This window comes from Rhinoderma darwinii, chromosome 8 (assembly GCF_050947455.1).
Source record: "Rhinoderma darwinii isolate aRhiDar2 chromosome 8, aRhiDar2.hap1, whole genome shotgun sequence".
In the NCBI taxonomy this organism is placed as follows: domain Eukaryota; kingdom Metazoa; phylum Chordata; class Amphibia; order Anura; family Rhinodermatidae; genus Rhinoderma; species Rhinoderma darwinii.
In genome coordinates, this window is record NC_134694.1 from 67,616,055 (window position 1) to 67,688,143 (window position 72,089).

The following is a 72,089-nucleotide window of genomic DNA, read 5'->3' on the forward strand; positions in this document are numbered from 1 at the left end:
TGTGTCTCCATATTTGAAGAGCCGTAACGTTTTTATTTTTTCGCCGATGCGGTCGTATGAGGGCTTTTTTTTTGCGGGAAGACTTGTAGTTTTTATTGGTACCATTTTGGAGTAGATGCGACTTTTTGATCACTTTTTATCACATTTTTTTTAAAGTCAGTATTCACAGAAAACAGCAATTTTTCCATAGTTTTTTATTATTTTTTTTACGGCGTTCACCGTGCGGGTTAAATAATGTAATAGATTTATAGTCGGGGTCGTTACGGACGCGGCGATACCAAATATGTGTAACTTTTTAACTTTATTTTGTTTTTTTAATAGTAAAGCATTTTGTAAGGGGAAAAGCTGGGTTTTTCATTTTTTTTCAAATTTTTTTTAAAATTAACTTTATTAAACTTTTTTTTCACTTTTTTACTAGTCCCACTAGGGGACTATAATATGCGATTCTGCGATCGCATTTATAATACACTGCAATACTTTTGTATTGCAGTGTATTACTGCCTGTCCGTTCAACACGGACAGGCATCTGCTAGGTCATGCCTGCGGCATGATCTAGCAGGCATTCACTCCAGGCAGACCTGGGGGCCTTTATTAGACCCCCGGCTGCCATTACAGACACAGACACTCGGCGATCGTATCGCCGGGTGTCGGTGGGAGAGAGAGGGAGCTCCCTCCCTCTCTCCAAAACCACTCAGATGCGGTGCTCGCTATTGAGCACCGCATCTGAGGGGTTAAACGGGTGAGATCGATACTGATATCGATCTCACACAGCAGAGCAGGGACGCTCCCAGCCCTCAGCTGCCTCTAGCAGCTGAGAGCAGGGAGATCTGACAGTTCCCTGCTCTGTAAACTTATTCCGATGCCGCGACGTAAAAAGTCTATGGCATCGGAATAAGGCCCGTTAGTGACCGACGTAGAAACACGATGGGCCGGTCACTAACGGGTTAAAGTCACTGAGCTCTTTAGTATGATCCATACTACTAGCCAGGATCGTCGCTGGCAGCGGGCCTCCGGGGCCCAAGCCCCGGATCTTTGGCCTGGTGCCCCGGATCTCTGGGCGACTGTCGCTACAGAGGTCACTATTGCGACCAGGCCGTGGCCCCCGCACTGCGTCTATAGAAATTTCCTATAGTTACTGGGGCCTATGTCATAAAATATACGGGCCCCTGTTACTATAGTAATACCACTATACTTACCTTCCTTCCAGAGCGCAGCGGAAGTACTGATGTCTTCTCGCGTCATGACGTCACGACGCTGTCCACTGCGCATGACGTCACGACGCTGTCCACTGCGCATGACGTCACGACGCTGGATGGTGTCGGGACATCCACTGCACCGAAGAGCTGGGTAAGTGTAACATCATTACTCCCTACTGGGGTCCTGTATCCAAGCCGGCCTTGTAATAGGCTTAGATGCATAGTCCAACAGACAGCATCACACATGGGCTTAGATACAGGGCCCATGTGTGATATTGTCTGTTGGACTATGTATCTAAGCTTACCACAGGGTAGGCTTAGATACAGGGCCACAGCAGACAGTAATCTTATACAGTATAGAATTACTGTCTGCTGGGGTTCTGTATCTAAGCCCGCCTTGTGGTAAGCTTAGATACATGGTTCAACAGACAGTATCACACATGGGCCCTGTATCTAAGCCTACTACCTGTGTTACTAATGGATTTTTTTTGTGTTTGTGTTTTTTTTAAAGTTCAGTTGTTGTACTACGTCGGATTTGACGACTACTTCGATGACGGCTTTTTTTTTGTTTTCAAATAAAATGGTTAATAAGGATTGTCTGTTTTTTTTTAAATTTCATTAAAATATTTTTTCTATGTCTTTGTATTTTCTTTTAAACTTCATTACTACCGCCTTAGTAATGGCCACTGGCTGATTGACAACATCCATTACTAAGGCGGGGCTTAGTGTTAGCCGATGCAGAGGCTAACACTAAACCCTATTATTACCCCGGTACCTACCACCATGAGGGGAACCGGGAAGAGCTGGGTACGATCCAGTACCCGACCATCTGTAGTGACGGTCAGGCACTGGAGGTGTTTGCAGGCTGGTATTATTAGCCTGGGAAAGCCCAAAAATAGTGGCCCTTCACACCCTGGTAATGCTAGACTGCTGCTGCTGTGTTGTGTCTGGCTGCTTATCAAAAATGGGGTGGACCACACGTCATTTTTTTTTTTAAAACAGAATAAATACAGTGGGGTCCCCCCATTTTCATAACTAGCCAGATACAACACTGCAGTCGCAGGCTATCATTACCAGAAGGGCCACTGTTTCTGGCCTTTCCCAGCCTAATAATACCAGCCTGCGGCCGCCCTAGTGCCCAGCCGTCACTACAGATGGTTGGGCACTGGATCTTACCCGGCTCTTCCCGGCACCCCTGGTGGCGGTGGGTACCGGGGTAATAATGGGGGTTAGTGTTAGCCTTTTCACTGGCTCACACTAAGCCTCGCCTTAGTAATGGAGGTAGTCAATCAGCTAGCGGCCATTGCTAAGGCGGTAGTAATAAAGTTTAAAAAAAGGACATAGAAAAAATAATATATTGAAATAAAAAAAAACACACATCCCTCATTAACCATTTTACTGAGAATAAAAAAAGCCGTAATTTAAGTAGTCCTCGAATCCGACATAGACCAACAACCGAACCTGTAAAAAAAAAAAAGAAACACCCAAAAAATTAATAACACATAAAAAAGCAAAGCAATTCTTCTACTTACCTTTCTTGGGTCCAGCGCTGGAGCCACAATGTCAGCGAGCTGGGCCCTATATCTAATCCTATCATGTGTGATACTGTCTGCTGAGCCAATGTATCTAATCCTATCCAAAGTTATAGGGTCGGGGGCGTGGCCAGCAGTCGATGGCGCCGGTCACATAAACGAGGAGCTCCGTGCCCTGCCACACATCAACCGCAGCCTACCGCAGTAACAGGTGCCCACATATGGGGAAAAAAAGACCCCAAGTGTCTGGACTTACCCCTGCAGCGTCTCATCAGGTCGCCCCTGCTCCACCAACGTTGGACGGCTATTTTCTCCAGCGGCAGGCCACACCGCTCCCTCAGCTCCAGCAGCGGCCAACTTTACCAGCCTCGTGCCAGCAGACGGAGGAGGTGTCCTTGCGGGAGGACGGCGCAGCTCTGCACTCACAGTGTAAGCTGCACAGCCCGTCGGCTAGAATAAACCCTCCCAGCTCCCCTATACTGCCCTCGGCCCCGTCCTGTGATCAACAGAGAGCTGGATCCCTTCTGAATGGGATGACAGCAGCCATGCCACGTGGGGCACACTCACCTCAAGGGGACCCTGTACTCTGGCCGCTTGATCCACCAATCTCACAGTCCTCCTCACAAACGGCCATTCAATTTTGGCCTGCACCTAAACCCCAAAGGTCCACAATCCAGCAGCCGGGGATGGGAGATGACCTGGGGGATACACCATCCTTGACCCCTTATGCTCAGGCCCCTGTGTATGCCTCAGATTCAGACCTGGATGATCCTGTTTCACCACCTTCAGAAATGCCTCCTATGTGGAGGGAATGCTTTTCAAAATTGCCCACTAAAGAGGACTTTAAGAGTATGCTACAGAAGGTGAAGGAAGCTTTCCGCTCAGAATTGGCGGTGGTTTCTCAACATATACACCAAATCGCTATTAGGGTGGAGGCCCTGGAAGATGACCACGATGCCAATAGACGCCATGTTTCTGTGATACAATTCTCGGTGTCCTCTCAGCTGGCATCCATTAGAGATATGCAACTGCATCTGGAGGATTTGGATAACAGAGGACGCCATCACAATATAAGAATAAGGGGTATACCGGAGCCCTTGGGGTCAGAAGACCTTCCCATCGTGTTAGAGACTATCTTTAACGACCTTCTGCGTGCGCCCCCGTCTAATCGGATACCGCTTGATAGAGCACATCGGGCACTGAAACCGAAATCTATCACATCTCAACCTAGAGATATCATCTGCTGCGTCCAAGATTTCCGTACTAAGGAGGACATTATGCTCAATGCCAGACAGCGTAAAAATTGAGAATATGGAGGTGCTCCGAACCAGCTATTTCCGGATCTCTCCTGGATTACGTTGCAGAAACGACGCCTGCTACGCCGCTACTCGCTACCTTGCGGGACCATGATATTATCTACCGATGGGGGTTCCCGTTCTCCCTTACAGCTCGTAGAGATAGCGTCTCTGCAACCCTGAGATACCCGTGAGATTTACCTCAATTTTGTGACACCCTTGGTATACCAACACCCAAGATGCAGAATTGGGAGACTCCTTTGCCGCCTTCTTCTCCACCTCCAGTATGGCAGTCCGTCAGAAACAAGCGGAGGCTCCCCCCACGACGACCGCCAAGCCGCAGTTCCCCGAGACCTGATCAGAACTGATGGACGCTGCGCTGTTACATGGCACTCTTGTGATTTCTGTGAAGGAGTCTGGTCACCTATACCAGATGCTCTCTTCACCAGTTGCACTGTTTTAGGCTAAATTGCGTTTAGGATTATATTTCTTGTTTTACATTCCTTCTCTTTATTCAGTTAAAGTAAATTGTGGCAGGGCGCGATTAACTTAAGTTCACTTAAGCTCATTTACCTTCTTTTTGGCCTTTACGTATTTATATGTACTCTTGTATCTGGTTCTTTGATTGCTGAGACCCGACCTCCTCTTTTGATAGGGGTAATATTTTTGCAGTTCTCCCTCTGTTTTTAGAGAGAGTTGCAAAGGGTAATATTGTATTGCCAGCTTTTACTTGCTTTAATACCACCCGCCCCTGGGTATAGTATTCTCCCTGGTAGTACTTTCCGTTTTTGTTTGAAGTACACTGATTTCATGCATTTTTCTTTGTTCTTAATGCTGATATGTGTTTTGTTTCCCTGGTATGTCTCTACCCCAGTGTCTCTCCCCTCCCTTCTACTTTCGTCCGAGATAACAACTGAGGCGACTTTGTGTCCTCCACGAGCCTCTACGGTGGAAGGGCATCATAGAACACTGCTTGCTCTGAGACTGGACTGGGACCGGTCCCGACGTAACTGTGAGCTGTACACATCCGCACTTTCCACATCCTTTTCTGCTCTCTCACACACCTTAGATCATGGTTAAATTTGTCACACTTAATGTCAAGGGCCTCAACTCCAATGTGAAGAGACGCTTGCTTCTTAGGGAGCTGAAATCGCTTGGAGCGGAGGTCGCTTTTCTGCAGGAAACACACTTAGATTCCTCTGGATTTTCCAATTTGCTCGGGGGCGTATCCTGCGGTGTATTCTGCCTCGTCAGGTCGTAAGAGGGAGGGGGTTGCCATTCTGATAGCTACAGCCTGTCCCATACAGGTTCACACCTCACATTTAGATCCGAGGGGCAGGTATGTTATCTTGGAGGGGACTCTGTTGGGCCAGCCCATTGTTTTATGTAACATTTACTCCCCTAATACTGCGCAGATTCCATTCCTACGCAGACTCCTCTCCAAGCTCCAAAATCTCCCTAGGGGGGCATGGTTGGTGGGTGGAGATTTCAATATCCCGTTCTCCACAACCATGGACAGGGCTTCTCCTACGCACGCTACTCCGTCCCCCACCCTTGCAGGACTTTCTACTCGCTTCAGGCAACTGATTAGGGAACATCATCTCTATGACCTGTGGCGAGTGGATCATCCGGGCGATAGGTCCTATACTTTCTTTTCCCATACGCATAACACTCACACGCGCTTAGATTACTTCTTTGGTAATGTCCCCGCCCTCCGTTTGCTTCAAATGGCGGTTATAGACCCCCATCTCCTGGTCAGATCATGCGCCAGTTTCCGTGACTTTGCAAATAGGTAAACCTACCACGAGAATATTTCATTGGCGTCTAAACGAAACTCTAATTAAGTCTCCTGCTCTTAGTGATAGCCTGGCCGTGCACATGCGTGAATTTTATGCACTTAATGAGGGTTCGGTTCCTTCTAGTTCCACTCTCTGGGAGGCGCATAAGGCGGTGATGTGGGGGCAATGCATCGCTATGGGTTCTAGGCTTAAAAGAGACTCTAGGGCCAATGGGGACTAAACCGGCGGTGCCGACATTACGGAAATTGATAGAGGCTAGAGCACAACTCAAGGATTTAGCTATGAAGGGGGTAGAAAAGTCACTCCTATACACGAAACGGAAATATTATGACAAAGGCAATAAGGCGCATTCACTTCTAGCCCGTCTATTGCGGGATCAGGCGACTGCTCATACTTCACAGGCGATTCGGGATAATGCGGGTGTCCTCCAGCACCATCCAAACACGATAGCCGCACTCTTCCACGACTATTATAAGTCCCTATATAATTTACCGACTACCTTACCACCTGATCCAGCCTGCCGGCGGGAAACGCTTCAAGCTTATCTCTCTTCCTGTACTCTCCCTAGATTGAAAGACGCGGAGCTTTCTTCTTTGAATGCCCCGATCTCTGCAGATGAATTGTCTGATATACTGAAGGACCTCCCTGGTGGTAAAGCCCCTGGGCCAGACGGCTTCACATATGAGTATTATAAAACATTTGCAGAGATCCTGGTTCCAAAGATGGTTGTCGTTATTTAACGACTTCCTGCAGGGTTCTCCCATCCCTCAAACGTTTCTGCATTCCCATATTACACTGATCCCTAAACCGGGTAAAGACCATGCAGATTGCTCCAATTACAGACCCATAGCTCTTTTGAACTCTGATCTCAAAATTTTCACTCGTCTTCTTGCAAATAGACTTAATGTTTGGCTCCCATCTTTGATCCAACTATGTCGACTTATGGCCAGGTGGGATCCTCTCCCCATGTAATTTTTTGGACGCATAGCCGCGGTCAAAATGACCCTGCTCCCTAAATTACTGTATTTCTTTGAGACCCTGCCAGTGGCAGTACCTATGAGGGAATTGCGGGCTATGCAGTCTTCCATCCTCAGGTTCATATGGCACTCCGGCAGACATCGAATCCCGAAATCGGTTTTATTGTCCGGTCGATCTGCAGGACGGCTGTCTGTCCCTGATGTGGTGAAATACTACTGGGCGGCCCATCTCCGCCGCTTACCTTGTTGGGTGTCCTTACGGGCATACAATAAGTGGACTGAGATAGAGAAGCTATGGATGGCTCCGGTTCACCCAAACTCTTTGTTATCGGGTGACCCGCTGGTATTGCCATCTTCATCTCTGTTAGGTCCCATGCGCTTTCAGCGGGAGGTATGGGACACCTGTAAAAAACGCTTTCATTTGGCGTCGGGTTGCCCGCCCTTGACCTCGGTACTCTACACTCCCACTATTCCGGGCGGTACTGCCTCCCGAGTAGTCCGATTGTGGACGGGAATAGAGGTATTTAATCTGGCCGACATGGTTGATCCCCACACGCTAGAGCTTCACCCGTTTTCATATTTCCAACGACATCATAACATCCCTTCTTCTACATTTTTCCACTATCTTCAGATCAGACATTACATGCAACAAACTTTCGGATCCACGCGGGTCACTACACCTACAAGCTTCGAAAGGTTGTGTCGGCATACTACCACCACTAAAGGGCATATATCCGCTATTTATGCGATACTGCTATCCCCGGATGACTCCTCTCCGCCCGGGCTTAGATATATGTTAATATGGGAGATTCTGTTGAATAAACCTATCCCTCTCTCATTGTGGCAGATTATCTGGTCACAAGCAGCTAAAACTTCCATCTGCACTGCATATAAAGAAAATCAATACAAAATTCTGATGTTTTGGTACCATACCCCCGCTTTTCTGCATAGCTTCAATCCGGGTATTCCTTCGGATTGTTGGCGATGCAGAGATCAGAGAGGAGACTTTAACCATATTTTTTGGAGCTGCTCACTGGTGCAACAGTTTTGGCTGGAGGTTAGGAATTTGGCGATGGCGTTGTTACAGCAGGATATTCCTCTAGACCCTCTTCATTATCTCCTGAATGTCCCTCCTAGGTCCTTGGTGAAGCCACTAGCCCGACTTTTTCGACACTTTCTCACCGCCGCTAAGACGTTGATAGCTTGGAAATGGAGACAGACCGCCCCTCCTTCTCACATCAACCTACTGACTAGAATTAGGGAAATTCGCACTATGGAGCATATGACGGCCTCTATTGACAATGCGCTGGACCGGTTTAAAGTGGTGTGGGATCCGTGGGATTGGTATTGGTTACAGAAATCTCGGGATTAGACCGTAGATTGATCTCTGACTATCCCCCCCCCCCCTCTCCCTTTTGTTTTTCCCCCGGTGTCTTGTTTTGTCTGTTTCAATTTACTGCTATGTCAAATGAATTGTATGGCCTGCCCATGCATCCTAATGTCATGTGTATATTTTGAAAAATTTTCAATAAAAATACAGTTGAAACCAAAGTTATAGGGTCGTGCTATAGATATGCTGTCTCATATATATATATATATATATATATATATATATATATATATATATATATACATACACACACACACACATACACATACATACACGCACGCATATTTTTTTGGGGGGGTGAACATATGTTAGTACAAGGATATTTACTGCTGGGGCCCTGTATCTAAGGCTACATTCACATGAGTGTGACAGATTTCCGTGCATAAAAAACGTGCGTAAATCTGTCCGTGTGCGTAAAACGTGTTTTTTTTCCGTGTAATTGATGCATGAAACACGGAGAGCATACAGATGTCGTCCGTGTGCTGTCTGCGGCTTTCACATACCCATTGACTTCAATGGGTGACTAGGTGCGTGAAATACATCAATATAGGACATGCAATGAGTTTCACGCAACGGTGCCTCTCTCCAAAACAACTCAGATGCGGTGCACGCTATTGAGCACCGCATCTGAGGGGTTAAACGGGTGAGATCGATACTTATATCGATCTCACACGTTCGAGCAGGGACGCCCCCAGCTCTCAGCTACCTCTGCCAGCTGAGAGCAGGGAGATTTGACAGCTCCCTGCTCTGTTTATTTATCCTGATGCAGTGCCGTAAAAAGGCTTATGCATCAGAATAAAGCCCGTTAGTGGCCGACGTGAAAAGGTGTATTGGCGGTCACTAACGGGTTAACAGCTAGTACAATCCATTAACCTAAGTTCTGTAGGCAATATAACTGTGACTGCTGGGAACAGTTTGATAACCTGTCTTCTAGTCACAAGGGACAAAAGGTAAAATGCAGTCTACAGTAAGGGTATGTGCACACACACTAATTGACGGACGTATTTCGGCCGCAAGTAGTGGACCGAACACAGTGCAGGGAGCCGGGCTCCTAGCATCATACTTATGTACGATGCTAGGAGTCCCTGCCTCTCCGTGGAACTACAGTCCCGTACTGAAAACATGATTACAGTACGGGACAGTTGTCCGGCAGAGAGGCAGGGACTCCTAGCATCGTATATAACTATGATGCTAGGAGCCCGGCTCCCTGCACTGTGTTCGGTCCGGTACTTGCAGCCGAAATACGTCCGTCAATTACGGACGTAATTAGTGTGTGTGCACATACCCTAATAATGAAAGACATTTCTGTAGCCTCCATGGCCGCGGACAGTCGGGGTTACACATCCCCGGCGGCCGCAGCCATGGATCTGTGAACGCTGGCTCGCATCTCCTTCCCAGGAGATGCCAGCACTCACTTCCGCTCCGATCCGCTGTGTCCCGCAGGGGGATTATCATCATCAACTGCCCATGATTTCCTGGACTATAAGAAGGGCTCTGCCCCTTTGCTCATTGTCTGAACATTGTTAGTTTATCCCATGTCAGTCTTGCAAATGGTCCCTTAGTATTACCCTGTTCCTGTTGTTACCCGTGCTCTGCTACCTGTATCCCGTATCTGCGCTGTGTCCTTGTTCCTGAGCCTGTTAGTGTTGGAGTCGTGTCCTACTGCACCAGTGTCATCCATCACGTCCAGTGTCATCTGCCACATCCAGTGTCATCTGTCACATCCAGTGTTATCCTCCACGTCTGGCACAACCTGCTGCACCCACCTCCATCTGTGCTGAAGCCTTGGCCACTGCCTGGACTATTTCAGGTACCCTTGTGCTACGAACTGTTATAGACTCTTGCATAGACTGTAACTAGGCCAGCTGCCTCTACGCTACGGCGGAGCGGCCTAGTGGGTCCACATACCCTGTGTTCGTGACAATTTTATACTTGTATGTGAAGCATTTGATATATTTGCATGGAGCAGATGTCAGTGCATGTTTGGGTTTTAAGCATCATAGCAGAGAGTGACAGAGTCTAGTGAGAGTGTTTTTAGACTTAGAGCTAAGTATAAAAGATGAAAATAAAAATGATATAAGGACAGACTAGAATCTTCTATATTTCTTCTCATGAATGTTGATCATTACTAATGATGATGTCACCACTATTTTTTCAATCCTTATGACATCATTAAATGCAGCACATTATAGTTTACAGTTAAGAACGGAACTCATATGTTTTTATCAATGGAGTTTCAATAAGGAAATCAACAATTTGTAGATTCATTGGGGAATTCCTACTGATAGTGAGGTACAATATTAACCTAGAAGTTTAAATATTAATCATAGACCTGACAAATATTAATGATAGAGCACAGAGAAAAGATTTGGAAAAAGTGCAGAATGTGTTATGTCATTGGCAGAAATTACTGACTGTGCCGAGATATATTATAATTATACTTAATTGCTACTGAAATTTTTAAGGAAGTCTTAAATATATGTTAGGAAAGTCCAAGACAGTTCTAACTATTATTAAAGGGAATCTGTCACATTGAAAATGCAGACCAATCTGCATGCAGCATCTTATACAGCAGGGGGAGCAAAGCAGATGAATAAATAGATTTGTAACAAAAGATTCAGAATAACTTGTAATTTATTCATTTAAACCCTTCAGGACCAAGCTCATTTTGGCCTTCAGGACCAGCCCCATTTTTTCAAATCTGACACGTGTCACTTTATGTGGTAATAACTTTGGAATGCTTTTACCTATCCAAGCAATTCTGAGATTGTTTTTTTCATGTCAACTTTATTTTTGCATCGTTTTTTGAACTTCCTATTATTTTTCTAGGACGTTACAAGGCTTATAACTTTAACAGCAATTTCTCACATTTTCAAGAAAATGTCAAAAGGCTATATTTTCAGGAACCAGTTCAGTTATGAAATGGCTTTGAGGGGGCCCATATATTTGAAAACCCAATAAACACCCCATTTTAAAAACTACACCCCTCAAAGTATTCAAAACAGCATTCAGAAAGTGTTTTAACCCTTCAAGCGTTTCACAGGAATTGAAAGCAAGGTCGAGGTGAAATTTACAAATCATTTTTTTACAAAATTCATTTGTAGTACATTTTTTTCTTTAACACAGAAGGTTTTACGCAAGAAATGCAACTCAATATTTATTGCCCAGATTCTGCAGTTATTAGAAATAACCCACATGTGGCCCTAGTGTGGTAATTGACTGAAGCACAGGCCTCAGAACAAAGGAGCACCTAGTGGATTCTGGGGCCTCTTTTTTTTTTTTAGAATATATATTAGGCACCATGTGAGGTTTGAAGAAGTCTTGTAGTGCCAAAACCATGGAAACCCCCAAAAGTTACCCCATTTAGGTAACTACGACCATCAAGGAATGTATCTAGGGGTATAGTTAGCATTTTAACCACACAGTTTTTTTACTAAATGTATTTGAATTAGTCTGTAAAAATGAAATAAAAATTCCAGAAAAATATCCCACATGTGGTAATAAACTGCTGTTTAGACCCACGGCAGGGCTCAGAAGGGAAGGAGCGCCATTTTGGATTTTGGAGAGCAGATTTTGCTGGAATTGTTTTTATGTGCTATATCGCGTTTGCAACGCACTAGAGGGACCAAAACAGTGGAAACCCCCCAAAAGTAACTCCGTTTGGGAAACTACACCCCTCAAGGAATTTATCTAGTGGTATAGTAAGCATTTAGACCTCACTGTTTTTTAGCTGAATTTATTGGAATTAGGCAGTGAAAATTAAAATTTAATTTTTTTCATTTACACAAGGAATAAAGGAGAAAAAGCCCCCCAACACTTGTAAAGCAAATTCTCCCGAGTATGGTAATACCCCATATGTGGTCATAAACTTCTGTTTGAACACACGGCAGGGCTCAGAAGAGAAGGAGCGCCATTTGGATTTTGGATTTCTGATTTTGCTGGAATAGTTTTCAGTGCCGTGTCACATTAGAATGGCAGGAACGCTAATTGGCATGCAGACTTTGCTTGATTGGTTTTTAGGCGCAATGCGGCATTTGCAGAGCCCCTGAGGTACCAGTACAGTAGAAACCCCTGAGAAGTTACTCCATTTTGGAAACTACACCCTCAAGGCATTTATCATTTGCATTTATCATTTGCATGGACATATGACAGGGCTTAGGAGTGAAAGAGCAAATGCGCATTTGAGGCCTATTTTGGTGATTCGTGATTTTTGGGCAGCATTGGGCCAAAATTGCAGGGCTCGGAGGTCAAATAGTAAAACAAACCACCAAGTAGAGACCTCTATTTTGGAAACTGCACCACTCAAGGAATTTTTAAGGGGTGTAGTGAACATTTTAACCCCACAGGATTTTTTTAAATTAGAAATGAACGCTCAGCGGATGGTGCAAAGTGAAAATTGCAATTTTCCACTGATATGCCATTGTAGTGCCCAATATGTGGTGCCCAGTTTGTGCCACTGCAGATAAATATCTCTTAAACTGTTAAGGGGGTTCTCCCGGGTATGGTGATGCTATATATGTGGATGTAAACTGCTGTCTAGGCACGCTGTAGGGGTTAAGAAGGTAGGGAGCGTCATTTGGCTTTTGGAGCGTGGATTTTGCTTGGTAGTTGTTCTGTTCGGGGTTTCACTGGTATTTCAGTTTATAATGTGGGGGCATATGTAAGCTGGGAAGAGTACATCAGGGCATAATAAGAGTCTATAATAATGCGGTAAATAAATAATAATCCGCAGATGTGTGGCCGGTGTCGCACTGATAAATGGTGCCCAATCTTTTCCCCCTTTTGGAACGCTCTGCACATTTTGTGTCGCCAGAACTTTTTTATTTTTTCACCACTGGAGCTGTGTGAGGGCTTATTTGTTGCGGGATAATCTGTAGTTTTCATTGGTACCATTTTGGGGTACATGCTATTTTTTTATCACTTTTTATTCCATTTTTTGGCAAGCAAGGTGACCAAAACCCAGCAATTCTGGCAATGTTTTTTTATCCTTTTTTTGACGGCGTTCACTGTGCGCTATAAATGACATATTTACTTTATTCTGCGGGACGATACGATTATGGCAATACTATATGTATATAGTTTTTTTTTATATATTTCACAGTGTTTGCACAATAAAATCACTTTTTTTTTTAAATCATTTATTTTATTGTATCACCATATTCTGAGAGTCATAAGTTTTTTATTTTTCCGTCAAAAAAGCTGTGGGTGGGAGGGCTTGTTTTTTGCAGAACGGGCTGTAGTTTTTATTCGTACAATTTTTGGGTACATGCAACATTTTGATCACTTTTTATTCTGTTTTGGGAGGGGTGGTGACCAAAAAACAGCGATTCTAGAATTGTTTTTTACTTTATTTTTTTACGGTGTTCACCGTGCGGGAAAAATAACATGATATTTTTATAGTTTGGGTCGTTACAGATGTGGCGATACCAAATATGTGTACTTTTTTTTAATGTTTTTAGTTTTTTCCTATAATAAAAGTCTTCTTATGGGAAAAAAAGTAGTTATTGTTTTTTTAACTTGAAACTTTAATTTTTTTACTTTTTTACAACATTTTTATTAACTTTCTTTTAACTTTTTTTGTCCCACTAGGGGACTTGAAGGCATGAAGCCTGATAGCTATTCTAATACACTATAAATATATATGATGATTTTTTTTTTTAGAAAATAGGTATGGAAATGTATAGATTATTTTCTTGGAGTATGAGAAATTAGGGGAGGGTTTGTTAGTTTATATAATTTTTAGGTAGTCCACCTTTGATTTCTAAATAATTGGGTGAAGGTCTCAGAGTATGAAAGTTATAAATGATGGTGTGTAGTAGTTACGAAGGAGTAAGCATATGTGTGGTTATAGATGGTGCTCTCTAATATTGCAGTAAAGATAGAGCAGTTTCAGGTTACGTGTCACTTCCTGCGGGAGGTGTGGTTGTGGAGAGGGCTTTTTTAGATTAGGCATCACTTCCGATGTGAGAAGGGAGATGTAGAAGTGGCGATAGTGTTGTTTGAGGTCATGTGTCACTTCCTGTAGGAGGTGTGGCTGTGGATAGGGTTCAAATTATGAGTCACTTCCCTTGTGAGAAAGCAGACATGGGAGCATAGATAGAGCGGCTTCAGGTTTTGTGTCATTTGCTGTGGGAGGAGTTAGATGTCAGAGGCTGAATCGCAACATAGAGGGGTTGCAGATTTACATCACTTCCGAGTAGGGGTGGCGGGAATAAGGGGAAAGTGGATATTTAAACGTGCTAGTATGTGATAGCTAATGATTCATGATGAAGGGGATGCCCCGATACGCGTGGAATGTTTTGACATTTTTTATTTGTTTTTATATTCAAATGTTATTAAAATCCCCCTTTTACTTTGGCTGATGATTCTGCCTGCTGCATTACTGAAAGAGTGACCAGGGGAGCGATATTTAAAGTAAACGAGGATCGGAGGGGAGCTAGGTGCCTGGCTCTCCTCACACATGTGTGTACGGTTCCATTTGCATGCTAATTTGACTGCATTTCAATACAGCCGCTCTCCAAAGTCTTTTTCTATATCTTTGCTTTTGGCTAAATGGGATCAAATTCCCACAGACACACAAAATCTAGTGGAAAGCCTTGCCAGAAGAGTGAAGACTGTTATAGCTGCAAAAAGGGACCCAACTCCATATTACCGCCCATTCTTTTGGAATGGGATAGCCAACGAGCGCATATAGGTGGATCCTAAGGTGTTCATAGTGTTGATTTAAACTGTAGAACGTTTTCCATTTGTGGTGATATCTCTTATCCTTTTAAAGGGGTTAAAATTGATTGCCTATCCTCACAATAGGCCATCAATATTTATGAGTGGGTGTCCGAGCACCACAAATCAGCTGTTTTGAAGGGTCAGCAGTGCTTGTGTGAGTGCTACTTCCTCTTCATTGTTTTCAATGTTCCATACTGTCAAACGCGGACACACTTGTAGTGGCGGTTCTCAGTATTAGATCTTTCTCCCATTTCCCTTGAATAGGAGAAGGCTGTGATATAGCGTGAGCCATGAAGGGAAACAAGTGTTTCCACGAGCACCGCGGATCCTTCAAAATAGCTGATCAGCGGGGTTGCTGAGATTCTAACCCACCCTGATCCGATATTAATGGCCTATCCTGAGGATAAGCCATCAATTTTATCTCTCCAGACAACCCCCTTAGTGCGGAATGTAATATATACTGCAGTAAATTGTGGAGGCAGAAAATAGCCATATGTTTTAAGGTGGCCATACGTAACACTATGTTTTGAGACATTCAATGGGAATAGCGTGTTTTCGGTTTGCAAATTTCCTTGTGATTACTCCTCTGTTATAGAAACACAGTTTGAGATACGCAGGGGGTAGTTTAGTCTGTTGGTAAGATATTTCATTGTCTGGGGACACAACTTTAAAGAATAGTATTTTTTCCTATGTTATAAATATAGAAACAAAAACCACTTAAAACCAAATTAATGGTCAATGTTGGATTTTGTCAACTTTCTTGTTTTTACACGTGGACAAAGTGGATTATAAAACAGATAAAAGATTTAATTGCCATGTGCATGGACCCTGTATGGTGACACATGGAGTCGCTATGGTATGTGCTCATATTTTGACCCTGTAGGCACTCCATATGCCACCATGCTGCAATGCTTCTAGAGGAGAACATCCCAATAAAATGTCATGCAATGGAGATATGCCGTGATTTGTTCACCCTGATTCTCATGAATTAAAGAAAAAAAAATATCTGTGCGCATCCATATAAAATCAGAGGCACATGCAGTTAGGGTAGGGCAGCCTATAGGCACTGTATTACGGATCCAAAAAACATGGGTGCGTATGTCTGAGCTTTAAAGGGATTGTCTTGCATGGACTGAGCGGTGGCAGCCTCTGTATAAGTGTGTATAGAGAGGCTACCGTCACACAAGACTCGATAGTGTGTCTCCCAGCGACAGCAACGACAGCAGCACCAAGCTCATGAATACAACAGACTGCTATTGAGTCTTCTGTATTGCTTTTAATATTATTTTACAAAACCGGCTCAAATGTTTTTCTATAATGTTTGGTCTAAAGGCACAGTGCACCTGCACTGTTATACAAACGAAGGTGACAGTGCCGCATTAACTTATATAAAAATATAATAAAATCAACAGAAATAGCTTTTTTTTTAGTTCCCATACTACTTCGCATTGTAACTAAAGTAAGAACTAGAGTACTGATCCAGGCGTCATTGCATTTAAAGTGCTGGAGTGTAGAAATAAGTGTAAAGTGCTAATAATATTCTGTCAGAATAACTAAACCAGTGTGGTGACGCCTTCACTTTACTGAACCGTCTGGTTCCTTAGTCAACCCAGTCATCTTGGGAAATTCCCCGCCTTGAAATAAGTGTATGATTACAGTGGAAGTGCTATTGCTATTTCCTCTTCAGTAAGACACAAAGGGAGGGCAGACCTTTTCTGTGGGTATAAAAGTCCAGGCGTCTGCCCCGTGCTCAACAGTTCTCTCTCACCTGCAAACACTGCTCTTCCTGGTCTACCTGAGCGCTCCATTAACCTGCATGCAACATGACTAAGAAGGTGGCAGTGATCCTTTCTGGATGTGGGGTGTATGACGGTAGCGAAATCCACGAGTCCTCTGCAGTGTTTGTACACCTGAGCAGAGGTGGGGCACAGGTAAGAAGGAGTTATATACTTTAGCAGGGTTGAGATTTGGGGCAACAACTAACATACAATACGTTAATGTCTCTTATGCAACAGTCAGAGGAAAGTCATTGTGGTTGCATTTCCTGTCTTAGGAGAAGCCATGTGCTAATGTTCAATGAATACAAAAAAAGGCATTCAATATAATAATAATGATTACTGTGGGTTATTCTATACACATGATATAGAGATAGAATGGAATGATAATAGGTATTCTCAGGACACTGCTTTGGCATACGTCAGCATTTCACTCAGGGTATGTTCACACGACCTATTTTCAGACGTAGACCAGGCGTATTATCTGAAAATACGGCTCCAATACGTCGGCAAACATCTGACCATTCATTTGAATGGGTTTGCCGACGTACTGTGCAGACGACCTGTTATTTACGCGTCGTCGTTTGACAGCTGTCAAACGACGACGCGTAAAAATACAGCCTCGTCAAAAGAAGTGCAGGACACTTCTTTGGACGTTTTTGGAGCTGTTTTCTCATAGACTCCAATGAAAACAGCTCCAAAAACGGACGTAAAAAACGGTGCGAAAAACGCCGCGAAAAATGCGAGTTGGTAAAAAAACGTCTGAAAAACAGGGTCTGTTTTCCCATGAAAACAGCTCTGGATTTTCAGACGTTTTTGTTGACTACGTGTGAACATACCCTCAACATACCCTGACGAGGCTGTATTTTTACGCGTCGTCGTTTGACAGCTGTCAAACGACGACGCGTAAATAACAGGTCGTCTGCACAGTACGTCGGCAAACCCATTCAAATGAATGGGCAGATGTTTGCCGACGTATTGGAGCCGTATTTTCAGACGTAAAACGAGGCATAATACGCCTCGTATACGTCTGAAATTTGGCCGTGTGAACATACCCTTAGGGCTTATTCAGACGAACATATAATACGTCCGTGCAACGCGGGTGATTTTCACGCGCCTCGCACGGACCTATGTTAGTCTATGGGGCAGTGCAGACTGTCCGTGAGTTTCACACAGCGTGTGTCCGCTGCGTAAATCTCACGACATGTCCTATATTTGTGCGTTGTTCGCGCATCACGCACCCATTGAAGTCAATATGTGAGTGAAAATCACGCGCAGCACACGGAAGCACTTCCGTGTGACGCGCGTGATTCGTGCAACAGCAGTAAAAAATATGAATGAAAACGGAAAAGCACCACGTGCTTTTCTGCTTACAAACATACAAACAGAGTGTCATAATAATGGCGGCTGCGCGATAATCACGCATCATACGCGGCTGACACACGGAGCTGTTAAGTACCTTTTGCGCGCGCAAAACTCACACGCTTGTGTAAATCCGGCCTTAAACTGCATTTATACATGAAGGCATTGACATCTCCATATAAACATAATGGATCCCCATATACATATACTGTGAGGGGTTAGTAAACCGGTTTTCTAGTTTAGGTTTGCTTTGAATTGGTAGCAGTTCTAACTGGACAGCCCCTTTAATGGACGTCTAATTCTCCCATTAGCATAAATGTTTACTTAATGAGAGCCTGTCATCTCCCCTGACGCGTCTGTCTTCGTAAATACTTGTATTCCGTATGAAATAACAATTCTGGAGCGTCTTTTCTTAGGGCATGACCACACATGGCGGAATTCCTCCGCAACTGTCCGCATCCATGCCGCACAGAATCTGCGTTGCAGATTCTGCTGCGGATCTGCACAAAATGTGCAGTACATTGATGCGGACTAGCTGCTGCGGACTGCGGGAAAAGTGCTTCCCTTCTCCCTATCAGTGCAGGATAGAGAGAAGGGACAGCACTTTCCCTAGTGAAAGTAAACGACTTTCATACTTACCGGCCGTTGTCTTGGTGACGCGTCCCTCTTTCGGCATCCAGCCCGACCTCCCTGGATGACGCGCCAGTCCATGTGACCGCTGCAGCCTGTGCTTGGCCTGTGATTGGCTGCAGCCGTCACTTACACTGAATCGTCATCCTGGGAGGCCGGACTGGAGACAGACCCAGGGAGTTCTCGGTAAGTATGAACTTATATATTTTTTTACAGATACATGTATATTGAGATCGGTAGTCACTGTCCCGGGTGCAGAAACAGTTACTGCCGATCGCTTAACTCTTTCAGCACCCTGGACAGTGACTATTTACTGACGTCTCCTAGCAACGCTCCCGTCATTACGGGAGCCCCATTGACTTCCTCAGTCTGGCTGTAGACCTAGAAATACATAGGTCCAGCCAGAATGAAGAAATGTCAAGTTAAAAAAGCAAGACGCATCCGCAGCACACATGACATGTGCATGACAGCTGCGGACTTCATTGCGGAACTTTGAATCTCCATTGAAGTCAATGGAGAAATTCCGCCATGAGTCCGCCACTGCTCCGCAACAGACAGAGCATGCTGCGGACACCAAATTCCGCTCCGCAGCCTATGCTCCGCAGCGGAATTGTACGCATCGTGTAAACGAACACTGCTAAATTAAAGTGAAAGTCAATGGAGAAACGGCTCCGCTGCGGATTAACGCTGCGGAGTGTCCGCAGCGGAATTTAAGTGAAATTCCGCCATGTGTGAACCCGCCCTTACAACTCTGCGTTGTGCTGTTCCTCTGTAAAGTGACAATTGCACGTTACCGTTCCCCCTCGTCAATATAGCGTGTCCCTACGTCCCCCTAACAATCTCATCACTGATTGGACAATGTCAGACTTAGTAGGGACACGCCTTATTGACAACACCATGGTAACAACCAGCTGTCAATGTATTCAGACATTTCCAGGAAGAAAAATAGAGGAACAGCACAAAGCAGATTTCTAAGAAAAGATGCTCCAGAATTGTTATTCATGGGGAATACAAGTGTGTACTAGAACAGACATGTCAGGAGATCTGACAGTTCCTCTTCAAGTTCCTTAAGGCCGAGTTCCCACGTAGCGTAAACACTGTGGAATTTCCACAACGGAATTCTGTGCGGAAATTCTGCAGCGTTGACAGGAGCAGCAAAGTGAATGAGATTTATAAAATCTCATGCCCACGCTGCAGAAAAAAAGGCAGCGTAATAAATTTCAATCCGCAGCATGTCTATTTATGCTGCGTTTTCATTGATTTTCTGTGTGTTTTTCTTCTCCATTGAATTTAATGAGGATGCAAACCCCGCAACAGAAAGCCAAGTGTTGCGACTTTTGTTTCGGAATCGCAACGATTCTGCCGCAAAGATCGCAACTCAGAAAAAAAATCCATCATATTTACCCAGAACTCTCTCCTTATTCCTGTAGTCCGGCCTCCTGGGATGAAGTTTCATCCCGTGTGGCTGCTGCAGCCAATCACAGGCTGCAGTATCACATGGCCTGCAATATCATCTTAGGAGGCCGGACTATAAAATAGGGAGGGGGTAAGTATGAAAGTTGTTTTTTTTTTTTTTTATTCCCCAGCGCTGCAGGAAATTCAGTTCGAAAAACCGCTATGTGTTGTTGTTTTTCGGAAAGAAGTTCTGCAGGTTCAAAGTCGGATACGCTGCGCAGTTTTGACACAGTCTATCGGACCCATGGGAAACCCGGCCTATGGTGCAGTCACAGGCTGAAGATTGTGTTGCAGAAATTTCTGCGACTGAAAATTGTTTTATTTATCTGAATAGAGGTTGCAGAAATCTGTGTGCTCACTGAGTAACTACTCCATTCAGATGATTAGAACTCATTTTCAGGCATCATTTACATGACCGTGATATACGTCCGTGCGACGCGCGTGCTTTTCACGCGGGTCGCACGGACCTATACAAGTCTATGGGCCAGTGCAGACAGTCCGTGAGTTTTGCGAAGCGTGAGTCCGCTGCGTAAAACTCCCGACATGTTCTATATTTCCCCGTTTTTCATGCATCACGCACCCATTGAAGTCAATGGGTGCGTGAAAACGACGCAGGTCGCACGGAAGCAATTCCGTGCGAACTGCGTGGTTCGCGCAACAGCTGTCATTCTCTGAATGTAAACAGAATAGCACCACGTGCTTTTCTGTTTACAAACATCCAAACGGAGTGTCAAAATGATGGCGGCTGCGAGAAAATCTCGCAGCCGCGCATCATACACTGATGACACACGCAGCTGTTAAGTGCCTTTTGCGCACGCAAAACGCCGCGTTTTTTGCGTGCGCAAAACGCACACGCTCGTGTAATTCAGGCCTCAGTCGTAGAAATTTCTGCAACAAAATCTGCAGCGACTGCATCCTAAGGCCGGATTCACACGAGCGTGTGCGTTTTGCGCGCGCAAAAGGTCCACAAAAGCTCTGTGTGTCATGAGCATATGATGCATGGCTGCGTGATTTTCGCGCAGCCGCCATCATTATGACACTGTTTTTATGTTTGTAAACAGAAAAGCACGTGGTGCTTTTCTTCTTTCATTCATAGTTTTGACTACTGTAGCGCGGTTTTGACACAGAAAGTGTAAAATCTGCGCATTGAAAGTGTAAAATCTGCGCTGAAATCTGCGACGTGTGAACTCAGCCTAAGGGTATGTTCACACGGCCACGCAAAAGACGTCTGAAATTACGGAGCTGTTTTCAGGCGAAGTGCACGCGTTTTTCGCGGCGTCCATTAAGGACGTAATTGGAGCTGTTTTTCAATGGAGTCAATGAAAAACGGCTCCAATTACGTCCCAAGAAGTGTCCTGCACTTCTTTGACTCAGGCGTAATTTTACACGCCGTCTTTTGACAGCGACACGTAAAATGACAGCTCGTCTGCGCAGAACATCGTAAGACCCAATGCAAGCAATGGGCAGATGTTTGCCGACGTATTGGAGCCGTCTTTTCAGGCGTAATTTGAGGCGTAAAACGCCTCCATTACGTCTGAAAATAGGTCGTGTGCACATACCCTAACATTTTGCAGATATCTTCACTTACATTTTTTCGACATTCACAAGTGCTCCACCTTGAAATATATTTAAAAATATATATTTTATGTTGTCGTTATTGGCTACAAGCACACGTTGTGCAATTAGGTGCAGAAAATCTGCATCAAAACAAATCATTTTTTTAAAGCGTTTTTAGGTGCAGTTTTTAAATTTTGATGCAGAAATAGGTGCGGTTGTAGGGTAGGAATACACACAGTGTGTTCAAGGCAGATAAACTGCATCTAACTGCACAGTGTACCCGCCCCGAACCCCGCAGGGAATGCCGTCGGAAAAATCGTGGTTCGGTTTATTGGGCGTAACTTTCGCTACGGAAATCATACTAACCCTAGCCATTGTCATGGTGACGTGTCCGTCCTTTGTTGTCTGATCCCACATCCCTGGGTGATGCTGCAGCCCATGTGAACACTGCAGCCTTTCATTGGCTGCAGCAGTCACATGGGCTGAAACGTCATCCCAGGAGGTCAGACTGGATGAAGACGCGGTGAGTCCTGGGTAAATATATACTTTTTTTTTTCTCCTGAGTTGCGATTTGCAACACTTGACTTTCTGTTGCGGGTTTTGCATCCCCATTGAATTCAGTGTGGAAAACCTGCAACCGTAAAGCAACTAAAACACAGCATAAATTTACATTTTGCGGATTTAAATTCCACACTGTAGGTCAATTTATTAACATTTTCACTGCATTTTTGGGCTGCGTGGACATGAGATTTTCAAAATCTCATCCACTTTGCTGCTACTGTAAATGCTGCAGAATTTCTGCACAGAATTCGATTGTAGAAATTCCGCAGTGTTTACACTATGTGTGAAACCGGCCATCATTATGACACACTGTATACAGAAAAGCATGTGGTGCTTTTCTGTTCTCAATCATACATTTTACTGCTGTTGCGCGAATCACGTGGGTCCCACGAAAGTGCTTCCGTGTAGTGCGCGTGATTTTCACACACCCATTGACTTCAATGGGTGCGTCATGCGCGAAAAACGCACAAATATAGGACATTCGTGAGTTTTACGCAGCTGACTCACGCTGCGCAAAAATCACTGACTGTCTGCACGGCCCCATAGACTAACATAGGTCCGTGCGAGGCGCGTGAAAATCACGCGCGTTGCACGGACGTATATCACGTTCGTCTGAATAAGCCCTTAGGCTGGGTTCACACTGAGTTTTTTGCAGGAGGAAAATCTGCCTCAAAATTCAGTTTGGAATTTTGAGGCAGATTTTCCTCTGCCTGCATGCCGATTTTCGTGGTGTTTTTCGCCCGTGGCCATTGAAAGCCGCAGGTATAAAACGCCACGAAATACGCTTTCTCTGCCTCCGATTGATGTCAACGGGAGGTCAGAGGTGTAAACGCCCGAAGATAGGGCATGTTCCTTCTTTTTCCCGCTAGCCCGTTTTTCCGCTCGCGGGAAAAAAACGCCTCCGCCTCCCATTGAAATCAATGGGAGGCCTTTACGGTTGTTTTTGGCGCGGTTTCCGCGTCAAAAAACTTGTAAAAAAAACTCTGTGTGAACTCCCCCTAAATGAGCAAGCATTTTTGTTTGTTTTGCCAACTTTCTTATTTTTCCCTTATGTTTTTCAACGGCGTGATTTTGGGGTATATATATTTTTGAGGAACTTTTATACCACAAATGTAGAGGTTTTTTATGTTTTACTACTTTTGCACAATGAAAAAACTTTTGAACTAAAATTATTTGTTCTTGCATCGCCCCTTTCCAAGAGCTGTAACTTTTGTATTTTTCCATCGTTGTGTCCATATGTGGGCTTTCTTTTTTTTAATTTCCGGGACGAGATGTCGTTTTCATTGGTACCGTTTCAGGGTACATGGGACTTATTGATTAACTTTTATTATTTTTTGGCGGGGCAATGGAAAAAAAAAAGTTTTTCTGGCGTTTACTTTGTGGTTGAAATTACATATTTTTCATTTTTCAGGTCATTACAATTGCGTCGATACCATATATGTGTATTTTTATTTATTTTTAAGGCATACCTCCCAACTTTTGAATTCGGAAAAGAGGGAAATTTTAAGCCACGCCCCCTAATCACGCCCAATATCCCGCATCAACACATCAAATCACAGCCAGATCCTTCTGAAAATAACACGCGCACATTGTCACTGCGGATCTCTAGACTGTCTGGATATTACAGATATTATGGATCCGGTTATGTCGTCTTTGTGTTACTTTTCCTATCTTGGGTATAACATTTGCTCATCACGGCGGCAGCAGCAGGACAAACCAAAAGGCTGAGAACAATGAAAGTCAATTGACAGGTAGCAGAGTTACATGATGGGGATTTTTTTTTGTAGATTGCTCCACACACAGCCCCCCTGTAGATAGCTCCAGACACAGCCCCCCTGTAGATAGCTCCACACACAGCCCCCCTGTAGATAGCTCCACACACAGCCCCCCTGTAGATCGCTCCACACACAGCCCCCCTGTAGATCGCTCCACACACAGCCCCCCTGTAGATCGCTCCACACACAGCCCCCCTGTAGATCGCTCCACACACAGCCCCCCTGTAGATCGCTCCACACACAGCCCCCCTGTAGATCGCTCCACACACAGCCCCCCTGTAGATCGCTCCACACACAGCCCCCTGTAGATCGCTACACACACAGCCCCCTGTAGATCGCTACACACACAGCCCCCCTGTACATAGCGCTAGACACAGCCCCCCTGTACATAGCGCCAGACACAGCCCCCTGTACATAGCGCCAGACACAGCCCCCTGTACATAGCGCCAGACACAGCCCCCTGTACATAGCGCCAGACACAGCCCCCCTGTACATAGCTTCACACGCAGCCCCCTGTAGATAGCTTCACACGCAGCCCCCCTGTAGATAGCTCCACACGCAGCCCCCCTGTAGATAGCTCCACACGCAGCCCCCCTGTAGATAGCTCCGGACGCAGCCCCCCTGTAGATAGCTCCACACGCAGCCCCCCTGTAGATAGCTCCACACGCAGCCCCCCTGTAGATAGCTCCGGACACAGCCCCCCTGTAGATAGCTCCGGACACAGCCCCCCTGTAGATAGCTCCGGACGCAGCCCCCCTGTAGATAGCTCCGGACGCAGCCCCCCCTGTAGATAGCTCCACACGCAGCCCCCCTGTAGATAGCTCCGGACACAGCCCCCCTGTAGATAGCTCCGGACACAGCCCCCCTGTAGATAGCTCCGGACACAGCCCCCCTGTAGATAGCTCCGGATACAGCCCCGCTGTAGATGGCTCCACACTGCCCCCCTGTACATAGCGCCAGATACAGCCCCCTGTAGATAGCTCCACACACAGCCCCCCTGTAGATAGCGCCACACACAGCCCCCATGTACATAGCACCAGGCACAGTCCCCCTGTAGATTGCTCCACACAGCTCCCCTGTACATATTGCCAGACACGGCCCCCCTGTAGATAGCTCCACACATAGTCCCCCTGTAGATAGCTCCACACAGGCCCCCTGTAGATAGCTCCACACAGCACCCCTGTACATAGCGCCACACACAGCACCCCTGTACAAAGCGCCACACACAGCACCCCTGTAGAAAGCGCCAAACACAGCACCCCTGTAGATAGCGCCACACACAGCACCCCTGTAGGTAGCGCCACACACAGCCCCCCCTGTAGGTAGCGCCACACACAGCCCCCCTGTAGGTAGCTCCACACACAGCCCCCCTGTAGGTAGCTCCACACACAGCCCCCCTGTAGATTGCTCCACACTGCCCCCTGTACATAGCTCCACACATAGCCCCCCTGTAGATTGCTCCACACAGCCCTCCTTACATAGCGCCAAACACAGCCCACATGTATATAGCGCCAGACACAGCCCCCTGTAGATAGCTCCACACACAGCCCCCCTGTAGGTAGCGCAACACAACCCCCTTATAAGAGGTAGCCGGCCCTACTGCTGCCACTCTCCGCTCTGCTTTCACTCACCGTCAGAAGAAGGAAGGCAGGAGTCTTGCGGCGGCATTCTCACTGGTGTCGATGCCAGCCCGGGAGTGGACCATTCCAGTCACCTGACCGGTGAGGTCAGATGACAGGTCAGGTGACTGGACTGGTCCACTCCCGTGCCAGCATCGACACCAGTGAGAACACCGCCACAAGACTCCTGCCTTCTTTTGATCGCTGCTGCAGTCGTCTGGCATGCAGGGCGCCTGTCAGCAGCGATCAGCTGTTTTGATATAGCTGCAGCGCCCAGCGGGACATTTTGCAGACCGCCCGGAACGGCGGGACAACGGTTAGAAACCGGGACTGTCCCGCCGGATCCGGGACGGTTGGGAGGTATGCCTAAGGCCTGTTAGTGACCTGCTGTGAAAAGGCTTATTTGTGGTCGCTAACGGGTTAAATATGCAAATGGTCCCCACTATGCGAATCTTGTACACTTACGTAAACAATATGATCATGGGTAAAAACATTTCTTTTGATGTCATATCTACAAATAATGTCAATTATCTGCATCATCCATGTGCTCTCACCAGGGGCAGAGCAAGCTCTCTTGGTGCCCACGGCAGGTGATTTAGACAGACTGTCGAAAATAAATTATTTCTTTTACACCTGTCAAATTAATTTAATATTTTTTTGCCTGTCCACTTAAGCAGTAAATATTGTAACATGATACTTTCTGTACCACACAATGCCTGAGGAAGAGAACTTAGTTGTCTCTGTTAGCATACAACTAAAAGGCAGCATACACCTACAATTCTTGTCAAGGGATTTCTCATAGCCTCCTATATTATGACGTAGTGCTTACTAGATTTTATTGGTATATAATTATAAAAATTCCGTATTCGTGCTATATTGAGAGATCTTTCTCCATTTTCCTTCCACAGTATGTGGTGTTCGCACCCAACATAGACCAAATGCATGTGGTGGACCATGTAAAAGGACAGCCCTCTGAGGAGAAGCGCAATGTGCTTACAGAGAGTGCTCGCATTGCAAGAGGAAACATTAAAGACCTTAAAGATCTAAAAGTCAGTGAATTTGATGCGATCATCATACCAGGTACGATAGGCTTATAGTTCTAAGAACAGTAAGGCCTCATGCACACGACCGTAGCCATGTACACGGCCGTGATTTTCGGATTGGCCGGCCGCGGACTGTCAACCGCGAGCCGCCCGCAAATCGCGGGCCGTGCACATGGCACTATTATTTTCTATGAGCGTGGACCGCAGAACATGGCCGTAATAAGACATGTCCCTTCTTTCTGCGGTCCAGGCTCCTGGGCCATGCACGGACCGTGGAAACCACGGTCGTGTGCATGGGCCATTAGAAATTAATGGGGCCGCAATTCTCCTGTGGATTTTCGGGGGGAATTGCGGCCGCAAAAGCACGTTCGTGTGCATGGGGCCTAAGCAGAATACATGTTATACTCAGGGGAATTCTTACATTCTCACTTTTCTTTCTTACCTCTACCAGGAGGATTTGGAGTTGCTAAAAATCTTTCTACTTGGGCAGTTGAAGGAAAAGACTGCTCAGTAATAAAACCCATTGAAGACACTATTAAAGGATTTCATGCTGCAAAGAAACCCATTGGCTTGTGTTGCATCTCACCTGTGTTGGCTGCAAAGATTCTACCTGGATGTGAAGTCACTGTTGGCTCGGATACAGAATGTGAAATGTTAGTGAATATAACAAAAAATATCCATTATATTTTCATATTACCATATATTCTATGACGATACACTGTTGAAACAGTTAACCCCTTCATAGAAAAAATTATGTAAAACTTCCATAGTGGCTTCTGTCGTACAATGAATACCACCGCTGCCCGATAGACCCCCATTGGCTTACAATGGGGTTTGCTGGGTTTTGGTAAGGTGTCAGTTGTTTTTAAGGGAAAAATAGATCTGCATGAAGCACTATTTATCCCTTTAAATTTGATGAAATCTGTGACGGACGCTCTGAATGGGGAGTCAGACGCAAATGTGAACAGAGCTTCATAAAGTCATACCAGGGCCTAACAAAGCCCTCGGGGCTTTCCAGTAACGATGCCCATTAGGGCCTACTTTACATTATTGCAATTATTACAATTTACAAAGCCAAACAGTTAAACATAAGCTCCCTAATGAGACAAGAAAATTAGTAAAAATATATAAATGAATAAAAAAATAAAATACAATAAAAAAAATTTTTTTTTAATGATTACTTTTAATTAGCAGTTGATAAGCAGTAAAAACATAGAAATTTGTTGTATTCCCATACTTGTAACAACTGGTACAATTTGTATACTATATATGTATATATATATATATATATATATATATATATATATATATATATATATATATATATATATATATATACACATTTCGCTTTTAGCTTCTGCAGCGCTTTACTTACCACAGTATTGCAGTATAACATTGTAAGAATTACAATAGACAGTGGGGTACAGACAAGTAAAGCAGTGCTTTGTTCTGGTGCATAGCCCGAAATTTATATGAATTCCTTTTGTCATTGCCTATCAACATTGTAATTTGATGTTATTTGTCTATTCGGCAGGTGGCCACATGCCGGGACAGCAGGAGCCATTAAAGATCTTGGTTGTAAACATGTCAACAAACTGGTCAATGAAGTTCACATAGATGCAAAAAATAAACTGGTCACAACCTGCGCCTTTATGTGTAACAGCCCAATACATGAGATATTTGATGGCATCGGCGAAATGGTTAAAGCCGTGCTGAAGCTGAGTTAATTGGAAGATATTTTATGGAATAACTGCTGGATTTGGTCATCAACATGTTCATTAATAAACCTTGTATTTATTTGTACACAAAAATAAAGTATCACTTTGAAGTAGAACAGATTGCTGATTCCATGATGTTTTTATCTTATGTTAACACTTTCTGTCCTTTGTGGCTCATAGCTCAGCAATTTCACTAGCCCAGAAGCACACACTCACACACATATATGACCAATCATGCTGTAATGGCAGAAACATTCCTCCTAAAGGGTAATAATACTAGATAAAAATATGATTAAAAAATGTACTACATTTATAAAAAAAAAAAAAATGTATTCTATGTTTATTTCAGATATTGCAGATAAAATATTACCTCCAAGCATTTAGCACAAAACACAATGGCCCACAATTACTAATGCTGGCAAACAGTCAGACAGTGTAAACTTAGACCAGGCATCCACAAAATGTGCCAAATGTATCACAATGGTACATGCTGCATGATCATTATGGTGCATTTTGCATGACCTGTTAGGCACTTTTCTCTTCCTTATCACTTTTGATTTGTCTTATTTTGTGTCCGTTTTTTTGGCACAATTTTACATTGGCATTTTTAAGATAAATCACAACCTCTTTCTGCAACACTTTTAAAAAGTGTCTAGTATGGTGCAACCATCAAAACTGCACCAATTTGCAACAAAATTTTGTGCATTTTTGACACTTTCTAGACCCTGACACAGTAGTTCATCTGGCCCAGTGAGTTCAGTTCTTTTAATTGTCTTACTTCAAAGTTAAGAGATCACTTAAAGTTACAGGCCTAAAACATTAAGGCTGTGTTACCTATGACAACATGTCCCTTTCTGATTTATGTTAGGTGCAGCCTTCTCATGGATTCCTTGAGTTGGATTCAAATGTACCAAGATACAATTTTACAAGAATTGCTGACTCAAAGTTCTCTTAAAGCCTTTGTGGCTAGTGAGCAGGGAAGTTGGGTACCTGGCCACTGTTCTTTCTGAATTGTATGATCCAAAACTATGGCAAATAAATATTGCTCTATAGCGCAAAATATTTTGCCAAAATTAGCTAGGGTAGTTAATGGGTTTATGGTAACATCCTGTAGAGATTCCGGTTGGCCAGAAAGACTTCACCTATAGCTATCCTTTTCCAGATTTTCCCAGTATTTAGTTATTCCCAAGAATTACAGTATGAGCCAACCAGACAGTGAACGGGGAGATGACTATGGATAATTGATAGTTACATATAGAAAACCTAATCTTGTTTCTTGTGAAACATTTGCTATTTAAAATGCCAAATAGAATAGTAAAATAAATGCAGATATGAGAATCCGGTGAATTGTTTCCACCACTGAATAAATTGCTCTGCTGTATACATTGTATGCAATGTATTTCCAAAGGTATGAAATATTTGGCATATATTTCAGGTGTTGACAGAACATAAATATGGACACATGTTTTGCAATTATTTCTTCAGTTAGTCCATTGAGCCTTCTTATTTCACTGACTAAGCTAGAACAGTAGGGCTGGGTTTATAGGGGGTAAATGCAAGGCCGTAAAATTTGGTGATGATAAAGAAGTGCCCATTGCGATTTAAACATTGCTATATGTTTGTACATTTCTGTTCTATTTATGTGCTTAGAAATGAAGACCTTTTATTCCTGCATCTTGCAGTACACCTCTAAACCGTGCCAGTCGAAGTGCCCCATAACAGAGTCCGCACAGTGCCTCATGTAGGTGTGCTTCAACAAAACAGTCATATTAATATTTGTAGTAAATATAGGAGTTGGAACATCCCAATTTGCACAGTTTTTGGATATTTTAAGGTGGTTGTATTGAATGACTTGGAACATGTTTTAGCATGGAAGCTGGGGACATGATGCTCAAATCAAAACATCAGATGCCTTCTGAGATGATGTGAACTCTGCTCAATGAATACGGAGCAATAAACAAGGATTCTGCAACCAGAACGAACAATTACAAAATTGAACAAGCCAGCTGCTGAAATTTATGGAAAGAAATCTAAAAATAAATTCATAGTTCTGAATCTTATTTACATTATGAATAGCCGACCACCTTGCCATTTTGATAAAAGCGAATAAACCAAGTTTTTTTTCAAAAATCATAACAAAGCCTTAACTAGGAGGGGTGCAGGACCTCTATTGGCATCATGGTCATATGCACCCAAATATCACAAGTAGGAGAGTTACAACTGGTGTGAGTGTGTGTGTGTGTGTGTGTGTGTGCACGTGTGTGTGTGTGTGTGTGTGTGTGTGTGTGTGTATATATGCGTGTGTGTCTAGTGTGTGGGTGTGTATAGTATGTGTGTAGTGTGTGTGTGTGAATAGCAAACCTCCCAACTTTCAAGTATCGCAAAGAGGAACAACCTTTTTTTCCTTTTAAGCCACGTATCGCAAAGAGGGATAATCTTTTTTTCTTTTAAGCCATGCCTCTAATCTTGCCAATTTCTGCCCATACAGACCTGGTTCAGCCCACACAGTATCATGCTCCCATAGTGCCTCTCACACAGTATAATGCCCTCTAGCTGTCCCCACGCGGTATAATGCCCTCTAGCAGGCACCATAAAGTATAATGCCCCCATAGCTGCCACCATTCAGTATAATACCCCCATAGATACACCCATACAGTGTAAAGCCAAAATAGATGCCCCCATACAGTATAATGCCCACACAGATTCCCCCATGCAGTATAATGCCAAACAAATTCCCCCATACGGCATAATGCCCATAGCTGCCCCATACAGTATAATGCCCCCATAGCTGCCCCCATACAGTATAATGCCCCCGTGGCTGCCACCATACAGTATAATGCCCCATAGCTTCCCCGTACAGCATAATGCCCCCATAGCTGACCCATACAGCATAATGCCCCCATAGCTTCCCCATACAATATAGATGCCCTTATACAGTATAATACCCCATACAGTATAATTCCCCCACAGATGCCCTATACAGTATAATGCCCCTATAGCTTCCCCAATACAATATAATGCCCCCATAGCTGCCCCATACAGTATAATGCCCCATATCTGCCCCCATGGCAATGCTGTGGCCATGGATTCCGCTCTAGGAGGAGCCCCTGACATCACTGTCCATATAAGTAGCACTGTGTCCAGGGAGTTCTCTCTACTAATGCTAAAGCAGGGAGATGACGGTTCCCTGCTTCAGCATTGGGTTCTACGGTATCTGCAACCTGAGGGCGCAGATACAGTTGACGTCAAACGTACCAACGGCTGCCGGGGACACCGCCAGGAATCCGGGACTGTCCCTCTGAATCTGGGATGGTTGGGAGGTATGGTGTATAGGATGTGTGTAGTGTATGTAGTGTGTGTACGCCAGTATACGCCATTATTGGTGTGAGGTTGTTGTTTAGGTTGCTGCCGGGGACACCGCCAGGAATCCGGGACTGTCCCTCTGAATCTGGGATGGTTGGGAGGTATGGTGTATAGGATGTGTGTAGTGTATGTAGTGTGTGTGTATAGTACGTGTGTAGTGTGGGTGTGTGTGTATAGTATGTGTGTAGTGTGTGCAGTGTGTGTTTAAAGAGTATGCAGTGTGTGTGTATAGCAGGACTGGACTGGCCATCTGTCAGTTCTGGCAAATGCCAGATGGGCCGGTGCTCAGTGGGCCAAGGGATGGCTACCCACACAATTATACCTGCTCACTACCACTGTAGCAACCATAGCAGTTGCTACAACGCCCAGAGAAACATGCGGGCCGAGTGCTGGCCGTTATCTATTGAATTTGATGCAAATCAAACCAAATTAGGTTTGATTTAATTTCGGGGTCCAGTCCGAGGTCTGAATTAATTTTGGGGTAAAGTTTGAGGTTTGAATTAAGTTTGGTGTCCGTTCTGAGGTGTGAATTAATTCTGCCCTGGAGTCCAAAGTTTTGCCCCATCAGATTTTTTGCCTAGATTGACCATCTTAATCTGCCCCTCGCTGTGTAAAGGTTCTGTGCTTTATTTGACCATGTACTAGGCTTTATTTTACCTTTTAATTAATATTATCATTATTAGAATAAAAAAAGAAAATCAAATTGCGGATACAGGTTATGCTAAGATGGCCACAGGTGAAATATTAGAGGTTCACATTTCAATCCCAGGCTGACTAAGTGGATGACAATAAAAGAGATCAGACCATTTATTAAAAGATGTGGATTCTGGTTTCCACCAAAGTTTCAGTGTATGTCCAATTTACCTGTTTATTTTTTTGTTTTAACCGCTTCCCGACCGCCCACTGTATATTCACGTCGGCACTTGCTGGGCTCTGTGCAGTGCCGACGTGAATTCACGGTGGGTGTTAAAAGCACGATCCGGGTGTCTCAGAGTAGCGCTGACACCCGGATCGCGCTGTTATCACCTACCTCTGTTCCCGGAGATATGATCGGGACCTGATTAGTTCAGGTCCCGGTCATGTGATCGCAGGGAAAGTGTGTTGTAGCAACGAACTGGAAAGTTTGTTGCTATAACAAACTGGAAAGTTTGTTGCTACAACAAACTTTCCCGGGGACCGATTGCTGGTGCTGCAGTCGGTTAAAAGGCAGAACCGGGGGCCATATAACGGCCCCCGGGTCTGCCATGCACAGCAGCCTATGAGAACCAGCCAGATGCTGGTTCTCATAAGCTTCCTGTCAGTGTGACTCTCAGCGTCACACTGACAGTTTATAATACGTTACACTACCTAGGTAGTGTAATGTATTATAGCAGCGATCAGTGCTGCCAGGCTTCAAGTAAAACAAGTAAAAAATAAAGTAATAAAAAAGTTTTATAAAAATGTAAAAACAAGTTATAAAAGTTACAAAAAGAAATAATGCTTTTTTTCCTATAATAAGTCTTTTATTCTAGGAAAAAAATGAAAATGTTAAAAAAAGTACACATATTTGGTATCACCGCGTTCGTAACGACCCAACCTATAAAACTATAATATTATTTTTCCCGCACGGTGAACACCGCAAAAAAAAATAATTAAAAAACTATGTCAGAATCACTTTTTTTTGGTCATCAACCCTCACAAAATATAGAATAAAAAGTGATCAAAAAGTCGCATGTACCCCAAAATAATACCAATAAAAACTACAACCCGTCCTGCAAAAAACAAGCCCTTACACCGCTTTTTTGACGGAAAAATATAAAATTATGGCTCTCAGAATATGGTGACACAGAAAATAAATAATTTTATCAAAGTGATTTTATTGCGCAATCGCCACAAAACATAAAAAACCTATATACATATGGTATCGCCGTAATCATACCGACCCGCAGAATAAAGTACAATGTCATTTATACCGCACGGTGAACACTGTAAAAAAAAAAATAGAAAAAACATTGTCAGAATTTATGTTTCTTTGTCACTTTGCTTCCAAAAAAATCTAATAAAAAGTGATAAAAAAAAAAAATCACATGTACCCTAAAATGGTACCAATGAAAAGTACAGATTGTCCCGCAACAAATAAGCCCTCACGTAGCTCCGTTGGAGAAAAAATAAAAAAGTTCTGGCTCTCAGAATATGGCGATGCAAAATGTGCAGAGTGTTCCAAAAGCGGATAAGATCGGGCGCCATTTATCAGTGTGACACAGGCCACATATCTGCAAATTATTATTTATGTACCCCATTATTATACCCTCTTATTATGCCCTGATGTACCCCGCACAGCTTACATATGCCCCCACATCATAACTGAAATACGAGCAAAACCCCAAACAGAACAGTTACCAAGCAAAATCTGCGCTCCAAAAGCCAAATGGCGTTCCCTCCCTTCTGAGCCCCACAGCGTGCCCAAACACCAGCTTACGTCCACATATATTACATTTTATATCCGGGAGAACCCGCTCAACATTGTATGAGGTATTTGTCTTCAGTGGCACAAACTGGTCACAATATATTGTGCATTAAAATGGCATATCAGTGGAAAATTTTAATTTTCACTTTGCACCATCCGCTGCGCATTAACGCCTTGGCGCACCACGACTTAATAGAATGTCGTGGTGCGGGGGGTTATATATGGAGCGGGCTCATGCGCTGCGCCCGCTCCATATTCTGCAGCTGTCAGCTGTGTATTACAGCTGACACCCGGGACTAACGGACAGGAACAGCGATCGCGCTGTTACAGGAGCCTGTAAAATGATATTATACTGCAATACATTAGTATTGCAGTGTATTGTACCAGCGACCTAATGATCGCTCGTTCCAGTCCCCTAAAGGGACTTTTGTGAGGTTTCCACTGTTTTGGTACCTCAGGGGCTTTGCATATGCGACATGACACCCGAAAACCAGTCCAGCTAAATTTGAGCTCCAAAAGCCAAATATTGTTCCTTCCCTTCTGAGTCCTGCCGTGGGTCCAAACAGCAGTTTATTACCACATATGGCGTATTGCTGTAATCAGGACAAATTGCTTTACAAATTTTGGGGTAATTTTTCTCCTTTATTCATTGTAAAAATTAAACATTTCTATGTTTTTTCAGAAAAAAGTAGATTTTCATTTTCACGGCCTAATTCCACTAAATTCAGCAAAAAAACTGTGGGGTCAAAATGCTAACTATACCCCTAGAACAATTCCTTGAGGGGTGTAGTCTTCAAAATGGGGTCAGTTTTGGGGGGATTCCACTGTTTTGCTTACTCCAGGGCGTTGCAAACGCGACATGGCACTGAAAACCAATCCAGCAAAATCTGCGCTTCAAAATCCAAATGGCGCTCCTTCCCTTCTGAGCTCTGCTGTGGGTCCAAACAGCAGTTTAGTACCACATATGGGGTATTGCTGTAATCGGGAGAAGTAGCTTTACAAGTTCTGGGGTGCTTTTTAATCTTTATTCCTTGCAAATATTATTTTTTTTAAATATTTTTTCAGAAAAAAAGTAGATTTTCACTTTCACAGACAAACTCCAATAAATATAGCAGAAGACCTGTGGGGTCAAGATGCTAACTGTACCCCTAGATAAATTCCTTGAGGTGTGTAGTTTCCAAAACCGTCTCACTTTTGGGGGATTTCCACTGTTTTGGTACCACAAGACCTCTTCAAACCCGACATGGTGCCTAAAATATATTCTAAAAAAAGGAGGCCCCAAAATCCACTAGGTGCTACTTTGCTTCTGAGGCCTGTGTTTCAGTCGATTATCACACTAGGGCCACATGTGGGATATTTCTAAAAACTGCAGAATCTGGGCAATAAATATTGAGTTGCATTTCTCGGGTAAAACCTTCTGTGTTACAGAATTTTTTTTATTACAAATGAATTTCAGCAAAAAAAATTAAATTTGTAAATTTCACCTCTACTTTGCTTTAATTCCTGTGAAGCGCCTAATGGGTTAAGAAACTTTCTGAATGCTATTTTTAATACTTTGAGGGGTGCAGTTTTTAATATGGGGTGATTTATGGGGTCTATCTAGTACATAAGGCCCTCAAAGCCACTTCAGAACTGAACTGGTCCCTGTAAAAATAGCCTTTTGAAATTTTCTTGAAAATGTGAGAAATTGCTGCTAAAGTTCTAAACGTTGTAACGTCCTAGAAAAATAAAATGATGATCAAAAAACTATGCAAATATAAAGTAGACATATGGAATATATAAAATAGTAACTATTTTGTGTGGTATTACTATCTGTTTTACAAGCAGATACATTTAAAATGAGAAAAATCATAATTTTTGCAAATTTTCTCTACATTTTGGTATTTTTCACAAATAAGCAATGAATTTATTGACCAAATTTTTCCACTAACATAAAGTACAATATGTCATGAGAAAACAATCTCAGAATCGCTTGGATAGGCAAAAGCATTCCGGAGTTATTACCACATAAAGTGATACATGTCAGATTTGAGAAAATGGGGCTGGTCATGAAGGTCAAAATGAGCTCAGTCTTGAAAGGGTTAAATAGTGGAGACATAGGGGTAAGAAATTGGCGTGGGGGGTGTAAGAAGTTTAAATTAGCTTTGTGGGATAAAAGGTTGACAATTGGAGGTGGGAACACTCCTCTAAAAATAACAATATACAATGGCTGAACTCCTATCATCCAATGAATGGGTGACCATGTGTAACACAATCTCACTGAGTTGTCAGAGTGTGAGCCACTCTTTGCTGAGGCTATATCCATAGTCATTTATGTGTAACACAGTATGGCTACACTTTCTTAGATATTATATAAGGTGTTGGGATACTATCAACAAGCTAAGCAAAGTAAGGCCTCATGCACACACGGATTGTCCTCTGAATTTGCGGACCATGCTCACAGCAATAAGTATAGGTCCGTAAATGCAAAAAGTACGGCCCAGGCACACACCCATAAATTTATGGGAAGGTGATCTTGGCCGATAGAAACGAATGTGTCAGTATTTTATCAGCAATTACGGATCCGTAAACTACGACTGTGTGCATGAGGCCTTAGCAAAGCAAAGTATATCAAAATATAAATCTTTATTTTTTGTATTATTTTTTTTTTAATATTTCTTATATTTGTACTCAAACTAAAACCAAATACAATTGTTAATGTGCATATTGTAAAAGTAAAAGTGGGGCTAGCAGTCATTCCTGTGTGCGACCACTTAGGCCTCATGCACACGGCGGTGCTCGTAATCACGGCCCGCGATTGCGGGCACCGCCGGCCGCCGATGGCAGTGGCCGCATTTTTTGGCCATGCTCCCATACAAAGTATGGGAGCACGGGCCGTAAAAAACAAAAAGTAGGACATGCTCCATAATTCCCGGCACGGTTCTACGGCACGGACACCTATCCGTAGCGATATGGAAAGATGTCCGCGACTAATAGAACCGGGCGGGTCTGTAATTGTGGACCGTATTACGGTCCGCAATTACGGTGTTTTTTTTTACGGTCGTGTGCATGGGGCCTTAGTCTCCCTCATATTGCGGTTGGCCAATGTGTTGCAATGGATTGACATCAACTTTCTAGTATTGCTTTTATTCTCATGCCTTCATAGAAAATTGTTCTAAGAAATAAATAATGTAAATGTAGAGATTTTCTTTAAATATAGTTTATTTTATAGTGATTTATAATTTACAAACATAGGACAGTGCATTGTAATAACTTAACATTTTACAGTAAAAACATATTTCATTAACATATTGTGTTTCTGAGTGGGTCTTTAAATAATTCAAGTTACAACAGTGGAATTTCACAAGTGAGAAGGTGAGCATATAGTACTGTGTGACATTGCTGAATGTGCATGAAAGTCACTGAATTTCATACATCAACAAGACGAGATACATTTTACAATAGTTGTAAAAATATAACATATTGTATGTAATCTCTTTTTTTTTTTCAGTTTTTCATACCATACAATCCTTTACATAGTACTTATATGTAAGACACAGCACATAGAACTCTTACTTAGCAAGAAATTAAAATGTCTTGGTAAAGAAGTGAGGAGCGTTGTCTTGGAAGTGTTTATATTCATCTGTTCCGGCCACCAATACAGTTGCAGGAAAACTCCGAGGACGTTCTGGGTCCTGTAATAGAAATATGACAATAATTTCAGCGGAGTAAGTCATTCATTCTGCACAGCAATGTTATTAGGATCACCATCCTTGTATTGAATATAAGTTGCAGTAGTTACTTCGGGGGTAACCTGCAGTTTATGATGATATTCTGAATCCATGTTATCTGTAGACTGTATTACATAGTTACATAGGTTGAAAAAACACACGGTTTCATCAAGTTCAACCCTTCTCAATAAATTACACGTCATTCATTGCTAGATTAGATATAACCCTCAATGTCATTCGTCAGTAAATAATCATCTAGCCTTTTTTTTTTTTTTGTTAAATGCTGACATAGTATCTGTCATCATTACCTCTTGGGGTAGGGCATTCCATAGTTTGACTACTGTAACTGTAAAGAACCCTTTCCTATATTGATGTCTGAAACGTCTTTCTTCCACATACAATGAATGTCCCCTGGTCCTTTGTAGAGTCCTTGGAGAGTCAGTTATTGCACATTTCTTGGCAGATGCCATCTCTAAATTACATGGATGTGTGGGCACTTTTTAAGTGGCCAGTCCAGCCATTTTACATATTGATCAAACATTAAATCTATTTATTTCTCCTATTAGGTGAGACAACGACCTATTCTTATTAAAATGAATGCAGCTCAGGCTACATGGCAACACTATCTTCTTATGATCCTTAGACAAAGCATTACATTATGTCTGTAGATGGGTGTAAAGCAATACGGCCATTACGCCATCTCCTGAGCAAAGCTTTGTTTGCTTACCTTAACAGGATAAGCTGTTGTAGGAACATAACGGATGACAAATCCACATCTTCTCCTGTCAGACATGTTGGGTTGACTGGCATGAACAGTCAGACCATCGTGCACCTGTAGGTATAGATAAGCAAATAACATTGTTCAAGACACACATCACACTTGCCTCTTTACATAGAAACTCATCATAAATGTGTCAACTTTTGCTGAATATTATATATTTTTTTAAAATATTTGAACATTTACACATTCTGTTCTGGACTTGCGATATTTTCATAGAGATCAGTGTGCATTACTAGTCCATAAAGCAGCCTTATGGAGAAGGCACAGGTCTAGTGCACATGTAGTGCTGATCTCCTGTAAAATTGCACTTATACTTACATATACACTTGCTATATATTTACTGACACTATATTTACATTTACTGACACTTCAAAGTGTGGTTTTGTCATAATTCCTACATGCCAAGTGCATTATCCATATATCTGGAATGCCTATTATTTCAGTAAACTTATTAGAATGCAGGCAAGTCCTCAAGCAAATATACTGCTTGTATTGTATATCTATCGACACAAAATAAATGTCCCTATGATAGGTGATCCTACTGGTCATTTATGGCAATAAGACCGTATTATTTAATTTAACCAACAAATCTGTGTAATGTCTCATTGACATTATGTTATACTTACAGACATTTCACCAGCTTTGAGTGGACATTCAACCAAATCTTCTACATTCACCAAGTGCTTTGGAATCTCCTGGTTTGCTGTCAGCATGTTTCCGGCGACCTCTGCAATTCTGTGCTCCAGAATACCTTGTTTATGGCTCCCTGGGGTATTACACATCACACACAATGAATGGAAGTCCCAATGCAAATTCATATTGAGAAATTGATTTGATACTATAAATTCATTAATACAGATATAAAAGAGGTAATACCTGGAATGATTTGTAGGACTCCATTGTCTGCATCTACATCATCAAATGCCAGCCACACTGAAGCCACTGGACCTCCCTCAAATCCCCAGTATCTGTAGAAGATGTGACCAAGTCAGATTTTGGTTACACACTTAGACAGCAAGCACATTATCTAGTTGCCCTAAATGTCTACCAGCTTTCATACATACTTGATATCTTGATGCCAGGCAACATAGGGGGCAGTGTTGTTTTTGTGTGGAACCTCAGAGGGGGGATATTTACAAATAAATCTGGAGTCCAGAAGAATGATGTTGGGGCCCAAAACAGCTGTGATTGCTTTCAGAAGATTGGGGTGGACGGCCACGTTCATCACCCACTCATTTTGCATGTGGATGTTGTGCAGATCATACTGAGCGTACTCTTTACCTGAAAAATAAAATATGTGGAAATTAGAATGATCGCTTCTTCAGTAATTTATACATAGATATTTTCTGCAGCTAGAATAATTTCTCCTTTTAAAAAAATAATCTAATCATGGTCCATGGTACAATAAAATCTCCACATCTCTCAATAATTTGTAAACTTACCAAACTTTTCTTCTAGGTTTTCATGCTCCTTCTGAGCTTGGTGTAATTCCTTCTCATCTAGTACTTCGATTGCTGTCAGGAAGCCGTTGGTATCATAGAAATCCTTCATCTTATTACTGTCAATCTTCATAGTGTAGTTACTAGGATGGTTTCAGCAATACCAAGAATGGAAGAGCACTGTGGATATAACTATCTGCCTGTCACACTGGCTTATATACTTCATCTGACAGGGGACCAACCCATGCAGCTATTTTAGGGATCAGGTTATTTGGCTTTTTTACGTTTATGTTTCCTGGATGACATGGTAAATGACATGGCCCTGAGTAGTTCTTTCTAATCATTCAACACATGAATTAACATAACAGAATTTCCTTGTTTCATTCTGAATGTATCACCGCAGCATTATGACTTCAGTGTGGCAAGAGCCGAGTCCTGGAAATTCCACGGCAATTCAGGAAGCAAATACAAGATATCTTATGAAATTTAGCAAAACAAGTGATTGCCCTTTTTACGTCATGTAAGATTTAATAGAATAAGATATAGATTACACACTCAGCAAATTCTAATAAATCTCATATGGTCAAAATAGAATATATTACTCCTGTATTTGATGTTCTACTTTTATAAACCTCTTAATAAAACCAGGAGGAATTCTCAGTCTAGAAATAGAATATTTCCACGTAATCTCTCTTTTGGCGGACTGCTATAATTTGCATTGGGGTTATGGTTTCTATATTTTTATATGTGGCTGGACGGACCATGGCTAGAATTGGATAGCAGAGGGCATGGTTTCAGTATGATGATCTGTATGTTTTAAAATAATCAGGGTATATAGAGAATATTGGACTATTTTTGTTTTGTATAGTAACAGAAGAAAAGAGAAGTGGAATGTGAACTTCACTGAAAAATGTTTCACTATTACAATCCAAAAACATATAACATCTTGAGTTTGGTAAAGTAAATACAGTATATAAGAGAATCCTTAGTGGTCATATAGTGTAAGCCTATAGGTTCTGCAGTCTTGTTTATATGTAAGGTCAGTTGATGTGTGATTAATGAAATCCCCCAAATGCAATCGTATCCAATATCAAGTTGTGATTTATAGCTTTGATATACTCCAGCCAGATATCTAATATAATCGAATCTAATTAATGCACAACACTCAAATGAAATCAAAATCATAAAAGCCAGAAGAGTGCCCTGAAAAAACAAGAGGATCATCTGTAAATGATTTCCAGCTACTAATGGACAAGTTTAGAGACAAAGCAGAGATTGGAAGTTGATTTTTTTGTCACTAATAGCATAAAATATAGCGACATATGGTTAGAAGGAAAAATCCACCGCACTCACCATCTAGAAAAAGATTCTTCTTTATTGGCATAAAGCAGTCATGAGATGTGGAGAATGGTAGCTGCCAAGGAATGCCAAGGAATGCTTTATGCCAATAAAGAAGAATCTTTTGTTAGATGGTGAGTGCGGTGGACTTTTTATTGTAACCACATATCATTGGGTTCTGCCTCTGTGCACCACAGAGCACCACCTGTTGGTAATTGTTACAGCCGAGACCACAAGGTGTTTGGGAATGGTGTTGGGACAAGTGCTATTCCTAGAGACGTGGCAGTGTTGGTTTATTTTCCTCTATATGAATGTAATAAAATATAACGACAATGACATTTACAGTCATAGTGACATGTCATAACTTTTAATCAGGGTGGGGTTAGAAAGTCTATGGCCCCTATACCACTAACCCCACCTCTCCCAGGAGAGCCAAAAAAGATGGTCAAAGCTGAAGAGGCAGAACACTCATTTCTGCCTGTTCGTACCAGTGATCCGTGGGGGTTTCAATGCCACTGTGTCATGTCAAAAGTTTTACAAAGCAATAGTGACACTTTTTGTAAAGTTATGCATCTCGGTACCAATAATCTGTACGCATCATATGTCCTAGGAGAAGTTAAACTGGGAGAGTCACTTATTGAGAGGGATGTGGATGTACTTGTAAATCGTAGACTAAATAACAGCATACAATGTCAATCAGCTGCTTCTAAGGCCAGCAAGATATTGTCGTGTATTCAAAAAGAGGCATGGACTCGCGGGACAGGGATATAATATTACCACTTTACAAAGCATTAGTGCGGCCCCTAGAATATGCAGTTCAGTTCTGTGCTCCAGTTCATAGAAGGGATGCCCTGGAGTTGGAAAAAAATATATAAATAATGAAAACCTGTTAGATGTAAAATCCCCTCAGCAGACAAGGGGGCACTCCATCCTTCTGGAGAAAAAAAGGTTTAGTCACCAGGGGAGACAAGCCTTCTTTACTGTGAGAACTGTGAATCTATGGAATAGTCTACCGCAAGAGCTGGTCACAGCAGGGACAGTAGATGGCTCTTTAAAAAAAAGCTTAGATAGTTTCTTAGAGCATAAAAATATCAGCCCCTATGGCAATATATAGAATTCTTGTTTTAATGTTGATCCAGTAGGATAACCACTTGGGATCAGGAGAGAAATGGTTCCTTTTTTAGGGCAGATTGTTTTATGCCATATGGGATTTTATATTTTACCTTCCTCTGGATCAATAGAGGTAAAACAAAGTTCTATCGTTTCTTCCATTACATGCATTTTTATCACAAAATAATGCTTATTTGTGATGTTTTCTTCCATATAGGTTTTACAGGTTTTTAACATGTAGAGGCACATCTGTCTGTATGTGTAGGCTCACCATTAAATGGGCTGTACAGGATTAGAAAAAAAAGGTCTGGTTTTTTTCCAGGAACAGTCTATTTTTTTTTTACAAAGTATGTCAATGGACTGTGTCTGATATTAGAGCTCAGTCAAAGTGACAACCAATATGGATGAACTTCTTTTTATTACTTTAGCAAAAATGGCTAATATAATAAAACAGGAAAATGGCAATATTTCTGTAAGTAACATAAACTTAATGACCAATCTTTGGCTAATGCTCTATTTTCCCATTTACCGATATGTTTCCAATTTTACATTTTGGGTGAAAGTCATTATATGGGTTCCCCTTTCTAGTATGCCATTTTCATATATGGCATGTACAGTTTTGGGACATCAGTGTAGGGCTGGTGCTAGAGTTGGAGCTGGTGGTGGCATTTTTATTTTTTACTTTATTTGTAATTTCTTCTTTATTTAACAGTTTTAACATAGTTTTTTTTATTAGTCCCGTAGGGGACTTGAAACAGCAATCGTTGGATCGCTTGTATGATATACTGCAATACTAATGTATTGCAGTACAGTATATCACTATACTAACAGCCAGAACCAGGGCTTCAAAGGAGCCCAAAGGTGGCAGACCTGGGGGGCTTTATTAGGCCCCCAGGCTGCCATGATGTCCATCGGCACCTTGCGTAGGTGGGGGGTTGCGATGGCATGTCGGAGGGGGCCGCCCCACTGATTCTAACAATTTAAATGCCACAGTCAGGATTGACCGCAGCATTTAAGGGGATAAACGGGCAGAATCAAAGTGATCTTTGATTCCGCCCATTGCAGAGTGGTGTTGGCTGTATTACACAGCCATCACCCGCTAAGTATGGAGCAAGCTCATCCCGTGAGCCGGCTCCATACATGACCTTAATAACTACCGCGTACCAGTACGTGACATGTTGGTAAGGGGCTAACAGCTTTAGAATGCTTATCATTACATCTATGGCCAGAAATTCAGAAATGATCTAGCCACATTGCAATGGTGTGCAAACATTTTAAAAGTTAATTATTTCTTGTGTATAAAGAAATCACAATGAACTGCAGCAATAATTTGAGCATCCTGTAATATAAAACACTCGATGATCTCATCTGAAATATTACCCCGGTTGTCTCAGCCTTATGTTGTATCACAATATTTTTTAACAAGGAAACCACAGTTCATTAATTGTCTCCAAAAATAGAACGGAAATCGACAAATATCTGTAGAAATGCAGCAGCGTGCTCCAGGGCGATGCCAGGTGAGTGTGAAGGTGGATTTTCCACGTAACTGACCTACATACTTATAAGAATTATTCATGAACTGTCTAGGAACATACTCTATCTGTATGACTCATATATAATGCATGTTGTACTTTTGGGTGTTTAAGAAACCTCTTACAGTCATGTCATGTATATACGGTATGTATTAGTCTAAACAATCGGCAATACATAGAATTATCACCTCACTACCTACAAAAAAAAAAAGAATCAGAATTACATCAGTGGTTTAATGACCACTAAAAATAAAGGCAGTTTGTAATAAAGAGTTATTATCGGTCAGAATGGTGGTGGAGAATGTTATAATTTCCCCATTAACCAACACAGAAGATAAATGTGGCGGAACGTTTCTCTGCCAGGCTCAGGGAGATGCCACCGGACAAAAAAAAAAAATGACCCCATAGGAAACAATATAATCAATTTTGTCATCAGTTTCTCTGGAGGTCTGGACTTACAAGAATTTTGTGATTTGTGCAATTCTAAAACTCTTATCCATGAAAATGCAAAGCCACTTCTTCATTAATGGACCTGCTTGTTTAACCACCACAGTCTGTGTCCTATACTGTCTTCTCTATATAATATTTCCACTTTATTGACCTGAATAATGTGTGGTGTGGTTGTCAATATATGTTCCAGCAGAATCTGGAGAAATACATTCCTACATTTGTATCCTGACTGTGCTCGTATTACAGAAATTTTGTAAACTGCCTGAAGAAGGAGCCTGTGTGCTCTGAAAGCTTGCATATAGAACTTTTATGGTTAGCCAATAAAGGTATCATACCTATTATACTTTTGTCTTTTTTGACACAAAAGTATTTAACATTTCATATTGTCTCTGGCTAACACGGTACTACACTATTTTTTACCGTATTACAGAAACAAAGCAACAATGTTTGATCAAGTATATTGCAGAATTCCATATCTTGGGATAATCTGCCTCAGGTCAGTTTGAGTTTTTCCTGGAGCATGAGGTGCACTTTTAGTAATAGGCTCCGATCCCATGGAGTGACCTCTCTTCATATACTGTATCTTTGCAGGAATGATGTGAGAATTGCGTTATATGGGTTGTATGCATCATAAGTACTCAGGAAAACCTCATGACGTTTTGTTGTAATGTACAGGGTAAGAATAGGTGTTGATGTGATGTATCTGTATATTTGTTATAGAACTCTGTCTTAAATATCATTATAGTTAACAATGCTGCGCAATAAACTGTGCACAGATTGAAAACTCCAAACCAGAGAACTAAACTTAAACTAGACGGCTCAGAAAAAGAAATCTTATAAGACAAACTCTCCAGCACGGCAGGAGTGGTCAGTCACTTAAAGGGTTATTCCCATCTCAGACATTTATGCCATATCAAAATGCAGGCAAGGTGTGAACCTGACCAAAATGATATACTCTATAATACGTGTTAAACATGCTTCCAAGGAGAAAGTCAGGCTCAACACAGGAATGAATCCACGACTACTCTCTGTTCTGTTGTCATCATATGGACTATTTGTCCTCCTTTATTCGGACATCTTTTTACGAACAGAGACTGCTGAAGCTTCTCTCTCAAAGAGATCTTCCACCACGCATGCAACATTTTGCATAAGGAAGGGGGTTGTCTCCCCGAAATGTTGAGGAAGCTCAGCATTCTCTATTTGTAATACAGTCATGAATAGACATTCCGAATAAAGATTAAAGTCCATATAATGACTACTTAATAGTGAGTAATTGGGATTCATTCCCATGTTGAGCCCGTTTTCAGCCTAACCTTTCTTTTGGATATATGGCATATCCACAGAGCTGGGACCCACACCTATATGGAGTTCCGTCTTGGGATGGCCGTCGATTCCAAGTAGGAGACTAAGTGGAGAGGTGGTCACGCATTTGTGCGGCCCTCTACATTCATTCTCTGTCTAGATGCAGCAGGCCGGGTAGCTGGGGACCCCCGTTCTCCACATAGGTGCGAGTCCATAAATGTGTGAAATGGTCAATTTAATAATCCTCTTCTGTCTAGATCTCTGCTGAGAGATCAGTGCTGGAAGGTGGTAGTGATCTCTAGGCACCACATATGACACATGTCATAGGGCCATTCTGTCTGGAACTGCCATGGGAACTTTGTTTTTGTTTTTTACGAGGATATTGTTGCTTTCACTGCTGTGTGACTGTCATTCTTTGGGAGTTACTTTTATGGGGGAACTCTTAGGGTATGTTCAGGCGAAAACAGCTCCTGATTTTCAGACATTTTTGTAGCAACTCACGTTTTTCACAGCATATTTTACGGCCGTTATTGGAGCTGTTTTTCAATTGAGTCAATAAAAAACGCCTCCAAAAACGTCCCAAGAAGTGACATGCACTTCTTTTTAGTGGGCGTCTTTTTACGCGCCGTATTTTGACAGTGACGCGTAAAATTACACCTCGGGTGAGCAGAGTAATGGGCAGATGTTTTTAGGCGTAATGGAGCCGTTTTTTCAGGCGTAATTCGAGGCGTAAAACGCTCGAATTACGTCTGAAAACATGGCATGTGAACATACCCTAAGGCTCTGTTCACATCAGCGTTGGATGCTCGGTTAGGGTCCTCCGTCGTATATCCGGTGAAAAAAGGTGGAAGAAATAGCGCATCATGCTAAGTTAGTATCCGTGAGGCAACGGCTACGTCATTTTAGTTTTACTTAGTGCAGACGTGAACAAAACCTTTTTTATTAAAGCGGATCTATTATCATAATATTGTGCCATTTGGCTAATAGCATCTAACACAGACTACAGCGGACTCATAGTCATGAGACTCCTGTATTCATCAGGGAGGCGCTTATTATTATTATTATTATTGGTAGATCTGGACTAGTTTCGTCCAGGAAAAGGTGTGCAGCTGGATATATAAAATGACACGTTATCCCTAATTATAGTTGTCGCAGGAAATAAGCTATTTTAATAGGTGAACTGCTCTTATTGCTCATGACTGTGCTCAGAGCCAGTGCAAGAAAAGTACTGGGGCTGGATAAACCTGTATCTTTTCCTTGTAGACGTAGGAAATAGTAGGGAGAGTCGTCTGACTAGAAGAGGAACTAACGAAAGTGTGTGACCTGGACTGCTGAGTTTGTGGGTGGGAAGGGTGACATCATGCAGTATAAAGACTCTCAGGAGAGATCAGGTTCTTTATGAGTCTAACTAAAGTCTGAGCACTTCAGCAGCAATGACTGAATCTAAGGACAGAGGAGAGTCGCTGTATCTCAGCATCGGTGTCCTGGCTATTAGTGCAGGTAGGGGACATTTAACCTCTTCTCTTCCAGCTTATATCCCCATTGATACTCTTTCCATAATTAAGCAATGCTTTATTCTTCTGTTTTAGGGAGTTTGCTTCTATCAATACAATATTACAGCATTGGGGCATCTTCTTCTCTTATACCCCCTTCTGCCCTGGGCATCCTCCTCCTTATATTGGCAGCTGTTTTAGCATATGCAGGTATGGATTTATTCACAGGTTATATTAGTTTAACTGTTTACTTAAAGTTCAATAGTTAATGGGTATTATATTGATTCCATAAACACTTAACTTTTAAAGGGACCCACAATGTATACTCTTATCTATATTTGCTGTGCAGTTTAATGTCTGTAAGTAGCTATTTTGGCAGAATGCAAACAGTTAAATTCTTCTATGATATAGAAGATTTTTTGTGCATGATATGAAAAACTCATTCTAGGAGATTTGCATTTATAAGCTTTTTACTTTTAAGTTGTATTGCCTTTTAATAGACTAGTGGACATGCAAGTTACAACACTGACCAGTGGCGTAATAGCCTGCTACGGGGCCCGCGGCATGACGGGGCCCGTGTCGCCCGCCGGTACGGGCCCCCACCATGGCCGGAGGCTCCGCTAGCAGCCGCTACGGCTGCTACAGCGGGACGCCACTGAACACTACGGCAGAGCAGGGAGGTATCTCCCCGCTCTGCCATTAAACAAAAGACATGTATCCCCTATCCACAGGATAGGGGATACATGGGTGATCGCTGGCATTGATAGGGAGAACGGGGGACTGAAAGTCCCCTGAAGTTCTCCATCACAAACCTCGGACTTCCGGGGTCTGTGTCGGAAGCTCCGTAGAAATGAATGGAGCGCCGGTCGCGCTTATGCGCATGCGTGACCAGCGTTCCTTTAATTTTTATTGAGCTGCGCAGACTCCGGAAGTCAGAGGTTAGTCATGGAGAACTTTAGGGGACTTTCGGTCCCCCGTTCTCCCTATCGCTGCCAGCGATCACACATGTATCCCCTCTCCTGTGGAGAGGGGATACATGCCTTTGTAGGACACACTGTAGGTCGCATTTTTTGGGGGGGTTGGGGACGCTGTATGGCGTTACCTACAGGGGGGGGCTTTATGGTGTTCCCTACATGGGGGGCTGTATGGCGTTCCCTACAGGGGGGGGCTGTATGCAGTTCCCTACAGGGGGGGCTGTATGGCGGTCCCTACAGGGGGGGCTTTATGGCGTTCTCTACAGTGGGGGCTGTATGGCGTTCTCTACAGTGGGGCCTGTATGGCGTTAGCGCCATACAGCCCCCTCAGTAGATAACGCCATACAGTCCCCCCTGTAGATAACGCCATACAGTCCCCCCTGTAGATAACGCCATACAGTCCCCCCTGTAGATAACGCCATACACTCCCCCCTGTAGATAACGCCATACAGTCCCCCCTGTAGATAACGGCATACAGCCCCCTCTGTAGATATCTACAAAGGGGGCTGTATGGAGTTATCTACAGGGGGGGCTGTATGGCGTTATCTACAGGGGAGCTGTATGGCTCTATCTACAGGGGGGCTGTATGGCGTTATCTACAGGGGGGCTGTATGGCGCTATCTACAGGGGGGCTGTATGGCGCTTTATCTACAGGGGGGCTGTATGGCGTTATCTACAGGGCGGCTGTATGGCGTTATCTACAGGGGGGCTGTATGGCATTATCTACAGGGGGTCTGTATGGTGTTATCTACAGGGGGGCTATATGGCGTTATCTACAGGGGGGGCTGTATAGCATTATCTACAGGGGGGGCTGTATGGCGTTATCTACAGGGGGGCTGTATGGCGCTATCTACAGGGGGGGCTGTATGGCGCTATATCTACAGGGGGCTGTATGGCATTATCTACAGGGGGGCTGTATGGCGTTATCTACAGGGGGGCTGTATGGCATTATCTACAGGGGGTCTGTATGGTGTTATCTACAGGGGGGCTGTATGGCGTTATCTACAGGGGGGGCTGTATGGCGTTATCTACAGGGGGGCTGTATGGCGTTATCTATAGGGGGGGCTGTAAAAAAGGCACTATCTACAAGGGGGGGTTGTGTGACACCCAGGGGAGGGGGGCCCCAGTCAAAAGTTTGCTATGGGGCCCAGTCTTTCCTAGTTACGCCCCTGACTCTGACTGAAGATAGTAGTACCACATAAACACAGCTTAAGTAAAAGAGGGGAAAGAAGGAAACATTAGTACTAAATATGACTGATCAATTCAATTGTAAATCAATTCAGAACAGGCAAAATAATATAACAGACTTTCTTAGCAAAATCATAATATCACCAGACTTCTAAAGTGATCATTTGGCAATCCTATACAAGATACCTGAGTATTATGGGCTTAAAAGAATTGCAAGCGCCTTTTTTCTTCTAGCCCCCAAAGTTGCTGAGATATCGGGGCCGTTTTGGTGTCCGATATGCAAATAAGGCCTTTGACTTTCAAGTGGGCGGGTAACACCTGTCTCTTGATAAGGGGTAACCGCCCACTTGACAGTCAAAGGCCTCATTTACATATCGGACACCAAAACGGCCCCGATATCTCATGAACGGTGGGGGCTAGAAGAGTGAAATAAAAAGCATCAGAATCTGTGTGGCGCATGCAATCTAACTGAGATGTCAGCTATAGTTTTTTGGGCAGATGACAGGTCCTCTTTAATTACTTGAGAAATCAGATATGTCAATGAGATTAGCTGGGATCTCACCGTCTAAACCCCCTTAATCCCTACAATGAGCAGATCCCGGTGCCCGGTTTCATGGCTTTATATGCGCCATCACCATACTTTCCAACAGTCCTGACCACAAAAGGGGTGGAGTTTATAAAAAAAAAGGGACATTTCTGGTCTTTAAGGGTATTCCAGGGTGGAATAGGGTGGGGATTAAAATGGGATTTAAATGTTTGTAAGTATGCATCACTCTCCAATGAAATAAATGAGAATTATAGAAATATATGGGTAAGAGGATGTCACACATTTTATAAAACCTTATTGTGTGGTGAAATTGTTTAATAATTAGTAAGCACAAATATATCAAATATTCTACATGAGAAACATGCACTAAAATGAGTCATTTTAATAAAGAATAATAGTTGTATCACTCAATAGTTGTATAACATGAATAGACAGCAATTTGTGCAAATTAGACTCAAAAAGGTTCGCTGACCCCTGAGAATAATGCTCATTGTGCCTTAAATGTAAAAAAAAAAGACAGCATGTAATATGCTAACCATTTTAATTCCACAATGTTCCTGCGCTGTGCACGCACCCCCAGTAGTTCTTGTTTACCATGGCAGCCTGATGATGTGTTGTACAGGGACATGTGATGGGGCAGCCAATGATGTACGACACATGATCAGGCTGCCGTTGTAAACATGATGTGGAGGACCGCCCCATGTGGAATTTAAACAGTAAATATATTACATTTTAATATTTTAGACATTGGGAGCACAATGAAGATTAATTATTAATAAGGATGAAAATCCCTTTACAATGTAACTGATTTAAATAAAAAATTTAATTGCAATATAATATTTATTCTATATTCTTCACCGTCATTTGTATTATAGGAATCCGGAAAGTTCGAGGAAATGTTACCTTGTGGGTGTCATTGTACTGGACGGTCTCAGCTCTGTGGTGTGGATATGGAGTCAACTTGATACTGAGAGGAAACAATGTCATCAGTATCTCTGAAATGAGAAATGCAATAGTTCCTGGCTTAGTCGCATTTGTTTTGGGGCTGTTCATTATTGGTATGGTGGGGATCCTTCAAAAGGAAATTGTCCTTGCTCTGATTTCTGTCACACTTTCTCTTTCCAGTATTCATGAAATAGTTATATTCTATGATAGCAGAGTTGGCACCTCGGCAGTTGCATGTAATTATCTTATTGTTGTGTTACTTGGAATATACTTTATTGGTGGTCGGACTCTCCATAGTATCGGCAAGGAGCACATTTTATTACCAGGTACAGACATAACCGACAAAGACAATGAACAAGGAGCATCTAATAAGGTGGTGTTTATAGCTACTTGTTTCATCCTTAACATGGTGGCCTCTAGTGTGTTTGGCTGTAGACTTCTAGGAATAACTAGTAGTCTTTTTGTTGGCCAAGTAGCATGGCTGTGGACAGCTGCTGTCTACCAGACAGGTATCTGCATCCTATCATATCGTAATTATCACACGCTAGAGGCCACACATTTTGCATTTTTCTCCATTTTGAGATACGCAGAAGGCTACTCCCTACTGTATCAGTTCTTGAACACTAATCAGTTAAATTACCCCCTTCCATTTTTGGTGGTTTTCGCTATACTATTTATTGTTCTCACTCTCTTTACAAGTATTCACAGTCTTATACAATCAGTATACTTGTTGTTCTATGTTGCCTACTGTATTGCATTAGCTTGCAACCCAAATGGGTTTTTTCATGGAGGACCCCAGGGAGTTAACATTGCAATATACATTGTTTCAGCCATTATAGTGTTAATCACTCTATACAATGCAAAGTCATCTAAAACTATCCCAACAGGTGAGGGCACTATTAGGAAATTGTTCATCAACAATAACACTTTCAAGCTCCGTCAGGATAAAGATATGAATGAACCCTACCTCGGTAATTCCAAGTATGGTGATGCAGAAATCCTTGCCCATGCATGCAGCGTTTTGGCTGCCTTTGCCATGACAATGCCAGGGGATCCAGGGGAACCCTTGGTCACAGTTGTCTTGCCATGGGTTGTTGTTGCTGGAGGACTTTATAATCTCATCTGTGGTTCAGTAGCCTTTTCCCGTGGCAAGACACTTGAAAGCAGTGCCTTCATTCTGTATGGAATAATGTGGGTTATATGGGGAATTTCCCGTTATAGTGGTATCTACAGCACAAGCAGAGGTTTCAACACTGCCGTAGGAATTCTATGTTTCATTCTCTTTAATAGTTTTATTGTTTTCAGTACACTTTTCCTAACCAAAGCCTGGTTTGTATACACTTTCACGTTCCAACTTATTTTAATCAGCTTTCTTCTTGATGCAATTAATGTGCTTCCTTGGGGCTATGATATCGCTGTAACAATTATATTCGGCCTTGCTGGCTTCTACCTATTTCTTTCAACTCTACATAACACCACTTTTGAGGCTCCCCTGTTACCAGTTGGCAGCCCCTTTATCAAAATTAGTGGTTTTACGAATGACAGATCCAAATGCCCTCATCTAATTTCTACAAGGACCAGCTCAGTACAAAAAATTGCAGGTAAGATCAGAGTGGAAATTAATAAAATTGCAAAATAATTTAAGGTGTTTAAAAAAATTTGGGGATCAAACATCTACAGTATATAAATACAAAGCTATGACTATAGAAAAATCTTTAAAAAATGCATGGATTGAAATATATGTATAGTGAAAATTGAACATAATTCTAATTTATTATTCTTGCTTTTTCAGAAATTATGAAAAATGGAGGAATATGTGGCATACCTACGGACACTGTGTACGTCCTGGTGGCAGCTTGCAATCAGCCTGAAGCAGTGGAGAGGGCATACAAGTATGTTCAGATACAACAGAGTGTAGGATGGGTTTTCTGAAAATATTGTTCTTGTAGTTAAAGAAACACTCTAAGCAAAACATATACAATGTGTATTACCTGAGGGACGGTATACCTTGCAGGGATCAAAGGGAGAGGCCTGCACTAGATATAACTCAGTGTATCATTTTTGCCCAGAGTGTTCCCTTAACAATAAGGCAGGAGTATAAGATTCAAAGCATCTCATATACAGGATAATAATGAGCACAGATGATTTTATATTAATTTATCTTCCAATATAAAAACAAAGGTTTATATTGAGCTAACGATAGAAATAAAAGAATTTCTAAGATTTTTTTTATCAGTAAATTAATTTGAGGGAAGGTTATTTCAATATACTGTAAACTGAAAACAACAATTCAGATTTTAAATTTTTTTTTGCAGGACCAAACGTCAAGCTCAAGATCGTCCAATGTCTTTGTGGATTTCAACCCTAGAACAATTAAAACCTGCCAAACATTTGCTTAGTCCTTTGCTATGGGACTTCATGGAAGCCGCTTGGCCCTCGTCCATCAGTCTTGTGATCCCAAGAGGTGAGTGAGTACCTACCATGGTGTTGACCAAGATCATGTCATCTACAATGGAAAATTAGTCATCTCTTCAAGATCTTTATAAGACTTTTCCTTAGGCAAGATCTTTTTCATTATGTACCTTATTTTTGTGACATTTCTCTGTGATTTACAATAGTCTTGCCTAAAGTTCATACCAAAATTTGCCTTAATCGTAATGAATATATTCTACTTTATAGGTCCATGGTTGGATGTATTAGGTGCACATGACTCTGCAAAATATATTGGAACACCTCAGAGCATTGCTATACGGATTCCAGACTGTTCAGTGACAACTCACTTAATTGATATGGTAAGAGAAATGTCCAATTGCCTCTAAATTTATTTTCAAGTGTATGCTAATACTGTATTTCTGCACACAGATTATAAAAGAGTAAAATTCATACAAACATTTTTTTGGCACAAATATCATATACTGAAAACCAAAACAATTAAAAATTTAACTTTATTCATTCTGTAGGTTGGCCCTATTGCAGTCACATCAGCTAATCCTTCTGGGGAAGCGGATACTACTCATCACAATCAAGTCTATGCAAAATTAGGAGATAAGGTAAAAAGGACAATCCATTTACAAGTACTGCAATAATTCTAAGTATAAAACCATTAGGTAAAAGCATTCATAATTTCAGGTTGATGGCGTACTGTGTGATGGGGCTTCCCCTGAAAATATTGCTTCTACTGTGGTAGACTGCACGAAAATAGAAACTGGTAACGTCGCGTTCTTTAGAGTTGGGATTGTTCCCAAGTCACAGGTAATGCAGTTATACTGATATTTTATTTTTCGCATTTTTGACCTCAGTTAAACCATTGCATAACTGCGGGGTAGTTAAGTAGACGAATGCAAAAGATACATCATATGCCAAACATTTCTACTAGCAATAGACAAATAAAGCTCAATTAAAGGTATTGTTTGAGGATAGAAAATGATTTTGCTAACTCAAAACATTAAATATTTCAGGTTTTACAAATATTAGACCAAGTGCAGCAGAAGCAGAAGAAGGGTCTTGTCAATGGGGGCTTTTCAGAACCCCAGGAAGAAATCACACAAAGGATAAATGGGTCTTATAACAAGCCAGACGTGAGGCAAAGCACCAACTTGGAAGATAATACATCAGTATCCTATGTTAACGATGGGTTTACAATAGATGACGAATGACAGTAGTGAATGTATTTAAGAAATGTTGCAGAAATTGTATGATACAAACTCTTTATTTTTGTACTTATTTATATTATTTTAATAATAGAAAATCGTTAATATTAAATTATTTTTTTTATAAATTGTTGTTGTCTCCTCAAAGCCAATGGCGTTCGTATTATTTGAATGGGTTCATGGAAATATATATTTATGATTTATAATATATGCTGCCTATTACCAGGTAAAATATCATCTCTAAGCTAAAAATATTTATGTAGATCTTGGGCTTTAAAAGGAGGTTTTCCACTAACCAAGGTCGGTCTAATGTTCTAGTGACCACTAGAACTTTTTCACACTTTCTATGTCCCCACGGAATCCACTTACTTCTGTGCTGTGTGTTTCACCCACCCTCTCCTATAATTCTCTATTATGGTGCTCCAAGCACCAATGTGAACAGTCACAGTAGAAAAATTTGGAAGTACATGAATAAATGATTAACTATTATTATTTTATAATGTGTAGCTAAATGTTTGACAAACTTTTGACATGTTATAGTGACATGTCAGAAGTTTGGATTAGTGGGGGTCCGAGCGCTGAGACCCACACCAATCGCTAGAACAAAGCAGCTGAAGCGCTCGTGTGAGCGCTCAGCTGCTTCGTTTCTGTTCTGCTTTTTCCGGAAAGCCGATGTATCGTAGGACTGGTTCATAGACTTTCTATTGAGTCCGTCCTCCGATACATTTATTTCCGGAAAAAAACGAACAGACACGAAGCGACTGAGCGCTCACACAAACGCTTCAGCTGCTTCGTTCTAGCGATTGGTGGGGGGTCTCAGTGCTCGGACCCCCACCAATCCAAACTTCTGATATGTCACTATGACGTGTCAGAAGTTTGTTAAACGTTTAGCTACACTTTAAGTCTTAACCTGTGATAAAATATGTTAAGTAAAACTTGGATCCCAAGACATTTGTCTCATAGTTGTCTCCCAAGAAGCTTGAAAAGCTTGAGAAGGGATATATCAGAACCAATGATAAAGCCAATTAGTGATTTATAGTTAATATTAATCGTAAAGTTAATATATTCAGTCATATTAAGTACATCAATGAAAACACCTTCATAATGACAGATGACAATATAAGAATATCTTCTATATAAAGGGAAGAAAATGGTAAATGGCAGAAGATTGGAAATAGTTTAAAAGGCTGAAAATTAATCAAGGTCAAGTGAACATTTCCTCCATCCATGAGTGTACACATTGGTCAAAGTGGTGAAAACCCCTCTTTAACTTGTATTCTTCTTGTAAACTTGCTCTCAATTAAAAAAAATTGTCCAGACACAGCCCATAGACCAAAGTGGTGCTTTTCTGTAAGAAAAAAAAAACCAAAAAAAATAAATACATTTTATTTTGGTCAATTCCTATAAGGCTACTGGGCAGTTTTGACCAATTTGGATGAAAAGAAACGAACAAATTATGAGTTGTAAAAGATTGAAATTTCTAGTTTCATTATTATATTCCAAAAAATACGAGGCAGCACTTCCTTTTTAGTGAAAATTAGATCAATTTATTCACCACCACATGCGACGTTTCAGCCCTACTCAATGGGGCCTTCTCGAGCAACACAACAAGTGAGCAGTGCACATACATATATATTCAGATTTCAACAATTTCTAATTACACAATTAAATATTAAAGCTACAAAAACAGTAGTTTGATTGTTGCATAAACAGATACAAATCATTCAAGTGCAATTTATATATATACAGTCGTTGTAGTACTTACAAACATTTTTACAAATATTCTCTCCATGCTGTACACAACTCCATAAAGTGTCAAGTGCCAATTATAAGGTGCAAGTGTTTAACATTAAAATAATCTATATCGAACTCACCAATATTCAGATCCCTTCACGTGTTTCGTAATGCCGTACATCTCGGCGTTTACAAATAATTACTCCACATGCGCTAGCGCTTACTCTCGCGCATGCCCATAATGTTCCTGATATGCAACTAAGGCTTGACACGCAAACAAATCCAATGCATGGGATTCATCAAGCGCATTCTCAGAAAGAGCTTGTTTGCCATACGAACTTCATATAGAGTATGATACACAGAGTAACGAATTTAACAATTAAAGGTCTTTTTATTTATTTATTTAAAGAGGAGCCACAACCCTCATAGTCACAATATGTTCAAACTGGGCGATCGTCTCCAAATGAATGGGGACGTCTCGCACATGATGGGGACTGATGAGTCATACAATGTATATAAAACACACCGTACACACATCATCCTCCCAAAGGACTTCAGTGATCTCTTCCGAGGGGCGCAGACAGTGGCGGATTAAGAAGACCATGGGCCCTGGGCTGTTACCCAAACTTGGGCCCCCCTTCTCCACCGCCACCCTGCCGCGCCGTAACTATTGCTAACACTACCTTTTTGCACAAGCATTAACAAATGGGTGTTATGATTCCCCTTTCACAGGGATGTGTCCCTACATACTGACAGTATCACACTGTGCAGGGACACAGCGCCAACCCCATGTAGACAGCGCCACACACACACCCCCCTGTAGATAAAGCCACACACACCCCCCTGTAGATAAAGCCACACACACACCCCCTGTAGATAAAGCCACACACACACACCCCCCCCCCCCCGTAGAGAAAGCCACACACACACCCCCCTGTAGATAAAGACACACACACACACACACACCCCCTGTAGATAAAGCCACACACACCCCTGTAGATAAAGCGCCACACACACACACCCCTGTAGAGAGCGTCACACAGCCCCCTATAGATAGCATCACATAGCCCCCTATAGATAGAGCCACACAGCACTCCCCCTTGTATATAGTGCCACACAGCGCTCCCCCTTGTATATAGTGCCACACAGCGCTCCCCCCTTGTATATAATGCCACACAGCGCTCCCCCCTTGTATATAGTGCCACACAGCGCTCCCCCCTTGTATATAGTGCCACACAGCGCTCCCCCCCTTGTATATAGTGCCACACAGCGCTGCCCCCCTTGTATATAGTGCCACACAGCGCTCCCCCCTTGTATATAGTGCCACACAGCGCTCACCCCCTTGTATATAGTGCCACACAGCGCTCCCCCCCCCTTGTATATAGTGCTACACAGCGTTGCTGCAGCCCTGGGATGACATTTTATCCCATATGACTGCTGCAGCCTGTGATTGGCTGCAGCGGTCACATGGGGTGAAACGTCATCCCAGGAGGCCGGCCCGGACGAAGAAACAGAATTCTGGGCAAGTATAAGATTTTTTTTTTTTCTAAATTGCGTTTTTACATAACATCTGCTATCTGTTGTGGGTTTTACCTCCCCATTGAATTAAATGGGGAAAACCCGAAACAAATGAGCAGCGTTTACGCAAATACAATTGACATGCTGCGGAATAAAAAAACGCACCGCAGGTCAATTTCTGAGCTTTTTTTCCCCACTTATCATTTACGCAGCATGTGGATGAGAATTGTTCACATCTAATCTTCTCTGCTGCTACTGTATTAGGGCTTGTCCACACTTAACGGAATTGCTGCGTATTTTCTGCTCGGAAAATACGCAGAATACGGTAGCAGCAAAGTGTGTGAGATTTACCAAATCTCATCCAGACGCTGCGTAAAATTTCCGACCAGACATTTTGTCCTGCGGTGCATATTTCTCATGCCGCATCATGTCAATTCCTGCTGCGGAAAGTGACTGAATTGCTGCGTTTTTTCAGAGAAGATGTCACAATCCCCAACATTGAGAAAAACTAAGCAAAATACGCACCACTTACTGCAGTAAAAACCACAGGAAATGGTCCTTTTTTTCTGTAGCGGAATTTCTGCTGAAATATATATATATATATATATATATATATACACACATACACACACTATACATATGTATGTATACACTATCTCTATCACAGACACACAAAATACACAAAGTACGCACATTATGCACAAGGTACGCACATTATACACAAAGTACACAAAGTACGCACCTTATACACAAAGTACGCACATTATACACAAAGTACGCACATTATGCACAAAGTAGGCACATTATACACAAAGTACGCACATTATACACAAGGTACGCACATTATACACAAAGTACGCACCTTATACACAAAGTATGCACATTATACACAAAGTACGCACATTATGCACAAAGTAGGCACATTATGCACAAAGTAGGCACATTATACACAAAGTACGCACATTATACACAAAGTACACAAAGTACACAAAGTACACACATTATGCACAAAGTACGCACATTGTGCACAAAGTAGGCACATTATGCACAAAGTATGCACATTATACACAAAGTACGCACATTATGCACAAAGTAGGCACATTATGCACAAAGTACACAAAGTATGCACATTATACACAAAGTACGCACATTATGCACAAAGTACGCACATTATGCACAAAGTACACAAAGTATGCACATTATACACAAAGTACGCACATTATACACAAAGTACGCACATTATGCACAAAGTACGCACATTATGCACAAAGTACACAAAGTATGCACAAAGTACACAAAGTATGCACATTATACACAAAGTACGGACATTATGCACAAAGTACGCACATTATGCACAAAGTACACAAAGTAGGCACATTATGCACAAAGTAGGCACATTATACACAAAGTATGCACATTAGACAAAGTACACAAAGTATGCACATTAGACGCAAAGTATGCACTTTATACACAAAGTATGCACATTATATACAAAGTATGCACATTATACACAAAGTACACACGAGTATGCACATTATACACAAAGTACACATGAGTATGCACATTATACACAAAGTACACACTAGTATGCACATTATACACAAAGTACACACGAGTATGCACATTATACACAAAGTACACACGAGTATGCACATTATACACAAAGTACACACGAGTATGCACATTATATACAAAGTACACATGAATATGCACATTATACACAAAGTACACACGAGTATGCACATTATACACAAAGTACACATGAATATGCACATTATACACAAAGTACACACGAGTATGCACAAAGTACACACGAGTATGCACATTATACACAAAGTACACATGAGTATGCACATTATACACAAAGTACACACGAGTATGCACATTATACACAAAGTACACATGAGTATGCACATTATACACAAAGTACACATGAATATGCACATTAAACACCTTGTAAACACACATGAGTATGCACATTATACACAAAGTACACACGAGTATGCACATTATACACAAAGTACACATGAATATGCACATTATACACAAAGTACACACGAGTATGCACATTATACACAAAGTACACACGAGTATGCACATTATACACAAAGTACACACGAGTATGCACATTATACAAAAAGTACACACGAGTATGCACATTATACACAAAGTACACACGAGTATGCATATTATACACAAAGTACACACGAGTATGCACATTATACACAAAGTACACATGAATATGCACATTATACACAAAGTACACACGAGTATGCACATTATATACAAAGTACACATGAATATGCACATTATACACAAAGTACACACGAGTATGCACATTATACACAAAGTACACATGAATATGCACATTATACACAAAGTACACACGAGTATGCACAAAGTACACACGAGTATGCACATTATACACAAAGTACACACGAGTATGCACATTATACACAAAGTACACACGAGTATGCACATTATACACAAAGTACACATGAGTATGCACATTATACACAAAGTACACATGAATATGCACATTAAACACCTTGTAAACACACATGAGTATGCACATTATACACAAAGTACACACGAGTATGCACATTATACACAAAGTACACACGAGTATGCACATTATACAAAAAGTACACACGAGTATGCACATTATACACAAAGTACACACGAGTATGCATATTATACACAAAGTACACACGAGTATGCACATTATACACAAAGTACACATGAATATGCACATTAAACACCTTGTAAACACACATGAATATGCACATTAAACACACATGAATATGCACATTAAACACATTGTAAACACACATGCACTTACCTTTTATGTAGGAGATTTGTGAGGCTTCACTGCAGCTCTTCTCCTGCTCACTGCACGACACAGAGCCCGCCGACAGTCTCCCCTCCCCCATGTCCCGACAGTTAGCAGCAGGAGAGGTGTGTAGAGCACGGAAGGGGGGCTGGAGGGGGAGCTTCTAAAGCAGCAGAGACCACGGCTGCTAAGTAGGAGGGAAGCTCCCCTCGTCTGACAGGTGCGGTCCTGGCATCGGAGTTCCCTCCGGTGCTAGTGACGCCACTGGGCATGAGGGGGTTCGGGCGGTCATGGGCCCCCTGGGAGCCTTGGGCCCCGAGCGGCCGCTCGAACCGCCCTAATGATAATCCGCACCGGAGGCACGTCCTAATAGATTGCCTGTCAGATTTACACTGACAGGCAATAATGCTCTGGTATACGAAGTATACCAAAGCATTATAGCAGCGATCTGAAGATCGCATAGTAAAGTCCCCTTGTGGGACTAATGAAATAAATAATAAATGTGAAATAAAGATTATTAATAAAAATTACAGTAAAAAAAATAAAACAATTTTTTCCATAAAAAATGGGTTTTATTTAGTAAAAGTGTAAAAAAATAAAAGTACACGAATATGGTATTGCCGCGACCGTAATGACTCCATTAATAAAGTTAATATGTCATTTATAATAAATTCAATTAGAATGCTGGTTGTATTATATTTCGTTCACTAGATTAGTTAATTTACTGCCTGATTAGAACGATTTAAAATTGATTTTAATGATAAAGTATTAAAATATGGCTCATATAGCCCAATAAGACATATGTTCAGGCTCAGACAAGTGGTCAGGGATAGGAGATGGTCTATTAGACTTCCTTTGTGTAGACCAAAATCTCCTCTTATAATATACAGCCACACGTAATCAGATAAACAACACCTTTGGTCTTGCAGTTGATGTAGGATCTATTATCAAAGACCCTGCCAGTCTTGGTACTTTTGAAATTCTTGCTACATAAAATCGAGTCGCATGCCTTACAAGAGCCACATCTGTAACTTCCATTAAACCCCCTGTCTAACCAGGTGTTTGGTTTATTCTGCATGCTCATGTGGCTATGCACCAAGTGATCCTTTACATTGCGCCCTCTTTTATATGTAATAAGTGGAGAATCCCCTACCAGATTTCCGATATCGGGGTCAGCTTTCAGAATTCCCCAATATCTCTGCAGGATTTCTCTAATCTCCTTATTTGCAGAATCAAAAGTGCCAATAATCCGTATAGTATTGTCTTCTTTAATCCGTGGTTTAGGATTGAGCAGGTCATTCCGATTGCATCCTAGCGCATTCTGATAGGCTTGTTTGAGAACATAGTTAGGGTACCCTCTCCGTTTGAATCTACCTTCGAATTCCCTAGCTGAAATTTTATAGTCCGAGATTGTGGAACAATTTCGTCTCGCCCTAAGGAATTGGCCCTTAGGTATTCCACGTTTAAGGTTCACTAGATGGCAGCTTTCCCATCTGAGGAGACTATTTGTGGCAGTTTTCTTCCGGAACATATGTCTTATTGGGCTATATGAGCCATATTTTAATACTTTATCATTAAAATCAATTTTAAATCGTTCTAATATGTAATTTAAACCGCAAGGTGAACACCGTAAAAAAACGCAAAAAACAATGGCGAAATTAAAAAAAAAATCCATAGCCCCCCAATAAAGTCATAATAAAAATGAATCAATAAGTCCCATGCACCCCAAAACAGTACCAATCAAAACTACGTCTCATTCCGCAGAAAACAAGCCCAAAAAATCACTACATTGATGGAAAAATAAAAAAGTTACGGCTCTTGGAAAGCGACGATGCAAAAACAAATAATTTTCAAAAGTGTTTTTATTGTGCAAAAGTCGTAAAACATAAAAAAAACTCTACATATGTGGTATCGCCGTAATCGTACCGACACATAGAATAAAGGTAACATGTTATTTACGTCGCACAGTGATCGTCGTCAATTTAAAAACACATAGAACAATGGCGGAATTTCAGTTTTTTTTTTATAATCCCCCCAAAGAAAGTTAATAAAAGTTAATAAAAAAATTATATGTACCCAAAAATGGTGCTATTAAAAAGTACAACTAATCACGCAACAAACAAGTCCTCATACAGCTATGTAGGCGAAAAAATAAAAAAGTTATAGCTCTTTGAATGCAACTATAGAAAAACGAATAAAATAGCTTGGTCATTAGGGCCTAAAATGGGCTGGTCACTAAGGGGTTACGGAATCACCTCAGGATTTGTACTGTAAAAAAAAAAAAAATTGTTGTTTTGTATAAAATATTTATTACAATTAAAAATGTAATGAAGGTTCTTGACTTCAGAAACATCCACTACTAGTTCTAGTTTATTCTGCCACAAACTTCAACCTGATTATGCTTGGAACAAATGCATTGGGCAAAAATTATACAAAAATGAGACCTCCCTAAATGCTACTAAAAAAGTACTGCCTGAACTTGATATCCAATGACAACTTTAATTAATGGGAAGTCTTTTCTATTTGATATTGTAAAATTTCTGTATAAATCAATAAACAGCATATTTTTCTCTTCTAATATATCATTTATTTATAAATGTATTCAAATTATTAGCTATATACAAAAAGAGGAGAAACAACCATACTGTGGTGCTATAAAATATAATTTTTATTAGTACCACATTCAGATCAATAAAAGAGACATTTTTAGCTTTCCATGCAAATAAATAGGTGCAGTTGTCACTTTGTTCTCCATTTACCTGTACAACATACTGTATACGTTGTCTGTGTATATAGCTATAGGATAGCGGATACTAGTGTATGGTTTATACCTGCAACTCCAAAGTAATGTCAATAATGTCAGACGTTTTTCTTCTGTGACAAAACACAGGTGTGGGTTTCACAATAGGTCATATAGGACATTTCATCTATGGTAGGTGGGAAATGATTGATCTGTGACAGCAGATATTTTAGTTATGCAAATAAAACAGAAATAAGGGATGTTGCATTAGACATGTACTTACAACATCACTACTGTAAAAGGGTTATATACACACACACACACACATATACAGTGAAGAAAATAAGTATTTGATCCCTTGCTGATTTTGTAAGTTTGCCCACTGTCAAAGACATGAACAGTCTAGAATTTTTAGGCTAGGTTAATTTTACCAGTGCGAGACAGATTATATTTAAAAAAAAAGAAGAAAATCACATAGTCAAAATTATATATATTTATTTGCATTGTGCACAGAGAAATAAGTATTTGATCCCCTACCAACCATTAAGAGTTCAGCCTCCTCCAGACCAGTTACACGCTCCAAATCAACTTGGTGCCTGCATTAAAGACAGCTGTCTTACATGGTCACCTGTATAAAAGACTCCTGTCCACAGACCCAATTAATCAGTCTGATTCTAACCTCTACAACATGGGCAAGACCAAAGAGCTTTCTAAGGATGTCAGGGACAAGATCATAGACCTGCACAAGGCTGGAATGGGCTACAAAACCATAAGTAAGACGCTGGGTGAGAAGGAGACAACTGTTGGTGCAATAGTAAGAAAATGGAAGACATACAAAATTACTGTCAATCGACATCGATCTGGGGCTCCATGCAAAATCTCACCTCGTGGGGTATCCTTGATCCTGAGGAAGGTAAGAGCTCAGCCGAAAACTACACGGGGGAACTTGTTAATGATCTCAAGGCAGCTGGGACCACAGTCACCAAGAAAACCATTGGTAACACATTACGCCGTAATGGATTAAAATCCTGCAGTGCCCGCAAGGTCCTCCTGCTCAAGAAGGCACATGTACAGGCCCATCTGAAGTTTGCAAATTAACATCTGGATGATTCTGAGAGTGATTGGGAGAAGGTGCTGTGGTCAGATGAGACTAAAATTGAGCTCTTTGGCATTAACTCAACTCGCCGTGTTTGGAGGAAGAGAAATGCTGCCTATGACCCAAAGAACACCGTCCCCATTGTCAAGCATGGAGGTGTAAACATTATGTTTTGGGGGTGTTTCTCTGCTAAGGGCACAAGACTACTTCACCGCATCAATGGGAGAATGGATGGAGCCATGTACCGTCAAATCCTGAGTGACAACCTCCTTCCCTCCACCAGGACATTAAAAATGGATCGTGGCTGGGAATTCCAGCACGACAATGACCCGAAACATACAGCCAAGGCAACAAAGGAGTGGCTCAAAAGAAGCACATTAAGGTCATGGAGTGGCCTAGCCAGTCTCCAGACCTTAATCCCATCGAAAACTTATGGAGGGAGCTGAAGATCCGAGTTGCCAAGCGACAGCCTCGAAATCTTAATGATTTACAGATGATCTGCAAAGAGGAGTGGGCCAAAATTCCATCTAACATGTGTGCAAACCTCATCATCAACTACAAAAAACGTCTGACTGCTGTGCTTGCCAACAAGGGTTTTGCCACCAAGTATTAAGTCTTGTTTGCCAAAGGAATCAAATACTTATTTCTCTGTGCAAAATGCAAATAAATATATATAATTTTGACTATGTGATTTTCTGTTTTTTTTTTTTTTTATATAATCTATCTCTCACTGGTAAAATTAACCTAGCCTAAAAATTCTAGACTGTTCATGTCTTTGACAGTGGGCAAACTTACAAAATCAGCAAGGGATCAAATACTTATTTCCTTCACTGTATGGTACACTTGTGTGGGTTGTTACATGTAAACAGGGTAGCAGACATAGGCGCTGTTATGGGGCCAAGCAACTAAGGGGACCCACCTGTACTCAGAGGTGAGGGGCAGTCAGCATTCAGTGTGAATGATGGAAAAGCCAAAAGTACATGAAAATTATTGGGAGACTAATAAAAAACATATAGGACAGGATAGAGGCAAAAAAAACAACCATACGCTTTTCATGTAATGAACTCATTTTCTGCAGAAGATGACAATGGGAGAGTGAGGCACCATTCCAAGTTTTACTACGGGACACCATGGTTGCATGTTACGCCCTTGCATGCAAATACAGATTTAACACATGGATCCCCATGTACAACGTGGAAGTTGGAAATAATTATGATCTGCAAGGAAACATAACAATATTCTGGTTTCACTTTTTCTAGAACTGTTTCTCTTCTGAAAAAGCAAACACAGTAAAACTGTGGCAAAAAGCATGCATCTACATAGTAGTGATATTTTTTTTACTGTGTGGTAGTGGTGTGCTAATGGTTTTGCTGAAAATATACCAAAATCCATCCTTTATTAATTGTGGATTACAGGTTAGAGAACTTTGGTTTTATGGACCCCCAAGATCAATAACACACAGGAATTCATGAATTAAAGTATTACGAACCTTAGAACAACACAACAATTCATGATTTTATAGATTGGTTATTATGAATGACTTGACATCAGTGGTTACATCATTTGCTGCTGACATCATGACAACATTTCTGTTCAATGCATATTTCCTAATCTGTGACTGTACACAGGGCACTCCGTGACTGAAAATGCTTTTGCAACTAAATAAGAATGTGATGAGGTAATCCTTCCTCAATGACAAGACTCGTCATGGCTCACTTCACGTTTGCATAGGAGGCTCACTTTAGAGCCACTGTTGCAAATTGCGTCTGATTTTACAGGAATAATAGCCCTGGACGCAGTATTATGCTTCCCATCTAAACAATGAACCACGACAGACCATATTTTTAGTCAGTGGTATCCGTCATACGATGGATCAGGCTCTGTAATATTATTGCACAACGGTTGACTTATCTGCATCTCCACACATTGTATGGAGGCATTTATATTTAATGGTGTGTTCACATCAGCGTTCAATTTCCGTTGATGGGTTTCATCAGACCTTTCCATCGTAGTAACCCATGAATGTAAGGTTTCCGTCTTTTTGACAGAATCAATAGCGCAGTCGACTACGCTATTGTTTCCGCCAAAAAAATGGCAACCTTACAGAACAGAGACAAATGGATACCATTTGCAACGGAAGCATTACCCTTTATATCAATGGTAATGCAAATGGAAGCTATATGGCTTCCGTTTGCCTTTCCGTTAATGGGTTCCTCCGATGGAAAGGTCTGACGGAACCCATCAACGGAAAACGAACGCTGATGTGAACAGGCTCTTATATGAGAAACAAAATTCAATCACTTGCAAACAAAGGCATAAATTATCGTTTGTATATGCAACATGAATTATAAAGGATTTACTAATCAGCTTAGAAAATTTGACACTAAAATATAGTTTCTTTTCAAACAGATGTAAAAAAAAGATGTAAGACAAACACATGGTAAATGCTGTAAAATAAAAATACAATAATATACAGAAAATAAAAATGGAACTGTCTTGAAGTTGAGTGTTGATAGATGTACAACTTATTTTTGAAAATATTTGTTTAGGAAATATTTTATTGTCCTTTGAAAACCCATAGTCATAAAAAAAAAATGCAAATTCATCATCTCATAGTACAATCACTAAAATTGCACTCACGACAACATTGTCCAGAATTGTCCATGCTCACAATGTATGCTTTAAATTTCAGAGTTATACGGTATTCCTGGAAGAAATCATTTAAATATGAGAAAAGACCTGAGAATATAAACTGGAATAAAGGTATAATCTCAAAACAAAGCAATCACCAAGTGATCAATAATCTGTAGTAAGTTATTTATCTTCTGTAATTTATTTCAGGAAAATTTCAATTGATAGCATACATCACCATATTACCAGTGTGTGGTAGCGGAACTGCAAATCTTATTTTAATTTGTATTTCTTAACCAGTGATATATGCAGGGGCGTTGCTAGGGTCTTAAAATATATATTTTTTACATATATATCGGATAGCATATCTATAACACTAAGGCTCCTATAGCTACACAGCTGTATAGAATTGGATGCATTGTCTCAGAAGACAGTATCACACATGATAGGCTTAGATACATGGCCCCAGCAGATAGTATCACACATGATAGACTTAGGGCTCATTCAAGCATGAATCTCGTTCGTGTGGTGTGCGGTGAAACAACGCACAGCACACGGATCCATTGATTTCAATGGGGCTATTCACACATGCGTGAGTTTTCATGCAGCGAGTGTCCGTTGGGTGAAACTCACTGCATGTCCTATATTACTGCATTTTCATGCACCGAGTCGCCCATTGAAGTCAATGGGTGTGTGAAAACCACGCACAGCACACGGATGACATCCGTGTGCGTGTTTCATGCATCAATTACATTGAGAAAAAAAAAAGGCTTGAAAGTGCGTGAAAAACATATGCCACATGCAAAGCACACTGATGCAAATCGCAATGCACATGACCAGATTTACGCACGTTTGTTACGTGCGTAAATCTGTCACGTTCATGTGAATGTAGTCTTATATACAGGGCCCCAACAATAAGGATCCTTGTACTAACCCTCAGGGGCAAATTTGGCATTTCTGGGGCCCCAAGCTCGGGGCTCTAATCAAAGACACCTGAAAAGCGTTCCCCACAAATTGCTCCCTGTATATAGTTTCACACCCCCTTGTATGGTTCCACACACAGTCCCCCTGCCATACATCCCCCTTGTAGACAATGCCATGCAGTCCCCTTTAGGTAGTCCCACATACCCTCCTTGTCTCAGCAGATAGATACATGGTCCCCAGTAGACAGTATTACACTCGATAGGCTTAGATAGGTGGCCCTGCAGACAGTATCATACATGATAGACTTAGATACAGGGCCCCAGCAGTAAGTATCCTTGTACTAACATATGCCCCCCCCCCCCCCAAAAAACAAAGTGTGTATGTATATGTGTGTATATGTATGTATATATATATATTTGAGACAGCATATCTGTAACACTCTGACCCTATAGCTATGGACAAGTTTAGATACAGCGGCTCAGCAGGCAGTATCACACATGATTGGCTTAGATATAGGGCCCAGCTCTCTGACATTGCGGCTCCAGCGCTGGACCCAGTAAGGTAAGAATAATAATTGTTTTTATGTGTTACAATTTTTTTTGTGTGTTTGTATTTTTTTACAGGTTCGGTCGTTGGACTACATCGGATTTGGGGACTACTTTGATGACGACTTTTTTTTATTCTCAATAAAATGGTTAATGAGGGTTGTGTGTTTTTTTATGTCCTTGTATTTATTTAAACTTTATTGCTACTGCCTTATTAATAGCTGCTGGCTGATTGACAGTGTCCATTACTAAGACGGGGCTTAATCAAAGCCGGTGAAAATGCTAGCACTAACACCCATTATTACCCTAGTACCCACCGCCACCAGGGGTACTGGGAAGAGCCGGGTACGATCCAGTACTTGACTATCTGTAGTAATGGCCGAGCACTGGGGCGGCTGCAGGCTGGTTTTATTAGGCTGGGAAAGTCCAAAAACAACGACCCTCCTACCCTGGTAATGCTAGGCTGCTGCTGCTATGTTCTGTCTGGCTGGTTATGAAAAATGGGGGGGGGGGGGGCGGGCCATGTCATTTTTTCCAAATATTTATTTAAAACAAAAAAATGACATACGGTCCGTCCCCCCCCCCCATTTTTATAACAAGCCAGATACAACATAGCAGCAGCAGCAGCATAGCATTGCCAGGCTGTTTTTGAACTTTCCCAGCCTAAAAATACCGGCTTGTGGCCTCCGCAGTACCCAACCATCACTACAGATGGTCAGGTACTGGATCATACCCGGCTCTTCCCAGTACCCCTGGTGGCGGTGGGTACCATGGTAATAATGGGGGTTAGTGTTAGCCTCTGCACCAGCAAACACTAAGCTCCGTCTTAGTAATGGACACTGTCAATCAGCCAGCAGCCATTACTAAAGCGGTAGTAATAAAGTTTCAAAGAAAATACAAAGACATAGATAAAATATTTTATTGAAATAAAAAATAAAAAACACAACCCTCATTAACCATTTTATTGAAAATAAAAAAAACTGTCATCGAAGTAGTCCACGAATCCAACGTAGTCCAACGACCGAACCTGTAAAAAAACACTAATACAAAAAAAACATTAGTAACACATGTGGTAGGCTTAGATACAGGGCCCATGTGGCTTGCGACGCCCCTGGATATATGTGTACAAGGTGATAAATAAAAAGCAAACAACATATATCCATCCATTAATTTACTCCTCCCATTCTATTGATAATCCAGCAACAGATTTACGCTTTCCACAAAAGTCTGTGTCAAAGTTAGGCTGAAATTGTCTTGCAGGTACTGTATCTGCAGTTCAGCCAAATACAGAGCAGCATGGTTTATATTTTGAAGATCAACATATACTGAATTATTGTGGTAATTTCCACAAAATATTTTCATTATTGACAAAATCTAATATAAAAATTGTAGGTATCTGTCTTAAAAAAAACTCTCATAATTTGTAATCCATGTCCCTGTAGGTATACTGTATACCTTTAAACCACCCTGACCTTGCACATATTTTGCATTACCTGTTAGATGTGCTTGACTATGTCATATTCTAACACCCAGTGAGACTTGTACTTTATGCATATACAGACCAGCTTTTAAAATATGTGCTTTATATTTTTCAGGGACACCAGACACGTTGTTATGCCTACTACCCAATGATTCGTGGACATGCCCAAACATGTGTGTCAGTGGTTGGATACCAAACAACTATTGATGAGAGCACTTGACTAGATATCATAGTTAATTACGTGGTTTGTCTGTTTTATGTATAGCATGTGATGTTGATTTGAGGAAGGGGGTGAGTGAACAACCTGAAATGCGTAAGCGGAATGAAAAAGAATATCCTGAACATTACTCAAGTAGATAATATACACTCCTCAACATTAAAATTGCAACACCAAGAACGAAAAATTTTGGCATTGTGGTAATCACAGGATATAGACTTGTTAATGATATGCAAATGCAAAAAAAAAAAAAAACAAAGTATTCCAAACAGTTTGATTTATTCTGAAATACACGCACATACACGCCTTGGCATGCTATTAATGAGGTTATTAATGGTTGTCTGAGAAATGTTATACCACGCTGATTGCACGTGGGCATGCAAATCATCAAGATTGGCTGCTGGCAGCTCTCTTTGCAATTGTCGACCAATGACGTCTCAGATGTGCTCGATGGAATACAAGTGCAGAGACGCTGCAGGCCATGGTAGCACGTTTAAGCCACGCAGGCTGCTCACAGTAGCACCAGCAACATGCGGCCTGGTGTTGTCCTGTTGAAAAACATCTTCTGGGACACTTTGGAGAAATGGCCATACCACTAGTTCCACGACCAAATCACTCTAACGCCGAGCTGTTAGTGTATCTGAAATGAAGACTAGAGGGGTCCGGCCACCCCACACCATAATTCCGGGAGTAGGACCGGTGTGACATTCCCTTCTGAACGTCTTCATGTGTTGTTCACATGGTCTACAGACCAATCTCCGGCTATCATTGCGTCCGAGACAAAAGAGGGATTTCATTCCAATCTCCATTACCGTCTTGTTGTGTACCATGATAGCCTTTGAGAGCAGTGGCGTGTGGTCAATGGAACACCTACAGCCGGCTCGTAACCTAATGTTGCGATGGTTTGTGTCGACACTGGTTGCCGCCCTAGGCTTGGGATGTGCATCCAATTTTACTTGCAGTACAGAATCAATCACTATTCACCATTCTTCCAATCAAATGATCCGTCCGTGCAGAGGTTCGTCTCCATGCACCTCTAGCTGTCATTCCCGTTCTTTGTTTTTCTCCCAACCTCTGGGACATGCAACCTTGAAGGGTGCTGAAATCTCGGCCTAAACGAGTAGCGATCTGCTGTAGTGATAAATCATTGTTTCTCAGTTCAAGGATTCTAACCCTCTTAGTTTGCAAAAAGTGGTGATTACTGGGACATCGACAAACAGGCGGCATTGTATAATCATCCCACACCACTTGATCAGATTTTTGAGGTTTCATGTGGCTAAAAAACGTTGCTTTCAATCTGGCTTTTATGCCCCTCCCACATGTCACAGATTGGAGCTAGGTGCTTGAAAATGTGATAATTTGCAAATCTTAGCAACACCTGACACTTCCTCAATTTGCATAACCTTACGGCTTGCCCCCCTTGTTGGTGTTGTAATTTGAGTGCTGTTAACTACCATTTAGTTCTATGAAACTCAGCAAGCTACGCTGTTTCTGTAATTCATGTTCAGAAATCACACTTTTCAGCCACAACAAAGTGCGGTAGATCGGGGATTAGGAGGCCCCGTTCTAGAGATAGACCCACCTCTGGAACCCGCACCTATATATCGTTTTGCAAAACGGCCGTGTAAAAAAACACCCGCGAAAAAGAAGTGCATGTCACTTCCTGAGCCGTTTTTGGAGCTGATTTTCATTGACT

At 41.8% G+C, this 72,089-nt stretch overlaps 3 protein-coding genes across 4 annotated transcripts; 2 read left to right on the top strand and 1 right to left on the bottom strand.

The window, feature by feature from the left end:
• The first annotated feature begins 16,635 nt into the window (after nucleotides 1-16,635).
• LOC142658705 (glutamine amidotransferase-like class 1 domain-containing protein 3, mitochondrial) lies at nucleotides 16,636-28,512 on the top strand. 2 transcript variants are annotated; one of them, XM_075834311.1, is made up of 4 exons: nucleotides 16,636-16,843; nucleotides 26,555-26,726; nucleotides 27,141-27,342; nucleotides 28,224-28,500. In XM_075834311.1, the coding sequence occupies exons 1-4, from the start codon at nucleotides 16,736-16,738 to the stop codon at nucleotides 28,414-28,416; spliced, it is 675 nt and encodes a 224-aa protein (XP_075690426.1). In that variant the 5' UTR covers nucleotides 16,636-16,735; the 3' UTR covers nucleotides 28,417-28,500. The 2 variants fall into 2 exon arrangements, with proteins under 2 accessions (XP_075690426.1, XP_075690425.1); XM_075834310.1 differs by lacking the exon at nucleotides 16,636-16,843 and adding an exon at nucleotides 19,610-19,693 and having other exon boundaries at nucleotides 28,224-28,512.
• A 9,219-nt stretch (nucleotides 28,513-37,731) lies between these two features.
• LOC142658706 (L-threonyl-[L-threonyl-carrier protein] 4-chlorinase-like) lies at nucleotides 37,732-40,390 on the bottom strand. The gene is made up of 6 exons (XM_075834312.1): nucleotides 40,150-40,390; nucleotides 39,772-39,988; nucleotides 39,584-39,675; nucleotides 39,334-39,473; nucleotides 38,654-38,758; nucleotides 37,732-37,890 (listed from the first exon to the last, which is right to left on the bottom strand). Exons 1-6 carry the CDS (start codon nucleotides 40,277-40,279, stop codon nucleotides 37,783-37,785), a joined length of 792 nt encoding a protein of 263 aa, XP_075690427.1. The 5' UTR covers nucleotides 40,280-40,390; the 3' UTR covers nucleotides 37,732-37,782.
• A 6,921-nt stretch (nucleotides 40,391-47,311) lies between these two features.
• On the top strand, nucleotides 47,312-54,681 carry LOC142659985 (uncharacterized). The gene is made up of 9 exons (XM_075836632.1): nucleotides 47,312-47,378; nucleotides 47,468-47,581; nucleotides 50,956-52,626; nucleotides 52,818-52,917; nucleotides 53,341-53,489; nucleotides 53,705-53,817; nucleotides 53,986-54,075; nucleotides 54,155-54,277; nucleotides 54,484-54,681. The coding sequence occupies exons 1-9, from the start codon at nucleotides 47,312-47,314 to the stop codon at nucleotides 54,679-54,681; spliced, it is 2,625 nt and encodes an 874-aa protein (XP_075692747.1).
• Nucleotides 54,682-72,089: the final 17,408 nt, after the last annotated feature.

Bases quoted from the DNA above. Each gene is read 5' to 3' on its own strand.
- LOC142658705 (XM_075834311.1), top strand. From the start codon at position 16,736: ATGACTAAGAAGGTGGCAGTGATCCTTTCTGGATGTGGGGTGTATGAC. The intron at 16,844-26,554 runs GTAAGAAGGAGT...TTCCTTCCACAG, and splicing joins TGAGCAGAGGTGGGGCACAG to TATGTGGTGTTCGCACCCAA. The intron at 26,727-27,140 runs GTACGATAGGCT...TACCTCTACCAG, and splicing joins TGATGCGATCATCATACCAG to GAGGATTTGGAGTTGCTAAA.
- LOC142658706 (XM_075834312.1), bottom strand. From the start codon at position 40,279: ATGAAGATTGACAGTAATAAGATGAAGGATTTCTATGATACCAACGGC. The intron at 39,474-39,583 runs GTATTACCTCTT...GTAATACCCCAG, and splicing joins AGTCCTACAAATCATTCCAG to GGAGCCATAAACAAGGTATT. The intron at 38,759-39,333 runs GTAAGTATAACA...CTATACCTACAG, and splicing joins TCAAAGCTGGTGAAATGTCT to GTGCACGATGGTCTGACTGT.
- LOC142659985 (XM_075836632.1), top strand. From the start codon at position 47,312: ATGACTGAATCTAAGGACAGAGGAGAGTCGCTGTATCTCAGCATCGGT. The intron at 53,490-53,704 runs GTGAGTGAGTAC...TCTACTTTATAG, and splicing joins CAGTCTTGTGATCCCAAGAG to GTCCATGGTTGGATGTATTA. The intron at 53,818-53,985 runs GTAAGAGAAATG...TTCATTCTGTAG, and splicing joins CAACTCACTTAATTGATATG to GTTGGCCCTATTGCAGTCAC.